Here is a 60948-nt window from a genome sequence, read left to right as displayed (position 1 = left end):
GTCATGTCTCTTATTCTATTCTTATTCTAATCTAATGTTTGAGTTACAAATCAGTTTTCATATTTACATGGTTACCTGCAGCAGGTTCAGGTAAAAATATGCAAAAGCTTTGATGCGAACTAAGAAAGGGAAAACTTCAACCTTTGTTAGAAGGCCAGATGTTTTTGTTTGAGGATTTGACAGTGTCTATTTGCCTACCACTGTATTATGCTTTACATACGATATATAAGATAGACCACTTGTTGCTGTGGAGTGGTACATGTTTGAAGTTCTTGATAAAGCTGCAAAGATGTGTCGCCCCCCAGTGGTCTGGTGCATGCAAAAAACACAAACCAGCGCCCAAGTTTTCAATCAATCATCAATCAGTCACTCCTTTTTACTTAATTAGATTTAATTCTGTAGTCCATACAGACTCTTTGTGCTAAAACGATTGAATTACCTCATTTATCAAACTTTTTTACTTTCTAAACTAATGTGCAGGATAAAAATCACACATGAAATCACGCAACTCATTCACCTACAGTGTTTTTCATATGAGGTTAAAAATGCAGTCAGGTGCCAGCAGGTGACACAAACATCAGTCATTCAGTGAAACAAGAGACTGAAATACAGTTTTCTGAAAGAGAAATGTGCAAAATCCTAACGTGGAATGGTTTCATTCAGCAGTGATGTCTGGGCCAGAGATTACAGTGGTGCTGTGTGAGATCCAAACTGGTAAACACACAGGAATATTTGACAGGAGTACGTCTTGATAAGTATTTTTGTGCATTTGTTAAATTTTTACATATGTAAACGCTGTTGTAGAAAAGTCTCACAATAAACTATAAAATAGTATCATCACCAAAATCATTACCTCCATTGTTTACATCATCATACATCATCTTCATCATCTTCATCATAACACTCACTCTCCTCGCCTTCATCACCCATCATGAGGTCAGGTGTCAGAGTACAGTTCAAATGTTTTCCTCAGGAATGTTTCTTAACCTCTTCTCCACTGACTTCCTGCGCAGACAGGAAGTCCATGATGAGCTTTGCAGCTTTCCTGGGTCGCTCCAGCGCCACAGAGTGACCGCAGTTGTCCAGCAGCTCCACCTGGCAGCCTGGCACCGCCGCCTGCAGCACTGCTGCCCCCGAAACATCCAGCACCTGAGGCAGGAGACAGGTTTATTACCAGCTCGTCACGTTTGGAGATTTATTGTATTGATTCTTTATTAGCCACGTTAGCGGCACAGCTCCATGGATGGCATTGGTTACCTACTGACTTTTCTTCTAGCGCCACCAAGAGGTTCACATTTGTGGTTTTGAATAAAATGTGTCAACAACTATTGGATGGATTGTCATGAACTTTGGCACAAATGGTGATGCCCCGCTCAGGATGACCTGAAATAACCCCGGTGATCTTTGATTTGTGGCCAAAAATCTGCAGATCTAATGATGTATTTTTTGCTTATTGCGTAACTGTTAATTATTTCACTTCCCTCCTCTTTTAAAAATCTTTTAATATTTTTTTACTGCAGTTTAAATTCTCTGTTCTTTTTTCTTTTACTTTATAAAGCTGCATTTTGTCTAAAATGTGCTACATAAATAAAGTGTAGTAGTACTGTCTTTATAATTTTCCTTTTTATTACATGATATGAAATATTTGATGGGACTCTATTGATTACAACTGACATCCTGAAGGTGTGAGTTGTAAATACTTAGAGAGATGTTGATGTATTTGATGGTACAGTTTGAGCCGGGAGGTGAAGACTTTATGGGACTTTATGGTCACATGTTGATGAGGATATGATGTTGAGACGTTGCAGTCGTACTACACTGTGCCACCTCCCTTTTCCTTTAACATATTTCGTTTCTAAACGACCGTCGCTGTGATTCATCTACCTGGTCTTCCTTCCCCCAGATGACCTGCACAGGTGCTGTGATCAGATGAAGATGTTCCTGCAGTGAGTGACGAGACTTCTCCCCCACGATCTCCATGAACACTGAACCACACACACAAACACACACACGCACAGTAAATCAACAGAACACATTGTAAGCATCCTGCAGAAACTGTAATTAATGCATATAAAAAGTAACTACAACAAAACTAAATAAAAGTAAATGTATAAAACACATGTAGTTTCCATACACCATACATTCTCAAATAAAAGCTGGAATAGTCTAAAATAAAGTCTGGACGGTGCAACTTAAACTATGATGAGTCTGATCATTCTCACCACTCTGCTGCAGTAATTAATTAATTCCAATAACTTCTATTTTACTTTTTTTCACTGTTTAAATAATGCCAACGAAATTCAGAACTTTGTTATTTTTTTATTTCGATCCTCATTAACGTCCACAAAGTGGTCACTAGTCTTCACACGGAGATGTTTCTGATTAAAAACCTGCCAGAAAAGATTATTTTCTATGAGCTCCTGCAGGGCTTTTATTGTGAAGTAAGTTTAACTGACAGCAGCTTAACAGCAACTGAAAAAAACACAGCACAGTAGAAAAACTGTAAATAATTGAAAAGAGTATCAGTTTTAAAAAGATAAACTGGGAGCAGCAGAGAGGTGAGTAGTGACTGATGATGGACTGATGGAGCTGGTTCTGTGTAAATGTTACACTGACTTTAACAAGACAACTGCAAATTAAAACAAGCAGATCAGAAAAGAAGGAGAGTTTTCACATGAAAAGGGAACTTGATGCATAACTGGCACAGAGAAGATTGTTCTGTGGAGCAATGAAAGAGGAAGAAGAGGTGGAAGAGGAGGAAGAAAAGAAGGAGAAAAGTAGCAGAGTGACTTCATAGACTGACCTTCTCTGTAGAAATCATTGTTGGGGATCCTGTTTTCCAGAAGACCTCGCATGACCTGATGACAGATACAGAAACACACACACACAAACGTCCATCACATATGATATACATATACTGTATATCTACAGACCGAGTTGTGTGAAGCCTTGAAAGAGTCTTAATCTGGATTTCAGTCCAGTACCTGTCGGGGGAGGTTGAGGGGGGTGTGACAGCAGAGTTTCAGCATGTTCTCCAACTCCTGAGGAGTGGTGGGGATCAGAGGAATCGCCTCCTGCTTCTGATTCTTCTCCATCTCCCTCAGATAACTGATGAACTCAGAGTCTGTGGGATAAACTAGACCTAGAGAGGAGGAGGAGGAGGAGGAGGAGGAGGAGAGGAGGAGGAGAAGGAGGAGGAGGAGGAGGAGGAGGAGAAGGAGGAGGAGGAGGAGAGGAGGAGGAGAGGAGGAGAGGAGGAGGAGGAGAAGAAGGAGGAGGAGGAGGAGAGGAGGTGTCTGTAATTCTACGTCATGAAACACTCTCAGGTTTGAATCCTGGAGGGAAACAGTGAAACACTGCACAGGTCAGACGCCTGCTGAATTTACCTGCAGGGCACAGCAAGCTGACGCTGGACAGGTGAGCAGGGTAGCGGGCAGCGTACACTCCTGCCACGTTCCCACCCATCGATGTGCCGACCAGGTGGAAGGGCCTTTTATCCAGACCGACGCTCTGCACAAACTGCACAGACAGAGAAGTGTCACCTACTTTATTGTCTCTCCAGAGAGCAACAGTGCATCCACCCACCCAGTGGCTCTGTGCAGCGCACAGATTTGAGTTTTAGTCTCTGTTCAGGCACGATGGAGGACACCAAACCTGGCAACCTCACTGTGATTACAAGCTGCACCCACTGCACAAAACAAGAAATAGTTCCAGCAGGTATCTCCCCCCGAAAACCTCAAATTGTTGTTTTACATTTTTGTTTGTGTGCTGATTAAAGACATGAGATTAACAGCCATCTTCTCATTATAATCTCATAATAAAGGGCAATTGGTGTATTTCCCAAATTGTTGAACTATTTCTTCTAGTGACACAGCAACAGAAAGATTAAATTAAAAGGTAAATTACAATGACCCCGGTGTTTGTTTTATGAAGAATATTGGGGCTGATGTTGTGTAGTCTCATCCTTAAACTACAGCGGGCTCTCTAAATCTATGTTTCCCCACGGTGTGAGGGTCTTGCACAGACCTGGTGGATACGGCCGACCTGGCCCTGGATGCTGTAGTCCTCAGCACAGGTGCGACTTGTCCCCTCGTGTCCTGGCATGTCCACACACACCACATGCTGGTTCCTGGGAAAGTGCTGAAGAGTAAAACAAACACTATTAAGACTGACAGAAATGAGATTTGTGTCCCAGTAGCCAAACTACGCAGTCATTCAGAGCAGGTTATGAGCAGGTTGTATGTTCTCACTGGAAAAGTGACGAAATGTGGTCAATATTTGAGCGTATGTGTGTTAATATGTAAATGTTGTGTAGAATTAGTTGGATTTGAGACTTAATATACATCCATCCTTTCCTCTGTGCTTCTTTAATCCCTCCTCCCTTTCTTCTGTCCATCTTTCCCTCATGCATTTCTTCCTTTAAACCATCTCTCCTTCTTTCCATCCTTCATGCTTTCCTTTAATCCCTCCTCGTGTCCTCCATCTTTCCTGTCTCTCTTGATACCTTCTTTCCTTTCCTCCTCTCTTCCTCTTTATCCTTTCTTATTCCTGTCCTTCCTTCCATCAATCAACGCTCGCTTGTGAACATTTCTTTGTGTCTATGTGTTCTGAAGTGATGAGCTGGGCATGACAGTGTGAGTGTATGTGTTACCTTGATGACGGGCAGCCACATGTCCTTGGTGGCGGAGAAGCCATGCAGCATCAGCAGTGATGGGGTGGCGCCCCCCGGCGTCCCACGGCTGGAATAACAGAAGCGGTAACTTCCACTGTGAGAGTAGTGGACCACCAGGCCCAGCCGGCGGCGCCAGTACCTGTGGAGGATTATTATGTTATGTTATGTGAATATTTTTGTTGTGAATGGCATAATGTGTTATAATAAAAAGAAAATGTCAGCCCAGAGGATGACGTGTCTATCACAGCCCACAGTTCCTAAAGAGAGATTTAGATTGTGTGTGGGGAGATTACAGAGCCACACAGGTAGCTGCTGTAGCTGACATGAGTCTCATACATACTATATATTATACTATATACTATATATTAATATTCTTATCTAGCTATACGCTTCTTCTTTTCTTTTTTATCTATTTCTATGTGAAGCACTTTGAGTTGCCTCTGTGTCTGACATGTGCTATATAGATAAACTTGCTTCTCCTTCAGTATCAAGCAGATGTGAACAGTAAACAGTGATGATTTAACTGAGCTCTAGCTGTTGTTGCTTCACTACCTGAACATAACTGTGCACTGTGGTTCTACACTACAGCTTTTTATGAGACAATAAGTTTGTATTGGGGGGGCACTAGAGGAAAGATCAGGGGCTCACTAACATCAGAGGGGTTCATCCTCTGAAGAGCAGGGTGTGATCAGGAAATCGTTTACATCTGGTCAGTAGCTGTCAGGACCTTGTGCCACTCTGGACCAAAGCATCAGGTGTTTTCCACAAACTAAGAGTCTGCATGTTTACAGCGACAAAAGTAACAGGCTGATGTGAAGCAGGTGATGTTTAGCATGTTAGATGGTACCATCTTAGTTTAGCATGTTAGCATGATAACATTTGCTAATTAGCACTAAACGAAGTCCAGCTGACACTGATGGTAATGAACCTGAGGCTGTAGATTAAAGTCAGGGGAACACCAAGGTTATTTTAGTTCATCCTGGAGGGCACAGACGTCTGCATCAGATTTGATGACAATAATTCAACTATTGCTGAGATAGTTCACTGAAAGCCATGAATGATGTGAAGCGTGGGGTCGCGCCAGAGGAAAAGTGAAGGACCACAGTAGCACTATTCATCCTCTGCACAAAATGTTCTGGTTACAGTAGAACAGAAAAAAATCTGTTCTTCTAAACATTTTCTTTACTTGTCCCTGTTGGTCATGTTGTTATTATTACCTAATTTTATTTTGTGTAACTGTTTCAGTGTTTTCTAACTTGACATTCAACTTTTATTCAAGTTACAAAGCTGCTGATAAAACTGTTACATGACAGTGACTCAGCACTGGGTGTGTGTGTGTGTGTGAGAGAGAGAGAGAGAGAGAGAGAGAGAGAGAAATAGCAATAATAATCAGTTTTCCCTTTCCTTTTTTTTTTTTTTTTTTTTTTACAACTTAGTCAAAGTCCAGTGGGAAAGGTCACACTACTAACAATCCTGCTCCTTCACAATAAGAGCGTATTTGAGAGACAGTGACATTACAGATCAGCAACAGCCTGCAATGTAATCAGAATGTTTGTAGTTGTTCCAAAAGGCCAAACTCGCGGTGAAATGTTGACCTTTACAGAAAAGACAGAGCAGTGATACTGTTTAAAAACTGGGATGACAGCACATGTTTTCATGGAGTTGCAATCACTTATTCACATTAAAGGTGGAACAACTGCTTGTGTAACAAATGAGGAAAGAGAACTGAAGAGAAGTTTAAACCTCTGCACAGCTGATCAGTCACAGCCACCCTAATGCAGCGCCAGAAAGACGAGGGTAAACCATCCAACCATCTGACCAGCAGTTTGAACTCCATTCTGCAGTAACTTGCTGGTTCAACTACATTCATATGTGCATAGTGTATTTGCCATTTTATGTGTAGTGAACTATTGAAACTATAACCATAAAGGGAGTGTTTCTGTCTAATGTTTTATTTTTGTTTTACCATTGCCTCTCCACTGTCGTTGAACCCGTTCTGACAGCCCTGCCCCCCCTTTCCTTTCATCCTGACCACAGTGAAGGTAGCCCAGGCAATGCATTCATCAGGCAGTCACCACCACACACTTGACCTTTGTCTAGTCCCTGTGCAAAAGCCAAGGTCTGTGCTCACACAGTGACATCATCATGGATAAAAAAAACCTCCTGGAAGAATCACTGTTTAATCATCATTTACAAAACCAAAGTTGATATTCCAGCACTTTTATTCCAGCACTTTCCCACGATCAGATTTTTGGTTTGACTCAACCAAGCGGCATTTTTTTGCTGGAATGTGACTTTTTTGTTATAATTTTGTATCACGTCTTAATTTCTACTTTTTTCTAAGCAGCTCTAGTTAAATAAACAAGATTTCTCCATAGTATAGCTTTACTGTAGCTCAGCTTCCTCCAGTGTGAAGTAATTGGTAACTTGCATTGGTAAGTTTGAGAGTTGTGTAATGACCTCTTAATAAAGAAGTATAAATCCACCTTTAGGAGCAAGCCATGAGTGGACATAGGTGACTAACTTTGATGCATTCTTTAATTTTGATCTGTTATTTTTGAAAAACATCAACTCATGAAGTCAGAGCTGTCAGATCATTGTTGACAGCGGTATAAGTTCATTTGGTCCCTTCTCCAGGACACAGCTAACACCACCTCACCAGAAAACAGCAGCAGTCTCACTGTGCTATGCTACAATATACTGGCATTAGCAGGATTTCTTAAATTCTCATAAACATGATCCAGTCTGTCGTTTTCCTGAGTGTGTGAGTGTTTTACCAGTTGTAGGCCTTTAGGAGCGCTCCAGGCCAGAAGATGAAGGAGGTGATGAAGGCGAGAATGGGTACAACCAGAATACCTCCTGCGAGCATTATTGTTTTAGTCACACCCAGCTCCATGTCTGCACAATCCTTTAAAAAATAAAACACACAAACGTCATCATCTCAGCTCAGTTTCTGAAATGTGGATTATAATGAGCTTAAAGGCAGTTTCCCCTTTCCTTCTGTCTGGTTAAATAAACTATTAAAGGTGCTATATGTGGTTTTTTGTTATTGCTACAGAGCCAACATTAGCATAAACACTGAAGTTAGCATGCTAACCAGCTAGCCTCGGCCCGTTCCCTTAAATAAAACATCTTTGTGGTAGTGAGTTACTTCAGCGTCCGGTCTTCCTTCAGTTCAGCAGGAGAGGATGAAGAGGCGCAGCTCAGAGGACGCAAGCGCAATGATGACTGACGGTCTTCGAACGCAACCACTCTCACCACCACCACTACCTGGTCCTGGTCCTGGTCCTGGTCCTGGTCCTGGTCCTGGTCCTGGTCCTGGCAGGAAACCACCTTCAACAATGCTTCAAAAGTTTGCTTGTCTGCTGAGTCAGATGAGAAGGTTAATGTAGGTTTTATATGTGTGTGTTTAGAGAAAGCACAGGACAGAAAGTCTGCACATCTACCTGGTGAAGCAAGTGCAAAGGAGCAGGATCCACAGTGGCCAAGAAAAAATCCTGCACACTCCGACTTGCAAAAGAAACATTTATTCGCGACATTTCGCTACTAGACCTTAATCGAAAAGTCTTCACAAATAAATTGTTTGTTTTGCAAGTTGTATTTTTTGATAGCCACTAGAGATAGCACCCAACACACTTAGCCTAGCTTAGCACAAAGCCTGGAGGCAGCCTGTTAGCCTCCCTCAGCTCCTTTTCTTGCCAAGGAGCCTCCTACCATGTTATTAATCCCAAAATGTCAGCGTTCCCATTTTAATGTCGGTGAAATTTGGTGCTTTTGTGAGTCCTCATAAAACAAGAAAATACAAGATATTTTCCCTCAATATCTGAAATAAAGTGATCACCACATTATCACCATTAAACATTTTAATTTTATAATAATCTCAAAAGTAAAAGTGGAGAAGTTTTGTCTTTTACTTTGTCTGTTTTTGTCTGTTTTTGGTGTGAGAGGCAGTTAAAAGAGAGGATATCTGCTCCTCTTTTAAGTCAACATAAGCCTCAATGTTCATACATATAAGCATATAGTGACAAACAGTTGACTATTTCTAGCTTGTTTAATACAAGATTTTTTTTCATTTTTAGTATTATATCTCATTTCCAATTTTACTTGTTTTCTTCCAGAAATGTTCTAATGGTCTGTTTGTCTATGTGTAACACTGCTGTATAATTCAATATGATCATGTAAACACATGGATACATGCAGCCTGTATGTAAAAATAATCCAGGAAACCAACACAGAAGAGATTTACTGTACAAACTCCTCCCACTGGTGAAGACAAATTAAAAGCACTGAAAAGTTAAAAGGACGATGAGCGATTGGTCCAAAGACCATAGTTATGTAAATGACTGATGTCAAAATAAAAGTGTGTAAAGGTCAGTAGCATAGAAAAGAGTGTAAAACTGCAGTTTACATCAAGGAAGCGAGAACGGAAGCTCACCTTCACTAATTCATCTCGTTTCCTCTTAGTTTTAGGAGAATTTCTACATTTTATTTTGAAGGTTCAAGGGTGAAAAAACAGGTTTGAAGCAGCTCAGCGAAGCAGCAGGTAAAAAAATCAGACATTTCAGACACAGGTGCATCCTGGTTGGGATTCATCTCACAGTCAGGCACAGGAACAGTCAGGCACAGGAACAGTCAGTCAGGCACAGGAACAGTCAGGCACAGGCACAGGAACAGTCAGTCACAGGAACAGTCAGTCACAGGAACAGTCAGGCACAGGAACAGTCAGGCACAGGAACAGTCAGTCAGGCACAGGAACAGTCAGGCACAGGCACAGGAACAGTCAGGCACAGGAACAGTCAGTCACAGGAACAGTCAGGCACAGGAACAGTCAGTCACAGGAACAGTCAGGCACAGGAACAGTCAGTCAAACAGTCAAATCACCCGTTTCCACCGTGACGTGTTCACTGTCACCTGTACAGGAGAGGACACCTACCTGTCAGCGTCCTCCTCGAGCTGTCACCGCCGGCTGTCCTCCATTAGGTCCGCTACTCCCCCTCCTTCCAACACCCTCTGATCTGCGCTTAAAGGGGAAGTACAAAGAGAGGGCCGTGCTGCGTTCACGGAGTGTTAGAAATATTAAAAACCGTCTTTGTATGCATGTGAGAGCAAAGAAACCCCAGACGAGGGCGACACAAGCCCACTCACACTCACATCTCTCCCTGTTTGTGACTGATCGTAACCGGATTAACTGTCTCGGGGGCTCCGGGACAAAAGTGTATCATTGTGGATTCACTGATTTTGACTATATATGGCAGTTTCATTGTCTCCTCAGACACACAGAAACAATCCAGTGGGCTACTACAGAGCTGAAATGATTAGTTAACAGATTCGTCAACTCACAGAAAATTTGTTTGAAATTATTTTCGATAAGTTATTAATAAAAGACATTTTTATAAAACAAAAATACCAAAAAATTCACAGTTACAAGCTTCATAAATACGAATAATTCCTTGTTTTCTATGACCGTGAACTCATCATCTTTGTGTTTTTTGAGTGTTGACAGAAAAGCAATTTGAACATTAACTCGGACATCAGGGAGTAGTGATGTCATAGTGAACAATTTTCTGATATTTTATAAACTAAATCAATTAATTGATAAAGAAAATAATAATTTTCAGATGCATTGATAATGAAAATAATTGTTAGTTGCAGCCTTGCAGTTCTCTTCTGAACCTTGAACAATGAACAACCCCTTTCACATTGTCACATGATTTTGATGTATTATTATTATTATTATTATTATTATTATTATTATAACAGTATCAGTTACAGCTTTCAGGGCCTTTAACTAACCTTGAGGTCAACTCTTTGATATGTCTGATAAAATGATAATGGCTATATTAAAGTACTTGAGCATTTGTTAGAGTTGCCTGTTTCTTAGATATTTACTTTATTGTTAGTTTTTATTTCTTGTATTTAACCACTTATGTAGTCAGGTTCATACAACTCCTCGAGGGGTCACGCAGTGTTCTAGCTCTGGGTTGGTTTCCACCTGGTCAGAAAAGTATCTCTGTGCTCCCATTCAGTTCCAAACAGCAAACAAAACACCTTAAGTTTTCTAATTCATTCAGTAAAGACAGTCCATCACTGCGATCAGAACGCCAATAAGGATGTGACTTTTACATTTCTAGTAAACTGGACAGGTTTGAGGTTGAGACTCTGAATGCACCATAATTCTAAATGCAACCATTCAAAAACAAGATTTTAATAGATTGAGACTGAGCCACCTTTGAATAATCTGTGTATAGAATCAGAGGAAGCACTGAATGAGTCTTACAGATCCTCTGTTAACCCTCCCCGATGACGCAGGGTGCTATTAAAGTCCGTAATACTCAAACCAAATAAATTTGTCTCAGTTTGGGACTAAAAATATCCTTTTCTGGTTTTTCTTTCACGGTTCAGGAAACAGCTGTCAGACAGTCAGCTGAGTGGCGCAACTGCCCAGGAACGCTGGCCGAAAAACCAATGTGAAGCAGGAATACTTCACATTCCTGCAGGTAGTAGGTCAGAACACACACACACACGTTTTAAACTAATTTCTAATCTTCCTGCCTTTAAACCACAGCTCTGCTCCAAACCTGTAAAACATTTTGCTCCAGTTGGATGGACTCATCTGACGTGTGATCTTAATCTGGAGCTTAATCTTTGGCCAATGTTATAAGTGAAACTTTTCAATGTAATTTAATTGTATACAATTGAATTTCATCAGAGCTGGAGTTGGTTTATTTATTACTTTCCAGAACTAACAGAAAAATGCCTTAAGTTGAATTGTTTTGCTGAGCTTTTTCACCAAAAGATATGAAACCCACTGTAAAGTCAAGGTACACAATACTAATGATGTGATCAAGAAGAACTAGTGAAGATATACGTAGGCCACAGGATTTACACATTCAACTTTTATCAGATTTACTGGAAGCCACAACGTGTCATTGAGAAAGATGATCGACAACCGAGAGTTCAATCACATGTAATATTTATTCTCAACCAATCAGCTGTGAAAACATGATCAGCAGAAAAACCTCTTCACACCATCTGATATGTAACAATTTTGCTGCTAACACAAATGTCAAAATATAACATTCAAACACATCCTGGTGTGGAGTTGTCATCGATCCCTGCAGGCGAAGAAATCATCACTTTAAAACTTGTCCTTTATAGGCTGTGACATTCACTATTCACAGTGGAAAAGTTTTTTTTTTGTGTTCTTATTTATCCCACAGTGCAGTGGAAAAAGCACTAAACAAGTGATAGTTACCTCCAAAGCACCAAATACCATCTGTACCTACTGCCACATTCATGTCCCATCAGAGTGAAAGGTGTCTGCACAGAAGATCTTTCACTTTGTCAGTAAAGGAAGTTCAGGTACTGAGGGTTGATTGTTTGGCTTTGAGCATCCTTGCTCCTGATACCTCCATATATATTACATCCAGTAAAGATTGAATCCAACAGGAGAGAGAACATGGAGGCTGCCAGAGAAAAGCAAACTGTCAGAGCAACAAAAAGCTTCTGGTGAAATGAGAGATCATTCAACAGGAGCAGTTTGGGACAATATGGCACTTTGATATCAGCTAGGTCAGATAAGGTTGATGCACTACCCCCGGACAATTCCAGTACATGTGTAGAAAAGAGCCTGTGTCCCCAGTAGAGTAGAGCTTGCAGTCAGGAGAGGACACGAGCTTCATCAGATAGAGCAGAAATTTGAAGTATTCCAGTTTGTGGTTGGGATTTTTAGAAGTAAACTGTTCCAGGCTGTTAAGCAATAATGTCATCCACAGAACAGCCAAGACCCCTACACCACATCTGATGGACTGCCAGAGATCTGCAGATAGAAATTAGGAGTAAATATATCCTAGATACTAAGCCTCTGGTTCAGCCTCTCATCTCTCATCTCAGAGAATTGTTTCAGCTACAACTCATGGAACCTCAGTTTCCCACCTGTAAAAATCATTCACATCAACATCCAAGTTATAATTACAACTGGGAAACTCAGATTTGTCTAAAAGCTCCAAAATATCTGATGTAAACCAAACAAATTAGCCTGAATCACATCAGTCAAAGACCGAAGACTGAACCGACATTTACTGCATATAGTGCCATGAACTGTAACTCTCACACAACCAACCAGGTATGACATGAATGTGGCATTATTATTATAATAATCTGTGTCCACTGCTGTTTAGCACACAGTGTATTGTTTAAGTAGGAATTCCTTGTTGTGAATTGAAAGTTTTTAAACACTGCATTAAACTTCTTAATTTAAAACAAGCTACTACAGTTTTGTTGATCTGCCAGTTTTTATTTTGGCAAAAACGTAAAAAAAAAAAAAAAAAACTTCCTTCACAGAGCAGATTTTGAGAAATCCTTGTTTGTCTTATCTCATCTCTTTGTGTACATTTAAGGTGTAACATCTCATAACTGACTGAGCTACGCTACGCTAGCAGTTTCCCCTTGTATTCAACTTTTATGCTAAGCTAGGCTAACACTTCATACTGAATGCACAGAAACGAAACAACTATCAATACTGAATTTGATATAACTATATTCTACTATGGCACAGATAACATTGTACTGAAGAGTATTGTCTATATGCTACATATTAAACTAATCAAATCAAACAGTATATTATACTTGTTTCTGAACTATTAGCGTTTTGCTAGCAGCAATCCATTCAAAAGTAAGTGAAGGATTAAAAAAAAAAAAAAAATACAAAAGCAAATGTTAGCTGATGTTATTCTGTGTAATTGCTTTGATTAATTTTATTTCATGGAACAAAAGTAAAGCTTTTACCTTAATTAGCTCCTCTCTAGGGAAGATTTTATTTCTGGCCAACTTGTTTTTAGGGTGTTTTGCAGCCAAAATCTTTTATCTCCAACACTGTACTCTCTCCTGTCATTTTTAACCTTTTAAACCAAAACACAAAATTTTATCAGTAAATACAGCTGGCATAAAGCAGCGTTCAGCAGCACAGTTGACGAATATGAAAGAGCTTAAAAGAAAAGTGAGTCTGCAGTTTAACACATCAAACAGAAGATGAAGCAGAAGAAAATAAAGAAAATGAAATTTTGTGTAGTAAAACCAAACTTTCAATTTATACAATTAGTACAACAACCTGACCACTGCTGGGTATTAAAAAGCAGAGAGTTGAAATCTCAAAAAACAAAACAAAAAAAAAAAAAAAACTCAACAGAGTTCTATTAATTTCTAATTACTGATTAGTTTCCAGCCTTATACTTGTCCAGTTCTCTAAGGTTTAAGTTAACTAACAAGATTATTTCTGCCTGAAGTAAATGTTAACAAGTGAAACACAAATCTACACAGATACCATCGTATTTGCTCACTGACTCATTAGTTTCCTGAAATGTCCAGTCTGGTCCTGTGAGCTGCTGTTTGTTTCCGAAACGCTCCAGGCTGAAACCAGCACATCTGGCTCCCATCACTGTCGGGACTTTAAGTGCTAATAAATCAACAAACTCTGTCTTTAAGTGCTTTAAACACTTCTCAAAAATTTGTTAAGTACTTGAAACACCAGTAGGCTCAGCTGAACAAGTCTTTGAGTACTTAAACGTCAGCTAAACGTCTTAAGTATTTTTAAACACAAATATATCAACTGGACATTCTGTCTACTTAATCTGTAATATTTAGTCATTACTTATTTTTGTTTTACATAAAACAAACTAACCAACCACAGTCGATATTAATATGATTTACTGTGTTAATCTCTTTACTGCTTCACTGTATCTTGTAATGCTGTTTTTGAGCAGTGCTAAAACTTGTTGAACCTAAACACCATGTTGTGTTGAACTGTGTAAGCGTCTCAGTGCTGACAGGGCGTCTCCAGGCTTTGTCCGCAGCAGTAATGATGGTGATGCCACGTCTGTCCGTCTTTCGCCGTGTGAAAAGACTTGCAGAAGATCAACTGAGGAAGCAGAACATGGGGTAGAGGGTGGGGGTCGGGGGTGGGGGGTAACAATGCATTAACATTTGAAGGAAGGCTAATTTTAATGTACGTTTGCTGCAGAAATATTTACTTCCCTTCAAAAATCTGAATATGTAATTTTCATCCCTCACACAGAACAACAGTGTCAGGTGTATTATGGTATGTCGTTGTACAGTATGCTGCTGGATGGTGTGTTTCACATTAATGTTCCTCTCATAGTTGAGCTTCTCAAACACATCACTGTTCCTCTGTCTGATGATGTCATCTCACCTCGTCACAGCCCGAGCACCGCGGCCAAACCGTCTGACAGTAGTGTCGTCCGCACAGCAGTGTCTGATTGGACCAGAAGTAGACCAGGTCCGCCAATCCCTGGCCACACTCTGAACATACGAAGCAGGTGGGATGCCACAGGGCGCTATGGTAACCTGCACGCTCAGCATAAACAGCTGGACTCTCTTTGGCAACCTCACCATGGCAACCAGTACACCGCTAGAGGACACAGAGAGAGAGAGAGGTCACGATGTAGAAACAGAAAGGTCATGTACCAAACCGCTGGGACAAATTCTGTGTTTCTAGATCGGACGTGTGGTTTACATGAACGGGTCGGAAACCTGAGAGTGAGGCATTTAGGGGGAACTCTCAGTGTTACACAATCTGGTAGGAATGTGATAAGACTCAAGGAGTGCTGGGTGGATGGGGTTGGTCTGTCGGGCTGTTTGGGGCAACATTAAGAGAATCCTTTAAGAAATAGAAGTTACTTTCATATAACTAGTACATGGTTATGGCTGGGTATTGGTCAATAATTACCGATACTTTGACTTTGATACTGATTCTTAATGATACTAACAAAAAGAAAATTACAGTACAAATTATAGGTTTACCTTAGTTTTGTTTTTTAGATCAGTCTCTTTACACACTCAAAAGTGTTTGTGTGAATAAACAGCCAATCATCAGCATTATTAGATCTTCGTCCAAGAATGCTGCATGCTGATTGGCTCACTGATGCTGATGAGATTTACTCCTTTACCTCTTTAAATATCAAATCTGGTATTGAATGACAAGGCATTTTCATAGTATCAAACCAAATCGGATTGTTTTGTCTTCAATATGGCACCATGAACTTGAATAAGAGCAGGAAAAACTACACCATTTTTTTCATGAGTGCAATTTTTATAACCAAGATTAAAATGTTTAATTTGTCAGATGCCTTATTTACTTACATATTCAGTCTTAATGCTGTCGTCTGTGCCGTTAGTGGAACCAGTCGCGGAGGAGGCGCTGCTATTGGTCGAGCCGTGGTCCTGGTGCTCCAGAGCATCTTTCTTGTCGCTGTTGCTGCGATCCTTGGCTTCCTTTGCTGTCCTCTGAATGGCTGCTTCCCTCAGAGCTCCACCCTCACCTGGTAAGGCCACCTCCCCAACCCCCAGCACCTCCTGTTTGTAGTGCTTCACAAACAGCAGCATAGAGGAAATCTGCAAGATGTCGGAGAATTTAGAGATCAGAGTCGACCATTAACAAGTAAACGTTGCTTCATCAGGCTTTTTTCTTCACGTGCACAAAAACCATTATTAGAAAAGTGATTTAAGTGATATTGGTCAGCTGATATACCTGATTTAATGTTAGTGTTATTATCAACAGAGGTCTGTGGTGTCGGGAATGAATTGAAACAGATTGAACACATTGTTGTGAAGTTGATGATCATGAGTAATAAGCAGTTTTTGGTCCTCGCAGGATACTGTACCTCCTCCTCACTGGCCAGGCTCTGACACTTCATGGGGTCCTGATCGTAGGTGGGGAGCTGGCTGAGGAGCTGCCTGCGTCGCTCTAACGCTCCATCCGTCCCAGACAGCGGACGTTGATTCTCCGGGATGAGCTCCATGTACTGCAAGGCCTGAGGAGGGCAACGGATATTTTAGCTCCACTTAGTTCAGGTAAACCCAGTCAGCTATTATTAGACACGCTGAGCTAAAACTGATGCAGTCCACATCCTCCAATAAATCCTCCATCATGAAGGTTATAATGTTCAACTAATCAAACTTTATCCATTTAAGAGGATAACAACGCAATTCAGTTCAACAGTACTGAGTGGACCTAATAATAATAATTATATGTATGATAATATATGAAATATTCAGCATCTGCCTGTGAAGATTACACTTGACGTGTGTCCTCTGCTGATGTGGTTGTGTTGTGTTCTGTTGTGTTTCAAACGTCTAAGTGTGTGAGAGGTGGAGGTATTAACAGCACTCTCAACTGTCTCTGTGTCTCTGCATCTGTCTCTGTCTCTGCATCATTTGTCTTAATGAGACCACAATATTAAGGAATGGAGATTTAAAAATGTATCTCCTTCTCTTCATTTTGACCATCACATGACTGACATCATAGTTTGTCAAACACACTCTGTAAAGTGAATAAATCCGATAAGACTGGTCTCACGCTGCAGCTTTCCAGAAAACATGCATTTATAATAGTTTTCCTCTCTCTGGCATGGCTGGATGCCAAACTGCAGCTTACAGAAGAGATGTTCACAGGACTTTCTCAGTCTGTCTCAGTTGTCATCGCACTGTCCAGGTGTTGTCAGTGACACATCTGTGTGCTGTCAGATGAGTATGATGGTGACTAACGGTCTGGAGCAGCAGACTCTACGTGCTGCATAATTAATTTCACAGCAGAATATAAAAACATGCTGAGGATCTTTAGAGACATCTGGAGAGCAGTCCCACTGCTGGGTCTGTCTATGGAGTTCAACCACAGTAATGTCCCCCGCTACTCCCCCACCGCACTGCAGTGCTCAATAATCACTGTCATCATCATAATTATAGGTTGTGATTCCTGAAACATACTTCAGTCTGTTTTTAATGGAAACCAGACACTCAAGACTTTTCAATATGCAGAGCGGACAGCAGGAACTGAACTGAACTGAACTGAACTGAACTGAACTGATGTGAACTGAACTGAACTAGTGCCTAAAATGTTCTAAAAACAAGGCCAAGCCAGACAGCCTGTCATCAGTCTAGATGTCATGAAATAATTCTTTGTCTCTTCACCTTCTCTTGTCATAATAAGTAAATAAAGCACATTCAACACTTCAGCATCTTGTTACGAATTTCAGACCAACTGAATAATGGAGGAAAATCAATAACAGTACCAATGAGCTGAGACCTGTATTAATAAATCCTGATGATTCCCACCACAACAAGCAGCCGCATCTGACTTGACTCACAGGCTCTTTTCAAACATCTTACTTATGATAATTAATTTTCAAAAGAGCATCAGAGCAACAGTTTAACATGCAAATAAACACAAGCCAGAATAATTCCTACAGATGAAATATCAATACGGTCCTGATATATTGGTAATTTAAACATTTACCTGCTTTATTAAAAGTTTATTTAGAACCTGATTTATTTTGTGAGGTTTCTTTGTGCTTTTTGAACATTTTTTTATCAAGAATTATCAGTCAGCGTCACAGAGATCCTCACCAGTTTCTGATTGAGGCCGGCCGGCGCCCAGTCGTAAGTCGTGGTGTTGAAGGTCGGGTCTTTGCGTGACACCACTGGATTTGTCACAATCATTCGGTTCCTCTTGTACATGCGAAGGCCGCCACCTCCTTTAACCTTCGCTGTCAAATGGGAGCAGGGTGAGCCTGCGAGCAGGCGTCCCATCCGCTGGTCGTCTTCCAGATCACCTCCAGGAGCGTGGTCCACCGTGCTGCAGCCGCAGGCCGTGCAGGCTTTCCTGTACCACAGAGAGGTGACAATGAATGGGAAGAATGAAAGAAAAGAAAGATAAGAAAATAATGTTACATAACCAGTTTGTTACGAATTTTGAAGAATTAAAGTCCAGATTTTTATTTAATTAGCTGATCTTCACCGGTTTGGCTAAAATATACAAAAACACAAACATGTTTCAATCCATTTATTCCTCTCATTGTTTTTCTTTTTGTTTCATTTTTCAATTAGAGAGAAATACCTAATTAAAGAAAGGTGGAGTTGTACCTCCAAGAATGTGGCTGAAATCCAGAGCAGCTCTCTTTACATATCAGACACATTGCTGCTACACCTCCTCCTCCTCCTGCACCTCCTGCACTCTGCTTCACAGTCATCTGAGAGGAGACACGAGAAAACACGATGATGGATGCACTTCTGTTATATATTCAAAGCATTTATATGGGGTTCCTGTATTATAAACACCCAACAGTGACAGCATCAAAGGTCAGAGGTCATAACAGGTGATATCAAGCAATCTAATATCTTAATAACTAAGATACTGTGTGTGTATGTAACACCTAATACATCTTACTCCTCTGTGCCCACAGAGCTCCATTGATTTCCAAAAACTATTAAAAACACATCAGTGTGACAAACTGCTGCACTGAGACATGTTCCTTGATTATCACAAACACCCACTGTGGTTAAATATTGACTCAATCCCACACACGCTCTCCTGCTACTCACTAAAGCACCAAATGTGTATTAATCCGCTGCTTAAAATAGTCCCAAACAACAGCACTATTTACTCCAGTTTGAGAATCGTTGCTAAAAACTACAGAGACCAGCTGTTTTAGAAAGTTACTGAGACTTTTAAAGAAATGAAAATATATATTTTTCAGCTGTTTTTAAAGATATATTATCTTTGGTTGGGGCCAATGGGCCTGAGGCTGAGTCCCACAGACATAGCAAGGAAACTACTGAGAGACTGCAACATTCTTGGTTTTGGTCTTTTCATTGAATTTGCTGACAATAAGGAAAATACAGAAATAACACCAGGCTATAAAAGACCTACTTTATTAAAATTTTGAGACTTAAAGACTAAATATCTCAAGTCAAATTTGAGTACTTTTATTTTTCTTATTCCCAATAGTTGAAATATTTAAATGTTTTTACTGTCAGAATGGACTTCCATAAATCCGAGTCTGTTTGATTCATTTATAACTGATGAGTTTAATCAGTCAGTTTAACTATGAAAGGTACTTTTTCTGAATGCATTAAAGGAGACATTTTAATGGGAGTTTTTCTGAGCAGTTTTTACTTTAAAGTGAGAGAGAAACCCTGATAAAAATATAAACCAAAACACTGAAGATGAAAGTGCGTGGTTGACTTTGGAAATAGTTGTTTCACAAAATAATCTTAATTTACTGGAGGTTTTCTCAGTCTGCTGCTGACGAGGACAATCCTCTGGGAAAAAAAAAAACTAGTCTGTGGACCATGAATTAACCAAAACAACTTCACCTCAACTTGGATGAGATAGACGTTGTTGTTTTGAAAGTTTCTCACTGAGAATGGGAGGAAGAGAAGGGAGTGAACACACACACACACACAGACGCAGGATGCATGATCTCATTGATCCACCCAGTGATATCATCTGTACTGACAAACCCTCCGGAGTCTTATCTGTCATCCAAACACTTCATGTTTCACCTCCTCCTCCTCCTCTAACTCTTTTCTCCTCTTTCATATTTCCTGCTCTCTCTTCTAATTTACTCTTCTCCACAGTTTCTCTTCCTGCCCTCACTGTGCTCCACCTTTTCATTCCCTTTTCCCTTTCATTTAAAAAGAACTTTCATTTAAAGAGAAACTTTTACAGTGAAACTATGCAGTTTTGGGTGTGTGAGTGGGAAATGATGCTTTAAGTTGCTTCACTTGAAACCAGAGCAGGTCTGGTTGCATATTAAACACAAGGGACTGGATCCATGGACAACAAATAAAAAATCGTTCATGCACTTTTCTGCTGCATGCTCCGATTCCTCCTTTTCCTCACTTGCTTGACTGACCTGGTTTAAGGTTAGGGTGAGGGTTGGGGTTAGGGTAAGTCTCCAGGAAATGAATGAAAAGCCCTGTTATTCCACCTTTAGGTCGGCAGTGAAGGTGTCACAGAGCCGGATGAATGTCATGGCGGGACAGAGACTAATGCTGTTGTGTTACATGTCACACCTGTGATTCTGCGATTCCTGCATGCTGTCTAAAAGTCACACATGGGGGCAGCGTATCAGTGTAAGCAAAGTGTGTGTGTGTGTGTGTGTGTGTGTGTGTGTGTGTATGTGTGCAGGAAACATCACTCTCACAGATGACAGCGTTATTAAAACCTCTGGCATGAAACCTGACAACAACTCTGCTAAAACAACCTCCTGCTATTTGTCTGACAGACAGATGGACTGTCCACCTGTCCATCTGTCAGCAGGTATCAACCAGCCGGTCTCTCCCAAGGGAGACATTCATACACACAATACACTGTATATTTATAGAGGTAGAGACAAAAGCTCTTGCATAATGATGAACCACAAAATAAGTTGCTATAACAGCCTCCACTTATCTAGTTCCAGTCTTTGCTGCAGGAATTTGCTCCCATTTATTCACAACAGCATCAGTGAGGTCCAGCACCGGTGCTGGGTGAAGGTCTGGCTCACAGTCTGCATTCCAGTTCAGGCCGAAGGTGTTGGATGGGGCTGAGGTCAGGGTGCAGACCAGTCAAGCTCCTCCACACCAAACTGCGAAAACCATTTCTGTCTGGACTCCATTTTGTTAAATGTTAAATGTTAACTGTTAAACACTGTCATGTTTACTGTCATGTTGCCACAAAGTTGGATACACACTGTTGTCAAAGATCCTGCAGCATTAAAGGAAAAGTTTGTATTCCCTTTTTCTGGCTGAGTGTTAGATAAGAAGATTGATAAATATGAAGATATGTGATAAAATGCATTAATCAGTGAGATTTAAAAAGGTGCTGGAAGGCAGATTTTTTTTTTTTTACATTTGATCAGAGCCGTTCTATCTGTTTCCAGTCTTTAAACTGAGGTAGAATAACCCACTGGTGGCTGTAGCTTTATATTTAGTTTGCAGACACGATGACAGTGGTCTCAAGCTTTTCATTCATGAATGAATTTCCCTAAATGTTCCTCTAAGATTTGTCTCTGTTGGAAGTGAGGGACCCTGACCAGAAAAAACACATATGCAGAACAAAAATAAACTGACAGGAGCATCCACATACTTTTGGCTATACAGTGTTTTTATTTTAACTACTACAGAGAGTGCAACATTATCAGAGGACGGACGAGCGGTCATTAGCGCTGAGGGAGGACAGAGGAGTGTGTTTAGAGGCGTGAAGAGGCTGCTGATCGGCCCGTGTTGAAAAGGTCACAGATGATGGCTGGAATAGAAACAGCTGAAGAAGAACAAGACCTCATTACATCCCCGTGGAATACACTGACTCACATAGTGTGTGTTGATTGTTATGTAACTGGGATAACACCAGTTAACTGGGACCTTCTGTGGCATCAGGAATTAAACACATTTCAAACTTAAACTTAAAGGTCTGCTGTTGGTAATGAGCTTCACATCTTAACATCCAAGACAGGGAGCAGTTTATCTGAAAGACATTTCTTGCCAGGGGATCACTGTGACTCTGTTTGAGTCACAGTGAGATCAGACACGAGTCAAAAGTTCCTCCAAATAAAAAATGAACTCATTACTCATCCTGAAAGCAGACTGAAAACAGCTGATGTTTCATTGGTTGTGATCATTTCTTTCTGGTTGCCTCATAAATTCCTTTTTTACATTTACATCTCATTTAGCAGAGGCTTTTATTCAAAGTGACTGATAAGTGAGGAACATCACTAAAGCTTCAGTGCAGCAGGAGACCTTGGTGTAAGTACTAAGCACTACATCTATTCAATAAGTGCAAAGAGATCAAATGAAGAAGTGCACTGAAAGCTCACAGTGAGTGATCATTAGGTGTGTTGGGGTGTTAATGGTTTTGTATCTGATAGTTTTTGGTAGCTTGTTCCTGAACAGTCTGGACTGAGACTGTGTTGTGTGCAGGGATGGTGATGACAGAGCACATTACCTGGAGGAACATAGTGGCCAAGAAGGAGCACGAGGCTGAATGACAGAGTTCAAGTAGATGGTGCAGACCCAGAAGTGACTCTGAAGGAAGCATTAGTGTCTTGAATTTGAATTCTAAAATACTTTTGCTTCATTTTATGCCTTTAATGCTGGAACAAGAACTCATCACTGCAGTTCACACATTAATGGAATTCACTAAAAATACAGACCATTCATTAAGAAAACTGAAAACTTATATCTTTTTCTCTTTAAAGCCGATCATGGTAAACTTCCTGTTTACATTTGTAAGAAGCTTTCTCCTTTTTTAGCAGCTATAGGATCAGATCATCTAGATCAACTGTCTCCTAGAATTTACCTGAACTGGAAGAGCAAATGTTTTTTAGATTATGTTCACAGGCTACACTTTTTCTTAATTTAATGAATGAATGAAGAGCTACATTCATTAACAGCAGCAGAGGCACCAGGAGGTGGATCACGGTGCCACATTGACGTCTGTGGTTTAGGAAACAAGAGCAGGGTTTGGGACAGATGGTGGTTTTGGTAAATTATAAATAAACTCTGACTGTGAAGCTTTTCAGTATAAAACCAGACCAGGATCTTTCACTAACCTTTACCAAGTGTTGTGTTTAAAGAGAACCATAAAAAAGTTTAATAATGCTGTAGTCACTACATGTGGATGTTGTTCTGTAAGATCAGATGTTCTGTCAGAAAACATCTGTGAACATTTTATTGATATGTTTAGTATCAAGCTGCCGGTTTTCTCACTATATGACTGGCTTGGAATAATTTACAGGTCAAACTTAGTTTGAAAATTCATTTTATGGGGAATGTAACTGTTTTAAATAGCAAAGTTTTATCTCTCTCAGCTTCAAAAGGCTTAGAAAGCATTAAAAACTAAAAATGCATGACAAAAATGCCTAAAATCTCACTGACTGGCTGTTTTGTTGGCTATACCAAGAGGAAGACCAACAAAAATGAAATGACTAAAATTTGACTCAAACTAATAATTCATAATTTCATCTGAAGACCAACTCAAAATGAGTTCTGTTGTGTGAGTGAGACACATAAGTCTTCAGCACTAACATTCATGACAACCTTCACCCTGTCTGACAGAGTTATCCCAACACAAATACCGAACAGTGCACACTCATAAGCTGCTCTTATGAGTGTGCACTGTGAGTGAGAGCTTCGTAAGAGCCGAATTAGAAATGCATTTTTTCAGAAAGCGGGAAACATGCGTCGGATCTATATTTAGTGTCTGATAAGGCGAGTATGTTGTTGGTGGATCGGACTCAGTTCAGCCTCGCTGAGTAACTCCAAACATGTCAGCTATGTGAAGGGGAAATGCAGGAAATGCTGTGAGATAAGAGGCTGTAGGTCAGAGAGGGTTGAGTCGACCTGCTGCAGTTTAACATCCTGAGTCTGAGCCCAGACCTCTGACACACGGCATCCTGGATATTTCCTGTTGTTTTCCATTTGCATCACAAGGGATCTCATAAACAAGCTGCTATATAGAGAACACCTTCTTACTCGTTTTTCACTGTTCAAAAGTGTTAACAACTCACAGCAAGAAGGTTCTGGGTTCAAACCTGCCGGCCGACTGGGGCCTTTCTGTGTGTGGAGTTTGCATGTTCTCCCCATGTCTGGGTGGGTATCCCAGCCTCCTCCCACAGTCCACACACATGCATGTTGACTGGTGACTTTAAATTGTCTGTAGGTGTGAATATGAGTGTGAACAGTTGTTTGTCTCTATACGTCAGCCCTGTGGTGGACCAGCATCCTGTCCATGGTGCACCCCGCCCTCGTCCAGTGACAGCTGGGATTAGCTCCAGCCCCTCAGTGATCCTTAAGGTTAAGCGGTATGGATATTAAAAAAAAAAAAGTGTAAACAAATGGGATATCAGAAAAAAGTGTGATTAGATGTGAATGGAAGGGAGGATGTTATAGTGATTTAAAAAAATAGTTAAAATTAAATACGAATAAATCTTTACTTATGTTCTGTCTGTAAACTAAACTGAGAGATCACTAACCCTCTCCTTGTGATTGGGAGTTTTGTTAAACTGTATAATCCGACCAACAGAAAAAAACTATTTGATTAATCCTTAAGTCAATTTTTAAAGGAAAATTTACCATTCACAAAACTTGTGACAGAACCTGAAGGGAAGAGTCGACAGCTCTGAGAAAAGTGAAACAGTCCTTCACTAAATGTGTTAGAGGAAGTTCTGAGGTTCAGTCTTCACGAGGCTCGATGATCACAGTGATCAGAGAGGAGCTCCCAGTGCAGTCACTGTGTGGTCTGTTCGTGGTTCAAATGCTATTTATAACAAAAAAGGACCTTAAATTAAGAATTGGTATTTTTTTCATTTAATCAATATAGTGGTCCACACTTCGCTGGTGTAGTCCGACAGTGTGTGTGTGTGTGTGTGTGTGTTGGGGGTTATTTCTATCCTGGTGATGGCAGTTTTTCCATCTCCAGAGTATAAAAGGGGGCGAGGGGATCAAACCCTCGACAGGTGACAATGATCTGTCAGGTTATCTGCCTCAGACTGATGTGACCTCTGGACAGAAAACCAGAGGCTGAATTAGGGCGGAGACAGATCCGCCCTAAACGCCTGCCACAGAAGACCCAGCAGAGGGATCAGGTCCTTGTGACCGTGGATTATTTTCAATGACCGAATTAGAAATTGGATGTGAACAAGCCCGAGAGATTCATCCAAACTTATCAAAAGAAAAATAGGAAAATGACTTCAGTTGTATTCGTTAGAAGGGCCTTTTGTTTCCAATAGTGAGGCATGTTGATAAGAGGTCAGCTGCTTTTGAGCTGAGCAATCCCTCCAGTGCTGCCATCAGGCCATCACTCACGGTTAAGTTTGAGTTTAGTAAGTGGGATAAAGAATAGAGACATCATAATCTTACGTAGCTAACTAGCTACACAGAAACATGGATGTATTAATAGAGCTGAATTTTGTGGCACCACTCAGCTTTGCAGCTAATTTGGCCCAGTGGGTAAACACAGCACTGCATGAAACCTGCAGCCCAAAAAGCCTTTTCCCCATAGACGACCATGACAAAAGAGATGTCTGCAGAGCTGTTGACAGGACGCCTCAAACCTGCATGCAAGGTCATTCAGTACTCTTTGTGTTGTGAATGTTTAATCCACGAGGGGTTTCTATTTGTAAAACCTTCCCAGAGCAGAGAAAAGTACGTTTTAAAAATAAGTCTGTGGGTCAAGCAGGAAACATGTGGACAGCACCAGTAGCAAAGCAAATCCCAAAGCTGAAAAATATTTTCTTTTTTTATGCACTCAGCATAAAATTTTCATTCAGATGAGTGGCTGCCATCTCTAAGTCCAGTATCCAAAAGTTTGGCCTTAAATCACTTGTTAGATCTTATTTATCCAGAAGCTGAAGATCTTCAGCTGCACAGCTGAGAGCTGGTGTTCTTCATGTTGGTTGATTCAAAAATATTTAAAAAGAAATCTGATCATTTGAGCTGCGTGATCTAGGAGACGTGGGAAGTGAGAGATTATCATGATGTAAGAGTTTATTTCCTATGAAATGCTTCAACACAACCCTGATATGATTCTGGAGCACAGATGAGCAAAGATGTTTGATTCTGATTTGTTTAAGTTTGCAAACTTTGTCTCAAAGCCCTGAAAAGATTTTTTATTTTTTTATTTTATTTATTATTCATTTAGACTTCTCAAATGCTATGTAGGACAAGTTTTTGTCAGTGATTTATAAATTCTGTTGTAGATAATAATGGAAATGTTACACAGGTCCTAAAGAAGTGCTCCTACATGCATTAAAATGCACTAGAAATTCATATAGTACGTTTACAGTTCATTTATATCCCTTAAATATTTGAGTTAAGTATGCAAAAACAAAAGAATGAACAGCATTTTAGTGTATTTTCCAAAGATAATATACAGGTCTCTGGTTCTGGCTTCTGACATTCATTCATTCATTCATTCATTCATCTATTCATTCAGTAGAGGTTGTTGTAAATCAGTGTATAGAAATAACAGATCTGATTACAAACTGACATAAAATACAGGCTTCACTGCCTCTAACATCAGCTCCACTTCACTCAGTTTTTATAGCAAACAAAACAAACCTCCCTCTCAAACAGAAACTGACCTGAACACAATGCCAGCTGAATGATGAAGTGAGTGAATCGGATTATCACGCTAACTGTCTGACAGAAAAGAACAGACGTGAGATGTTTCAGGAGAATTGTGGGTAAATCCTTAAAACTGACTGTGACATTTAAAGATGATTTATATCTGTGGATACACACGATATCGAAAGGCAGAAGTTCACTTAACTCAGTAAAGTCTCTTTTTTACAAGTGGTTCTCCAGATCTCCATCAACAGCAGAGTCTACATCACACACACCAAACCCTCTGACCTTTGACCTCCACCTTACTGTTCTTAACCTTGATGGATCTATGAATGAGTATCAGCAGCAGAGATGTAAATGTTTCTGTCCTACCTTTGCCATGGCTGAGCTCACGTCCATGCTGTCCAGCGTCTGTCGGCCGTTTGACTCCTCAGCTCCTCAGCTCTCTCTGCCTCTGCTCTTCCAGAACAATGGGGCTTTAAATTCCTCTCCTGTCGACCACACTTCCTCTCTCCCCGCCCACAGTCGCTCCTGCCGCCGCTCTGCTCCGCCGGCTCTCCACAGCCCACTGCAATTTAACCGTCTAGACTTTCATCTCATTCCTGCTGAGCAACAACAGCTCTCTTCTTCACTCTCGCAGCAAAAGACTGTCTCTACCTGCTTCCACACTTTCTAACTCAGTTTTCTGTCTCTTTTCTCTCCCTTTTTCTACTTTCTACTCACCTTTCTCGTGTTGAGCTGTGGACTCCTGCCCTTCTCTTTTTTTCCTCCACTCTTCCCTCCTGATTTGTCTGCTTGCCAGCTCTCCTTCTCCACCCTCTGCAACATGAACTGAGCAGGTTTCTTCACCTCCTGATTTGCTCCAACATGCCGCTGAGGGGAAACTGATTTGTCTCCCAGCACTTTCTGCCTTACAGCGAAACAACAGCTCCTTCGTTCACCTCTGTTTCTGCAGGGAATTCACTCTGCTTTGTTAAATTCTACAGGTGCCTGAGGCTGTAGACCTTATACCAGCAGACTGGCAGCAATCAGGGAGATTTATGGTCTGAAAACAGCAGCTGTTCTGTTGGTCCTGACTCCTGCTCTCTGCTACAGGACAGATCAGACCATTAGGTCAGTCCTGGTCTTCAGTGGACCGGAGGACTACCTGGAGCAGCAGGGCCTGACTGGACTGTTTGTGTTTTTAATCTGAGACAAAGACAGAGAGGCCTCAGGGATTCCCTGCTCACATTCTGCAAGCCAATCAGAGTGAGTCTGAAAAAGTGCTCAGCCAATAGGAATAACAGAGAGACCTCCTCCTCCTCTTCCTCTCATTCTGCAGCTTTTCAGTGTGGCTCAGAAGAATGTAGACCACAGTGCCAAGCAGGGCCAAGCTGGGCTGACCACAGCCTGGCAGGATACCGGGGCTTTACAGGTCCAGACGAGACCAAATGGTGCTTAACACAGCCAGGCGGGAGGCTAAAGAGCCACCAAGGTCCAAAAGGGGGATAAAGTGATCCAGGCCGGGCCATACAGAGCTAAACAGAGCCAGACCTGGCCCCACAGAGATTAAGGACCAAGGCCAAACAGAGCTTTATAAACAAAATGGGTCTTGACAGAGCTAGGTTTGGCCTAAAAGGTGGATGTTAGTTCACAAGGCTGGGAGAAGTGATGTCATGTCACATGACCAACCATCATGTCCATCTACATGACCACATTGCACTTGTGATTTATGACTTGGTTACGTTGTTCAACTCCTGGTAACGTTACAGAACTGTCACTGACTGTGGGATCTGATATGAAAACCAGCTTCATCTTTTACCTACAATTATTATATCTATGGGATCCCTGATGTGGATTAGAGTAACAGGAAGTAATTTAATGTATTTATACTGTGTAGTGCACAGTGCAACAGTTGTGTTTACAGTCTTATAATAATGTGTAATAGGGCTTCACTAAAGATTGTGTATGTGCATATTTCACTACATGTATAATTACTACAATCATTGAGGACAGAGGCTGTTCAGATGACGCGTCACATTTCTGTTTTTAGATTTTCTGGCAGGAACTTTTCGAGTCAGAGAAGTGTAAGAGTGATTACCACAGAGATGTTAAATGCTGGCCAGGCAAAGACAAACAGGGCCAAACAGAGCCAGGCAGAGCAGTGCAGGGCCAAAGCCAGTCACAGTCAGTCGGGGCACCTGGGCTAAACAGACCTGAGCACGAACAAACAAGGTTGAAACTGTTGGAGAACACCTCACACCCTATGCAGGACACTTTGACAGCACTGGACAGCTCTATATCTGTTATTGCAGTTGTTTCTTTGTGGCTTTCTATTCTCTGCACTGCCACTTTGCTGCTGTAACACTGTGAATTTCCCCACTGTGGGACTAAAAAAGGCGATCTTATCTTATCTTATCTTATCTCAGCCACATGGTGCCACCTAGGGGTCAACAGAGCTAACAGGGTTAATAAGACTACAAGGACAGAGTATCATTTATTATTCTTTTACATTCACAGTTCTGCAGTGGCTTTATGGCTGATTGTTTGGGAATGAAATATCTCAACTATTGCTTGGACTGCCATGAAATTATGAACGAACAGTCTCCAGAGGATGAACCCCTGTGGCTCTGATGATCCTCTGACTTTCACTGTATCACCACCATGAGGCTGATTTTAAGTGAAATGTCTCAGTAACTGTTGGATGCGTTGCCATGAAAGTTGACGCACACACCTGTGCCCGTCTCAGCCAGGATTAATTGTCATCACTGTGATGGTCCTCTGACTACAACAAGTGCAATTATATGGTCAAAATTTGAATTTCTTCAATACTTTCGTTTATGACCAAATAAAAACCAGCTAAACTAAAGACATTCTCAGGTGTACTTTGTGTTTAATGTCTACCTGGACATCCTAACACACTAAACTGAGGTGTGAACGTGGTAAACTACCTGCTAAACTTAAGTATTTTAGTATTTAAGTGTGTGGGCTGGTTGGGCTCAGTCAGATGGGACAAGATAACTGTGGCATGTCTCCTGTGCAGGGAGTATGATGACATTCTTATGCTGTATAACAACTGTTGACTGGACACCTGCCACCACACCTTTATAAAAGGCATCATCACGTAAGCCGCTGTTGCGTGCGCCTGATAGCTGTGTGTGTGCTCTCGCTGTTCATCATTCCACAGATGAGAGTGATGTGGCACTGCTGCACTTTTTCAGCACCTGACCACACTCATATCAGGTCACAGAAAAAAGGAGATACACTGGCACCACTGGGATTACTGGGATTACTGGAGAACTGGATTCAACCTGCTGCTGATTCCACACTATAAACAGAACATTTACAGGAGCTAAGACTCAAGCGGTAACTAACTTTCAGTGAACATTCTGGACTGACTGGCTTCAGCTTTCATTGTTCAACTTGCTGTGTTTTCTGCTTCACCCAGTGACAAAATGTCTTCTCAACTAGAAAATGATCTCTCCTGTTCTGTCTGCCACAACATCTTCAAAGATCCTGTTTTTCTGTCATGCAGCCACAGCTTCTGTAAAGACTGTCTGCAGAGATGGTGGACAGGGAAACTAATTCACGAGTGTCCACTTTGTAAGAAAATATCTCCACAGAGTGATCCACCTTGTAACTTGGTGTTAAAGAATCTGTGTGAGGCCTTCGTACTGCGGAGAGAGCAGACAGCTTCAGCAGGGTCTGAGCCTCTCTGCGATCTACACTCTGAGAAATTCAGATTCTTCTGTCTGGACCATCAGGAGCCAGTGTGTGTTGTCTGTCGAGACTCAAAAACACACAACAACCATAAATTCAGACCCATCGATGAAGCTGCACAGGATCACAGAGAGAAGGTTCAGAAACCCCTGAAGCCTTTACAAGAGAAACTGAAGCTTTTGGAACAAGTTAAAGGAAACTTTGACCAAACAGCAGAACACGTTAAGGTCCAGGCCAAGGACACAGAGAGTAAGATTAAGGAGCAGTTTAAGAAGCTTCACCAGTTTCTACAAGAGGAAGAGGAGGCCAGGATCACTGCTCTGAGGGAGGAAGAGGAGCAGAAGAGTCAGATGATGAAGGAGAAGATAGAGACTCTGAGCAGAGAGATAGCAGCTATTTCAGATACAATCAGAGCCACAGAGGAGGAACTGAGAGCTGGAGACGTCTCATTCCTGCAGAACTACAAGGCTGCAGTGGAAAGAGTCCAGCAGCGCCCCCTGCTGGATGATCACCAGCTGGGCTCAGGAGCTCTGATAGATGTGGCCAAACACCTGGGCAACCTGACCTTCAACATCTGGAGCAAGATGAAGGAGATGGTCTCCTACACTCCAGTGATTCTGGATCCAAACTCTGCTGATCCAAGACTCATCCTGTCTGAAGATCTGACCAGTGTGAGACTTGGAGAGAGACAGAACCTTCCCAAAAACCCAGAGAGGTTTGATTTCCACCAATGTGTCCTGGGCTCCGTGGGATTTAACTCAGGGACTCACAGCTGGGATGTTGAGATTAATCATGATGAATACTGGGCCCTTGGTGTGAAAAGGGGACAAATACTATCTAGATACTGGGAAAATCTTTTTTTTGATAACCTTGACACTGAATACACATTATCCTCACAACGTCTCAGTGAACTTCTCAGTAGAAAACTTTTCTTAGTTAAGAAGAAGCTCCAGACAGTCAGAGTTACGCTGGAGTTTGACAAAGGAAAGCTGTCGTTCTATGATCTTGATACTTACACACACATTCACACTGTTACAGACACGTTCACTGACAGGCTGTTCCCATACATTGAGAGCCGCAGCACACTCCCACTGAAGATATTACCAGTGACAGTCTCTGTAACAGTGGAAAAGTGCCCAATCCCTGTATGAACAAGCCATGGCACAATTTCCAAATATTTCAGCTAAGCATACTGTAAGCTGTTATTTTCAGGTAAAGAAAGACTACTCACAATGATGCAATCACTTAACATGTCAGTGATTCTTTATATCTTTTAGGAGTTTTGAAACAATGAAGTCTTAATGCAGTTTTAAAGTTTGTTTTTTTTTGTCTGTTTGTGGACAGGTTTTGAACGAAGGGTAAATTTCTATACATGGATGAATAGAGGAGAGTGTTAGTGTATCAGGGACACAAGAACCATGCTCATGGGACTTTGAGTCTTATTTGTGTAAAAACATGTACTGATAGTTTTAAATGAAAAAAGACAGATTATTTGTCAGTCTTATTGATTTTCCTTTTTATTTCTAAGAAGATACTGACGATGATACTTACAGACAGAGAGGAATATTTCTGAATGATTGTGAAAGTCTATATTATCTATATTTGTACAGACAAAAACATGTGCCTGATTATAAAAATGTTATGTGTTTTAAACAGAGGAACTCTGGACACTAAAGAAATCTTCGCTCAAAAGCAGCTGAATTATGAGCCATTCAGCGATCCATAGTTGTGCAGTGTGTGTGTTCCTCGTGCCAACGCCTGTATGGGCACGAAATGACTTGCATTGTATGGCACAGTTTCACTTTGTGAGCGGAGTGTTTGAGATTCACCATCAGACCAAACTCAGGACTTACACCTGTAGCAGAAAGAATACTGGGAACACATACTGGAAAGCTGGAATACTGCAACTCAACCTGCTGCTGATTTCACAATTGAAAAATGAGTTTTAAAAGAGCCATGGCAAAGTGAAAGCAACTTTCAAGAAACTTCCTCAATTGACTGGTTCGCATGTCATTGTTCTGCCTGCTGTGTTTTCTGCTTCACTCGATGACAAAATGTCTTCTCAACTAGAAAATGATCTCTCCTGTTCTATCTGCCACGACATCTTCAAAGATCCTGTTATTCTGTCATGTAGCCACAGCTTCTGTAAAGACTGTCTGCAGAGATGGTGGACAGAGAGACTATTTCATGAGTGTCCACTTTGTAAGAAAATACCTTTGCTGAATGATCCACTTTGTAACTTGGCTTTAAAGAATCTGTGTGAGGCCTTCGTACTGCGGAGAGAGCAGACAGCTTCAGCAGGGTCTGAGCCTCTCTGCGATCTACACTCTGAGAAACTCAGACTCTTCTGTCTGGACCATCAGGAGCCAGTGTGTGTTGTCTGTCGAGACTCAAAAACACACACTGACCACAAATTCAGACCCATCAATGAAGCTGCACAGGATCACAGAGAGAAGCTTCAGAAAACCCTGAAGCCTTTACAAGAGAAACTGAAGCTTTTGGAACAAGTTAAAGGAAACTTTGATCAAACAGCAAAACACGTTAAGGTCCAGGCCAAGGACACAGAGAGGGAGATCAAGGAGCAGTTTAAGAAGCTTCACCAGTTTCTACAAGAGGAAGAGGAGGCCAGGATCACTGCTCTGAGGGAGGAAGAGGAGCAGAAGAGTCAGATGATGAAGGAGAAGATAGAGACTCTGAGCAGAGAGATAGCAGCTATTTCAGATACAATCAGAGCCACAGAGGAGGAACTGAGAGCTGGAGACGTCTCATTCCTGCAGAACTACAAGGCTGCAGTGGAAAGAGTCCAGCAGCGCCCCCTGCTGGATGATCACCAGCTGGGCTCAGGAGCTCTGATAGATGTGGCCAAACACCTGGGCAACCTGACCTTCAACATCTGGAGCAAGATGAAGGAGGTGGTCTCCTACACTCCAGTGATTCTGGATCCAAACTCTGCTGAACCACATCTCATCCTGTCTGAAGATCTGACCAGTGTGAGACTTGGAGAGAGACAGAACCTTCCCAAAAACCCAGAGAGGTTTGATTTCCACCAATGTGTCCTGGGCTCTGTGGGATTTAACTCAGGGACTCACAGCTGGGATGTTGAGATTAATCATGATGGAGACTAGGCCCTCGGTGTGGTAAAACAGTCTGTTCTGAGAAAGGGACAAGTACCGACTGGATTCTGGGAAATATATTTCAGTGATGGAGAATATAGAGCAGCCTCACCACCACTTGCACGTAAAGTTCTCTCACTGAAGAAGAAGCTCCAGAGAGTCAGAGTTCAGCTGGAGTTTGACAAAGGAAAGCTGTCGTTCCATGATCTTGATACTAACACACACCTTCACACCTTCAAAAACACTTTCACTGACAGGCTGTTCCCGTACATTGAGAATAACAATAAACTCCCACTGAAGATATTACCAGTGACAGTCTCTGTAACAGTGTAGTAGTACAAGCATGTTCTAGGCTGTTATTTTCAGGTTCCATGTTTATCGGACCTTCTGAGTCTTAGTTGAACTGACATAAAAAAAGGTTTTTATTGATTTTGTGACTTTTATGTTTTTCTTTTTATGTCTAAGAAGATGGTGATGATGATACTTGGAAACAGCATGATTATGATAATGTTATTCCTCACAGTGATAATAAGACAATAACGTCACAGATGTATCATATACAGTTTGTATTTCGAGCTCATCTGATACTGAATATGCTATTAATAATAATAATTTCTATTAATTTGCTTTTGTAGTTTTTGTTTTATTCTGCACTGACAGTAATTGTGTCACTGTGTAAGCAGAGACTTCACTTTAGACTCTAATTTAGAGCTCACTATAAATGATTGTGCTTGGGAAAGCAGATGAGTTCTTTTAAACATTAACTGTACATTTTTGATCTTTGAATTTAATGCCTTTTTGAGAGACTTCTGAACTGCTTTGAAATATATTAATAAAGAATCTAAATGGTTTCAAATTAAAATGTTTACAGAGATTTTGAACATGAGCTAAAACTCTATTATTTATAGTTAAATCTGGTCTCGAAGTAATATGACCACTGAAATCTGAGATTTCTAAGGCTGTTTAAATATCTTGAGAAATAAGTTGTAATAACAAACAATTGTGTGTAAAAAAAAAAAATTCGATGTTTTGACACTGAAGTCATGATATTTTGAAAATAAAGTCATGAAATTGATGGGGAAAAATACAATGTTTGGAGAGAAATATTTCAAGAATTGAGTCATATGTCCTGTTTTTGTTTTTTGTTCGTTTCGATATCCAGTTTGGGTTAGTCAACACTAAATCATAAATCTATTATCAAACCTAATATGAATTCTATTAGAAGGCAAATGCTCATAATAAATACTAAACTTGTATGAAAGTACCTTTTTTTTTGTTTTTGCTATTGCTACATTGCTAACGTTAGCATTACCAAATGTTTACTTACCAGTCCAGAAAGACGCTGCAGTTCATCATCAAACTTTTTTCCTTTACTCTTCACTTTACTCACCGAGAGCGGTGTCCAGCGGTGGAAAGCAGTGTCACTTTTTAGTGAGCTTAGTCACTTTTAAGCTCAAAGAAACCGGGACTGGGGTATTTACTGAGGTATTTCATGTCATAGACTAAAACCTGGAAATTAAATAAATAAATGCTTGTCAACCACCCACCTTATTTCAGTCATCTAACCAAAAAAACATTCAATAAACCCATAGACTTTGGGACAAGGAAACCGGAAGTGCTAAAATGCTAACTAGTTTCTGGGTTTTAGCCAAATGCATCCATGGTTTTAGCAGAGACAGTGGAGACGTACAGAGGATTCAGGACTCATTCCTGTGGCACTCTATGCAGATCGGAGTCTCCCAGTCCTGAGCTTAGTAAACATCATTATTATTCAATTGCTTTCACAAGTTGATCAGTTAACTGATCTTCATGTGTAAATATCAGTGAGTGACGCTTCACTTCAACATCCAAAAAAAGACCCGAGACGAGGTGTGAATGTGATCAGTAGATTATATTACTCTCTTTAAAAAAGACTTCATTACAAGAATTAACTTCATTCATTCAGACACAGTAAAAGTCATACATATTCAGTATCCTAAATACTGCTCTTCACTAACTGCATAACAACCACAGAACCACTGCGTCGTGTTCAGAGATCAGTGTTCAGTGTCTGGACTGATCTCTTCTACTGCAATGTCTCAGTAACTAACCTCTGCGCTAACAAAAACATGAATGCCTGTAGTGATGAGCTCCAGAAGAATTCAACTGTCAAGGTTCAGAGGTTATTTTACTCAATGAGGCATCTGTCGATTTAACCTCATCTTAGTTGAACATTAAAAATGATTTGTTTTTACAGCAAGGGTGGCAGGGTCAGTACATCACCTTCATTTGAGTGAGGAGTGAAATCTGTTTTCAACACTCTTCCCTTTATGTTTCATTCAAAATGTGTTAAAGTCAGCAGTCTGATGGTCCAACACTTTGGTGAAGAGTGAGATATTTCAGCAATTACTGGAAGGATTTCCATGAAATCTGGTAAAGACATTCATGGTCCCCAAAGGATGAATCCTAATGACTTCTCATCTAGCATCACTAACAAAGATTGAACTTGTCCAGCAATTCAGCTCATGACAGGATCCCTCTAAAATTAAAGGATGAATTCCCCACAGCCTGAGCTGGAGATGGATGCTAAAAACAACAAGAAACAAATGAAAAACATGTAGAAACAATACATGATTTTTAAGTAAAGTATCTCCACTGCAGTCTGTCTGACTGACTAACATATCTGAACTCAATAAACTGTAGTTTGTTATTAAAAAACATCGCACGATGTAACTTTTTACAGCGCTGTGAACAGTTTTGGCATTGAAGCAAACAGTTTCTATGGTAAAAAGAAAAGAGGAGAAAACTGTTTACCAAGGCAACGAGACAAAACTGATATGTACTTGACAACTGATTAAAGCTGCACTGATCAATATTGTTATATAAAAACTAATCAAACTACATTCATCAGGCAGACACAAACATGACTCCAGTTGAATGATAGTGTTTCTCTGCATCTGCTGGATGTATAAAAAGCTAAAACATTCACTTTATGAAGGTGATAATATTCCTAGATGTTGGGTTTGGAGTTTGTTTTGCTGCATATTTAACTATTTCCAATATTGGGTTTTGTTTAACACGTCAGATCAGAAAGTCAGTGTCATCAGTCATGAATCAGTCTTACTACATGTAGGTGTAGTGTGATCCTTCAGGGCCTGATCACCGATTCTCTGGAGTTACCCAGGAAATGTAAATGCATAGTGAATCTTAACAGCAGTGTTCATATTGCCCCCTCCTCCCTAAATACACTCAGTATTATTCCCTCCACCAGCCCAGTTATACCAGCCACCGTACCTCACCTCTCTATTAAAGCAGTGTTCTCATGACATGTTTACCATCGGCCACTTTCAGGACATTAGAGTTCCATGTTTCACCTGACGAGTTGAATAAGCCTGACGGGCCAGGCTGCTTTTTGACAGATCGTATGCTCGTGTTTAAGCCATTGTTTCTGATTGATGGAAGTTGCAGCCAAGCAGGGCAAAAAAATGAGTCCAAAGCAATTAAAACAAAACAAAAAAAGCCTCCTTTTGTTTGAGTTTCTGTCCTCCTCCTTCCCTCTGCCCGTCTCTTCATCCCTCTCTCTCTGGCACAGTTCGGGTGTTCAGTTGAGTTCGTATAAAAGGTGCTGAGCGTTTCTCCTCCACCCGATGTTACATGATGATCCGTGGTTCTGGGACCGACTCGTTGATGGATTTGTGAGGCAGCACGTTGGCACCGTTCAGGTACAGCTCGTCATTCACGATCACATCCTCCCCGAGCACCGTCACATTCTCCATACGAACCTGAAGACACAGATTAACACACACACCAGTCACTATCACACCTGACAGCAATCATGAAGCAGGTGAGTGAAGTGTTACAGTAACACAACCTTTTGGTTTTATGTAAAGCATCTTGAATAGCTTTGTAGAAAGAGGCTTTACATTTACCGGTAATTAAATCTTTCCCTAAGAATCTAATTTCAGCAAAGTTGCTTTGTTGGAAAACGTAGGACTGTCTCTATGGGCTGGTCCTCAAACCAGCACGATCCAACATGTCATCAAGGTAAACCTTTACCACACCATCCTATCAGAAGGAAAATCCACTCATGCGATGTGTGAATCACAAAGTCTGACTGCTGACGTCATGAGATCCTGCAGAACCTCTTACAAATAATAATTTAACATACAGTTATCAAAGGTTGTAATCTTAACAACTCCAGTTGGTTCTGTGCTGTCATCAGCTGCTGCAAAAATAAACATCAGTTTTGGAAAAAAACAAAAACAAAAAAGGGAAAATAAAAGCCACAAGATTCTGCTCCATGAAATCAAATTAACTCAATGAACTCCTCATATCTGAGTCACTTTTTTATGAAATTATGTTTTTCTTAAGATTATAATGCAGGAAATCATGGAATGAAGCTGGAGTAATTCTTGTTGAGTTTAAATTCACAGTACGTTTACATCCAGACAGTGGGCGTCAGACATTAGCACATGTTCACATGATTTTTTACCCAAAGCGTGTGATCATAAATTTTTGTGTTTTAAGACTGAATAACTTCCACGTTCACACAGACCACCTTCATTACTCAGAGAGGGCAACTGCCATCGCAGTTCAACCCAAACATGTCTGCTGTCACTGAGATAAGCACAACAGCTGGTGACCACTGTCCTCTACTCACCCACTGGCCAACAGAGGAGCTCCACCCCACGATGCAGCTCTCCAGCCAGGAGTGCGATCGAACCCGTGCCCCCTTCAGCACCGTGCAGCGTTTTATCCTGACGCCGTCCTCCACAACCACGCCGGCGCCGATGGTCACGTTCGGACCGATGGTACAGTTCTCCCCGATCTGAGCCGACGGGTCCTGCAGAGGAAAGACAGAGGGGGGAGAGGATCATTATGGAGTACAGTTTATATTCACTGTGCTTCCATAGCGTCAACGAGCTGCACTCACCACCAGAACGTTGCCAAGGAAACCAGGCCCCGTGCGTAGCCTCTCAGGAGCGTGTTGTCGCACCGACTGAAGGTACATACACATCCCTGTCAGGAAGTCTTTAGGCTGACCGATGTCCATCCAGAAACCTGCAGACAGACAGACAGACAGACAGACAGACAGACAGCATACAGAGATGCAGACGGTGAGATCAGTTAGTTACCATGGAAACAAGGACACAAAAACAGGAGTTTCCTTGTGATCTCTAACAGGTGAGGTACTGAAGGGTGAGGTCACATGACCAGCAGAGACTCACTGACCGTTTATCCCCATCACACTGATGTTTTTTTAAACCGTAAAATCAAACTGTATTTTACATCACTGCCAACACAACATCACGACTGCACTGCAATACAACGATCACTGTGTGAGAAATGAAATACACTGAAAAAGCTGCCTTGAAGTCAGAAAATTCATTTTAAACTTTTTTGTGTGCCTGGGAAATAAAAAGTAAGAATTACATATTTATATATTTATATTTTTTTTTTAAATAAAAACTGAAAATATTGGCACATTCTGGTGGTTTAGGTTTAAAATGCTCACTAAGTAGTTGCAGCGTCTCCAGTTCAAGTCCAGCTGTGTCATCTCCTACTTCCTTCTCCCCTCATTTCCTGTCGCCTTCCTGTCCTAATGTCTAAGGAGAACGATCCCAGCAAAATCAATTGAAAAATTAAGGCTTAGGGCTAACTGTCAATTTTAATGGACAATTATGAGCAACACAATAGCATTAAAACAAACCAATTAAATATAAATAAATACAACCAGGAGATTAAATTGTAATCAGTGTCAATGAGCACATTTTACCTGAATTTATCTCTTTTATTTAATCTCAAAATTGCTTGTACTGATTTTATTGTATTGTTTTTAAGTCTGTGTAGGTCTGCACATCGTTATTATGAAAAATCAGCCTGCAGGTGTGAACTCAAGTTGTCGCTCTCACAGCAGATCCAGACACACTTAAAAGCAGCTTTAACGAACTGCGATCCACTTCATTTCATTTTTAGTTCAGTAAACCCTCTGCAAGAAATCACAAGGACCTTCAGTCATCCTCTCAACGCTTAATTAACAGGGAGCTGCTCAGTGTTTCATCACAGACTCGTGATGTCTTATGAGGGAAACAAAGCCACTACGACCTGGAGCAGAGTCAGCAGAGACTCAGACCGGTCCGCCTGCCTGGACTACAGGAGGAGAGGGAGGTTTAACTGCTCAGCTAGATGGTTCCACTGTTTCAGATAAAGCTGATTGCTCCCAGAGAGGGATGGGGTTCGAGAGAAGCATAGAAAACAGATAACTCCAACTCATTTGGCTCTTAAGTAATGTCAATTTCCAGCCTGTTTCAAGATGTGAATTCAGACTAACTGAATAAACTGCGTGGAAAGAGTCTCGCACACTTGTTGGTATCTGTGCTTCTCTACAAACGATTCCTCTCCAGAACTACATGAGCTCAGGTGTGAAGAAAAAGCCCAAACACTTACGTCTGGTGGAGCTGTGAGCTGCAGAGACCAGAGCAGGCACACAGGTCAGCTCCCAACAACATGTTACAGAAATGAAATACATCCACCTCAGCTGCCTGGTGTCTGCTGACAGGCCATGTGGGGCACAGACTTTGTTTTGTTTTTTTGAATGTTTTCAGCCATTAACGCTGCTAAGTGTAAAACATTTTTATCACTATACTTTAATGTGGTTAGAGACACACTCTACTCCCACACAGCTGCAAACAAGCTGTGACTACTGCAGCGGCTGTGGGGAAATGTTCACTGCTCTGTCTTTCCGAGAGATCCTGAAGTTACATGTTGATGATAAAGTCATCAAAAAACGTCTGTTCTTGGCTGTGCTGTTATCAGCTGCTCCAACAATAAACTTCAGCTCTGGAAAGAAAGAGGCAAAATCCACAAGCCTCAGTTTCATGAAACCAGTTTCATTTTTGTAAATCTCCATTAAATCCTCACATTCAGTCCAGAAACAGACTCAGAGCAAGTTTACTGGCTCAAAATGGCACTTTTACAGTTTCATCTGCCAGCAACCTTTTCCCATTCACACAGTGGCAGTCAGGAAAAAGTGGTATTTTATTTAGCAGAACAAATTCTCTTATTTTGACACTGAATAATTTCTATATTTATACAAACTGTTGGAGGGAGTGCCTGCTGACCTACACCCACATGTGTGTGCTTTGAAAGATTTAAATACATTCAGTAAAACTTGCAGTAATAATGGTGGCGTCACTACAGAGCAGCCAGGTTCATGTGTTGTCATGTTTTACATCATGTTTTTTTCTCAGACAGAAAAAAACCTTTTTTTGTCTATTAAGTGTGGTTGTAGTTGGTTTTCATTCATTCATTCATTCAACAAAGTGACACAACGTCATTGAGTTGTGTAACCCGTCGCAGTGAACTTCAGGTCCTGTACTGAACAGTGCTGCACTAATGCACGTGCCGTAACAACCCCTGGTGCATCGTGGTGTTGTGGTGCTGCAGCCATGGTAATAGTTACCCTGCAGCTCCATGGTGTACAGCTGTCCCTCCTCTGCCATGACTGGAAATATCTCTTTCTCTATGGACGTTGGTCTCAGCTGCACCCAGACACACAGACACAGACACAGACACAGACACAGACACAGACACAGACACAGACACAGACACAAAGTCGTCAAAACCATGTAGAAAAAACGCTGCTTCTACATTATGTACAAATATTGACACTTGCTTGTTACTTCAGTTTAGACCCATGTCAATGTAAAATTTAACAAGTAATATGATGACACACTGTTGAGGCTCTCTGTGTGTGTGTGTGTGTGTGTCGCACCTGGATCCTGCTGAGCATGCTGGGATTGAAGATGTACATGCCAGCATTGATCTTGTTAGAGACGAACACCTGCGGTTTCTCAACGAAGCGATGGATCCTCCCGCTCTCCGCCTCAAACACCACCACGCCGTATTTAGAGGGCTCCTCCACCCGAGTGACCTTCACACACACGTCAATAGGCAATCTTACATCAAAACTGTAGTTTCACTATTTATTTATTTTAATGGTAATAATTTATTGAGATTATAAGTATTTCAAACTTAATTTTTTGCATTTAAGCTTTTAATTGGATTTGATTTTAATGTTTAAAATTTTCTATTTTACATTTGAGGAGTTGAAATTTCACTTCATAGTTTCTAATTGATTTAAATTTCATTAAGGTCTGATTATTATTAGTATGACAATGTAATAGTTTATTTGTCATTTTCTATTTTAATTTGAAGTCTGGCTAAAATCTTCCTCCATGTTGGAGGTCGTTGTTTTGCACTAACGACCAAAGATTTCACCCTGTTTCTCTCACAGTTGTCAACTTCTGTGTAGCACAACTCAAAATCACTGACTGGACCGTCTGCAGGTCGTCAGTCCGGATCTAATGAAATTAACTCTGCACAAACGCTCTGTCGAACTCCATCTCTGTCTCACCACAATGGTTCCCTCTTTGCCGTGGTTGCGGTGGAACTGCAGCAGATCTCTGAAGGGAAAATCACAGATGACGTCTGAATTCAGGACGAAGAACGGCTCGTTGTCCACGTTCAGCAGCTCTCGAGCCAACGCCAGAGGACCCGCTGTACAAAACACACACAAAGTCATGTCTCATTTCTATTAATCATTAAAACTGTAGTTGTTGTTCTGATGGATCTTAAATTATAATATAGTGATGCAAAGGTTACTCAATTAATCAATTAGCTGATCAACAGAAAAACAGTCTGCAAATATTTTGATGATCGATTGACTGTTGGTCAAACAAAACAAGCAATTTGATGATCCTGCTACACAATTTTCACTGTTCTGGTTTTTTTTGGGACAAAAAGATTCATGAGAACTGAGAAAATAATCAGTAGATTCATTGATAATGGAAACAATCATTAGTTGAAGCCCTGCTACAGAAAACTAGACAAACTGGAAAACAAGTCCCATCTGCAGGTCAGAAACGACACCATATGGCCAAAAGTATGTGGACAGACTCTATGTACATTTGGTCGGATTTGGCTGGAAAGCTGTAACCGCAGATTAACTCTCAGTTTTGAAATCACATGTTGAACTATCACATATGGGAGTCAGGAGTCCACATACTTTTGGCCATGAAGAGCAGTGTATCTCACTTGGAGACAACATAGCTTCTCGAGTTTGTTCAGGCTCAGTCATTGGGGCTCTTTTGTTTAAAATTAACAAGCGTCCATAAGGCCACATGATGCAAAATTCACCTCCACCAATAATGCAGACGACACCTACAGCCCCTTAAACCATCTCCACACCTGCACTGAGCAAATCACTGACTGACAACATCTAAATATCTTCCTTCGGGTAAATACAGAGAAAACTGGAATAATTGTCTTTGATGCAAAAAAAAAAAAAAAAAGCAAATAAGTGCAATAATTCAAACAGTATATCTTGTGTTAAGGTCAGGCTATATGACTGGACAACAACATGAGAGACACTTCATTCCGTATTATACAAGAAGACTAGATTGGATTTACAATTCTTGCATCAATGTGATAAAATCATTTTGTCAGGTAAATAATGCTGCGGTGGGAAAAATCAGACACTTGACACTGTTTAGATGATTTATCTTCAAACGGTCTGTCAGGTTGCTCTAATTGTAACATATATAATTACATTGTGGGAGAAGATTTTATCAGTACAGCCTACAGCCTGTTGGATTCAAGGCACAATACTATACTGTAGCTTTATTCTGTTTTTTCCAGACTATCTCACTAGTTTGTTGTGGCACAGAGACAGTTTCCGGTCTGTTTGACTTTAACTGTGGTGAAGAGAAACCCACCTGTTCCCAGAGGCTCCTTCTCATGAGACAGAGAGATACGAATCCCAAGCTGAGGAGGAAACAGAGAACACTCAGAATACTGCAGACTGACAAGCAGCACAAAAATCATTCATTTCAAACTCAGTGTGGATAGAGATATCAGCCAGGTGTGCCAGATGTTTTGTTACACCACCTGCATAACTTGAGAGTTCAAGTCCTAGTATGTTAATGGACTATCCCACTGTTCTGATCTTGTACACTACTAATCAGTTATAGGCACATCCTGTATTAGCCTCTCACCTGTTTGATGGTTAACCAATGGTCAACCATCCCATCACATCCATATACAGTATTTTTTCAGCATTTGACCTGATGAAGAGTCAACTGAGAACAAAACACTGACTTTTTGAGTAAAGGGTTGTGGCTTTGAGTCAGTGTGCAGGTGTTGACTGTCCACTATTAAAACATTTAGTGAGTGTTGTGTATCACAGCTGTAACAATAGTGTGTCAGTGTGATGATTGTTGTACGTACTCTCTGCTCCTGGACTCTCATCTCTCTCTCCAGCAGCTCTGACATGTAGCTCACGGCCAGAACCACATGGTCCACCCCAGCCTACACACACACACACACACACACACACACACACACACACACACACAGTGACTGATTAACTTTTTAAAAGACAAAAGCACAAAATGACACATCAGCCGTACAGTTAAATCCGCCCGGGGTGTCTCCTCCGTACCTTGACCAGCGCCTCCACCTGGTGCAGCAGGATGGGTTTGTTGCAGAACTCCACCAGAGGTTTGGGGACGCTCAGGGTGAGCGGTCGCAGCCGGGTCCCGTACCCTCCCACCAGGATCAGAGCCTTCATACTTCTGACAAGTTAGCAACCGTTCACCAGGATAACCTCAGCTCCTCGATAACTAAACCTGAAGCAGCCTGAACAGGAGAGAGGAGAGTCACAGTGACTGATGGTGGTCAATGTCTCATCTTTTTTGATTGCTGGATATTTCTTGTTTGGAAAATCTGACGCTTAGCTCTGTGACTTGAATGTAAACAAACTGGAACTAGATGGCACTGAACCTGGCAACATCACTGTGACAACAAAACTTCAGGAGGTGCAGGCAGTGACAGCGTCAGGTTGTTCAGCAAATCATTTTTGCCCCTGAAATCCCCTAAAACTGTAGGTTTACCCATCTCTGCTGGTGATAAAATCAGAAATACTGAGCTGGCAGTGACATTAAAGGCCATTTACTCCTGTTTCTGAACTTGTTTACTATACTGTGACCTATAACCCATCAGTCTGTTGTGAGTAAAGTTCATATTCTGGCGTAAGAGAGGCAGGAGACAAGACACACACCCTGTGAAACTTGTTCACTCTGTAGTAAAACTGTACAATGACTGTTGTTTTCATCTGAGGTGGAACAGAGAGTTTGTGAAGATTACCGGCATAGTTTCAAAAACTAGGATTGGGCTGATCAGTCGCCAGAGTATCGTACTGGAAGGTCTTGTTTTGAGTTTTGATACTAGTGTCAATAGGATCAATACCAAATTGAAAGCATCGATCACATATTAGATCACATTCCGGGAGCATGAACACTTTTGCTGCAGTAAAACCTGCCGTTGGCAGCAGTGATGGTTTCTCTCTCCTCTCAACCCAACCGGTCGAGCCAGACAGCCGCCCACCCTCAGACTGGTTCTGCGGGACGTTTTTGCTTATTGTCAGAACAGCTGAGTTTCTCTCCATTGTGTTCCAGTCTCTGCTGTAGGGTCTGGACCTTCCCCTGTCAGATGCCTTTAGATGCTGTTTGCTGTAATCTGGCGCTACGCAAATTACACTGAATTGAATTAGCCATGGTGTCGCCTCAAGTCACAAGACTTCATTCATCCTTTGATGAAGTCTGTCTGTACATTCGTGTCAGTATGATTGTGTTATTTTAGTTTCTATGCAGAGTCAACAAAACAACAACACACAGGCGACAACGAGCACAGAGACAGAGAGAGATTCAGATTTAAAACCGGTTCTGGTTTCATCGCAGTAGCAGCTAGCTTAGCCGTGTCAACTCCACACTAACTAACTAACTTTCGCGGCCATAAAACAGCAGCTGGCTGAGTTTAAACATCGGCTCGTTTTAGTCTGATCAAATGATGTGACTGAGCTCAAGATTTGGTTTCTGTCAGAGTGATGGTAGCTAGCTCTGGTTAGCTAAGATGGCTAACAAGCCCCTGACTTAATTCACAGCAGTTAACGACAAACCGGCAGCTAACTGCTGTCAGCGCCCGGCCCGTCTCTACAGTCCGTGAGAAACTGGAGGAAAACGGTGAAAACTTACAGGGATTAGTTCATCAAAGTGTCCGGGATGTTTGTGAATCAGTGAAACTCTGAGAATGACACGTATGATTGTTCAAACACGAGCTTACGTCAAGACTGCGTGACGTATTCAACATCCGGTCCACCGTTTCAAAATAAAACTTCAAGTCGTTAGTCGGATTTGATTGACTGGTTCAACAGCCTGTCAAAGAAATAAAAAACATATAAAATATCATTATTAAGATCTTTGTTATCTTTTAAATTATAATATTAATTAAGATTATTTTGTGTAGGTAATAATTATATATTAATTTATGTTTTTGTATATACAGTATATGTATTTCACGTACTTGTACATAATGGTCAACATATAGCCTACTACATTATGTTACATGTAACATATATATCGTGGACATGTGTAAATAGCATCTCAAATGTTATTTTTTTCACACCCAAACTTTATTTATTGAGTTCTGCTATTTTTACTTGAACATGGCTGTGAATCTCTAACCTTTGGGGAAAGAAAAGTTAAGTGTTTGTGCTTTTGTTCTGAACAGCAAATCACCCGGTTTCCGGTCTGTCTCTCACCATTGTCGACGTGGGGTTGTTGAAATACACCGTAGCCTTATTCGAAAAAATGCAAATGTTATAAAATGATAATTTAAAAAAATAAATGTGAGCTTCATTGTTTATGTTGACGAATAATAGGCCAAAACGTCACTGCCGCCACATCTGTCCCGTAACCTTTATTAAACTTTTGCCCCTGACATACGACCACATGGTACGTCCCAAACACGCCTCGCCACTTCTGACCAATCAGAGAAAAACAGCGTGGCGAGGAGAGGCGGAAGTGAGTGCATTTACACAGCCTACTGAATGAAATAAATCACATTACCTCTGCAAGTACAGCAAAGATGGTCCGAAAATAATACCAAGAATCTAAACTGCTAATGTACACTGTATATCAAACATTTAAATTAAGACTTTTTAATTTTAAAATTATCATATAATTCAGACCTACTGGATTCAAATCTGACATTGTCAGAATGTTTGACTTCATTTATCATAGTTATGACTTAAAAAGTCACAATTTTGACTTACAATTATATTTTTATTTTTGTAATTTCTAACATTACATCAGTCTTTTCTTCCCTGATAGGAATGGGTTTCCACAGGATTATGAGATGTGATTATTAGTGAATGTTTTATCTGGAGAGAAATACTTTTAAATTGACCTAAACAAACATGGTGACCAGATTATATAGCATCTTACTTGATGGTTCCTATATCCAGGGAAAAGTCCCCCTCTGCCTGCGCGGCCTTTTAATGTAGTTGAAAGTATCAGTTGAAAACACAACACACAAGAAGGGGCAAAGACTTTTCTGTAGTTTCCAACTTTATTAAAAATTTTAAAGGACCAATGAGCAATAATAATAAATACAAGAAATGCTTATCTCTTAACATGTATTTATTAAATCATTAGGTACTGAAGCCAGAAAGTTTCCATGTGGTCTAAAATGTGTCATAATGGCTGTTTAATGAGGCGAAGAAGAACCAGCAGGAGTCACATTACTTCTGCTGGTCATATGAGCTCAGACAATAATTGACATTACTTATCAAACCAGTGTGACTTAAGCTGCTTTCATACCTGCACTGCAACCCCTTTACCAAAGTAATCACTTCTAATAAAAATAACAATGTGTAATTCATTACTTTTTTAAAGTAACAAACCAAACACTGAATATCAGTGATGAAAAATGATTAGGACTGTAAATAATACAACATTTTTAGTCGTACTGTGTCGTCCGTGTTTGTGTTGACTTTCACTGATCTCCAGTAAACACGCAGAACACAATCCCATGCTATGACTTCTTTCAAGTATAAAGAATTCCAAAGCCACAATGTATTTGCACCAGTTGTCCAACGTCTTTTGTCCAAGTGGTTGGAGGTCAGAGGTCAGGGGTTCCAGCGCAGGTCACAGATGAGGGCAATGTGGTCGGAGGGGTGAGCCACGCTGGGAAGAGCCTCATAGGTGGTGACCTCCTGGTGGCTGGGCAAAGGAATCACCTGCTCCACCTGTGTGTACATGTGTTCCCAGACACATATACATATACACACACACACACACACACACACACACACACACACACACACACACACACACACACACACACACAAACGTTTCATGTATTCATCAATATTAATTATCCCTTATTTCCTTTTTTTAATTGCACCCAACAGGAGAATTAGTGCCATCAACTGTTAATCTTAATTAACTCTTAATATTTACATGACACCAGTGAATGGAAATTAAAATTTAAAAAATATTTGTATAGAAACCCGCTTGCTATCACTGTAAGTACCTGCATGCTGTCGGGCTGTATGAAGATGTAGTCCAAGCAGCCATGAAATCCTCCCACATAGTTGGTGTAGGCCGGCGTGCCGGAGGCGCTCAGCAGTGGGGGGAAGGTAGAAAGCAGCTCCATACTGCAGGACTCCTCTGGCCCCGAGCTGCTCCAGTCTGCATGCTGCTGAGGAACCGCGGTCTCACTAACCAGCTGGAACACACCTGAGGCAGGAGGAGACAAACGATGAGGACTCGCACCGCGAGAACGATAAGATACATCATGACAACATTGTTTCTCTTGGCTGAATATGCCTTTGGGTGTGGAGTTACCTGAGGTAGGGGAGGAGTTGAAGTCACCACAGAAGATCAGAGGGGCTCCAGGTGCGACCTCACTGATCACATGACTCAAGTGCTGCAGAGCCACGCCCATCTGGACCAAGCGAATGTTCCCTCCTTCAAAAGGACATGAATTCAGTTTTCAGACGTTTGTTTTTATGTAAATTAAGGGCACAGATCATCACTCTGCTTTCTCATATCAGTGACTACGGTGTGTTCATGTGGAGGAATGAGTTGTTTTACCTTTCGGGTGCCAGTACAGGTGAGTGTTGGCCACACAGACCTTCCTGCCTGGTTTATTCAGGTCCTCGAGTATAGTGACCTGCAGAAAAATGACTGATTCGTAAATGTGACTAAAGGGGTTCGCAACACTGATGGCAACAAGACATACACAATCCATCAGCAGCACTAATGTGGAGTATTTGATTTGTAGTTCAATGACCCAAATATTCAGGTGTCTGTAAAGTAATTGTTCAAGATAGTTACAGTTAGATTGAGGCATAAAACTAGAAGGACCTCAAGACAAAAATGAAACAGGTCTGAGTCCTACTTCAAATTATTCTCAGATGGACTGTCGTACCTGCAGCGAGGTGGATCTCTGCAGTATCCTGTCCTTCAAGGTGCTGTTAGCAGAGACCCTCTCCAGCAGCTCAGAGTGGATGGGGTCAGAGGTCAACGCCTCACTCAGCACAATGTCATGACGGCTCAGCAGCCGGAACTTCGACCTAAAAACACAACATGAGGTCATTTTTCTGTTAGCTGAGAAATTCGTATCATCTCACAATATCGTTGTGTTTCCAGGTATCAAAATATTCAAAAGAACCCCCAACCAACCCTAACCCATGACATGAATCCACACTTTCCTGTGCTCCAAGAATAAAGACTCGATCAAATCCTGAGCAGCAGCACCTCAAAATCTAACCCTGTGTCAGATTATGCTTAAAAAATGAATAGAACAAAAACATAAAAAGACATTTTGTTCAGGTTCAGACAGCTGGCAGACCTGACCTGCGGTAGAACGTGGACAGTCCTTCATGCTGCTTGTCTTTGACCCTGAAAACTCCGTCCAGACCGAAGGCATCCAGAGCTGGAGTCAGACTGTCCAAAAACACCCCTGAAGAGTCCAGAGAACACGATACAAGTCAGAGAGCAGAGTCAAGTATAAATCACAAGATGATACTAAACAAAAATGATGAGACAGAACTTTTTTAGTGTGGATCCTCTTCTGCTAATAACTTTTGGCTTTGTCGCAATAACAATTCAGTGAAATGAAGAAGCACAAAAAGAAGATGTCAAGCAACTTATCATTTTATCTACTCAATGAAACATCCACTTTAAAAAAACTTGCTCATAAATGTATTGTTGTTTTCCTGTGAGCTGCTTCACATTCATTTGGTGGATGCTTCTGTAGGATTGAACCATTAATCATAATGGACTTTGAACCACCTGTATTTGTTTAGCATTTGTGTTTGATAAATCACTTTAACAGTTAATTGATTATTGATATTGTTGTTGATTATTTTTTTTTATCAATTAAGTGATTACCTATGTCGACCTCCTGCAGACAGATAATGTCAGCGTTGTAGCCGGCCAGCTCCTTCTTGATCAGGTTCTGTCTGTAGTCCAGCTGCAGGGCGTAGGGGGCGCAGTACGGGTAAAGCACCGTCTTGGACAGTTCTGTCTGGGCGTAGACATCAGCGAGGATGTTGTACGACACCACCCTCACAGCCGGCCACTCCGCCTCTTTGATAGTGTACGCGTGTCGGTTGTCAAACGTGCACACACCTGGTCCGGCCTCCACGGCTCCCACAGAAACCAGCTCCTTGGTCAGGCCGCTGCGACTTCCATCTTTGGGCGTGCAGCAGAGTTTGAGCCTGCAACCGATGTCCTGATTGGACGGGACGTGGACTCTCCCGCTTCCTACCTGAGTCCAACCTGGATCCTGACCTGGAACTTCCTCTGCAGCTTCAGGCCTGGGACACGAAGGACAAGAAGGAGAAAAGTGAGGACAAAAGTGCTGAATGTCCCATCGCTTCTTCAATAAAATTACATTGTTTTACTTGGTCCAACATTAGTGCGATTCACAACAACCTGGTTGTGACTGTCTGCAACAAAACTAATTGATGTCCCCAAAAATTTAACTTTTTAAAAATATTGTGTTCATATTAACTTGTGGGAACAATGTTGAAGTTAGGTTCAGATTTGTTGCTTCAGAGTCAGCGGTGAACTACTATACTGAGACTTGTCAAATCTGAACCAGAGGAAAACACTGTATATAATGTTTACAAATCTAAAAAATAGTCTCTGGAGTCTTTACGGTAATCTGGTCCAGATCTGAGAAGTATAAGTATACAGGGGTTTTCTTTATCTAGACCTGGTCCAGAGCGGCCTGGATGAGAAAACAGTGAAATCTCCCTTTTGCGTTTTCACACATATGTAAACAGACAGATCTGAGACTGTTTACAATAGTTTTCACACTTGTTAATATAGTCCAGATGTTAGGGATAAAAGCATTGTTTTTTTTTTTTTGCTTTTACAAATATAAATAAAGGTTTTTCAAAAAATAGAATGTGTTTCAAACAGCATGGAGGCTTTAACAAGGACTCTAAAAGCCTTTCACAACAATGACTGGATCAACAAGCAGGAGAATTGGTCGCTCAATATTTTTCTCTGCATTTTATTCTCTTCACTGTCCCCTTCCATCACCACCACTGCCATAACACTGATATGAGGATGAACTACAGAAGCTCACACCGTCAGTAACCCCTGCTGTTACCTTGTGTTTTCTTTGTACCAGGTAAACTCGCAGTCTTCCAGACTCCCAAACTCCACCTCCAGTTTGGGACAGACGGGGAACCCGGCCAGCAGGGACCCCGGCAGCTCCGCGGTGGTGAAGGTTGGTGCGTTCCTCTGCACCGAGTACCTGACGCCCCCCACCTGCAGCACGGCTCCGTCCCGCCACGCCTCCGAGTTCAGCGCCGTCTCGGGCACCTCGTCCCCGTCGTAGAACAGCTTCACCGCGGTGAGCTCCGGGGCTTCACCCGGCTGCTGCCCCTTGTGCTTCTTCGACTTCTTCGCCTTCCCTTGACCCTTGGCGAGGTTGTTGGAGATCCGGGCCAGGACCTTCCCCAGCGGCTCGTCCTGGTCCCGCAGCATGCACTTGTTGCTGCCGTCCAGAGAGAAGGAGATGGTGAGTTTGGCCTCCCCGGGGAGACACCTCACCACGGCCGGCTCCATCCTGCCGAGGAGGCGGCAGGCTCGACTCAGAGTCCCCGGCGAGGAGGTGAGCAGGCGGCGGGGGATCAGCGAGAGAGCAGCGGAGAGGTGGTGCAACATGAAGCCCCTGCTGCAGGGGAGAAAATGTTTCTGACTATTGAAAGTTGTTAATTCTCTGATTCAGTCACTCATCCAGGTGTTTATCCAGGTGTTTATCCAGGTGGTAAATACAGTCTGTGGTTAAACACGTTAGACCCTCCTCACTACAGTGGAACTATAATGCTAATTCTCAGTTGACTCTCACCTGACAACTTAAACACAGATAATCACATCACCCGATCGATTATTGATCAGTCGATGCCCGGTGAGCGGCAGAGAGAGCTCACCTGGTGGAGCTGTCCTCCGGCTGCAGCTACACCGGTTAGCCGGATGCTAACAGGAAGAGAAAACCATGAAAACCGCGAGTTTGATTTAACCTCCCGCGGTTTGGTTAGAAACTTAACAACACACAGGCTGCAGAAATAAAACCCTCAGCTTGAAACAGCGTGTCATATGTAGTGTTTACTGAAGGTGGTGTTTGAGCTGTCAGCGCTTCTCCGGGGTCAGCGTGAGCTGCAGCTTCTTCTTCTGCTGCTGCTGCTGCTGCTGCTGCTGCTGCTTCTGCTTCTTCTTCTTCTTCTTCTTCTTCTTCTTCTTCTTCTTCTTCTTGATGTTGTTTGGCGACAGATAACAAAACGTCGCATTACCGCCACAGCTGGTGTGGAGCGTCACCGTCATTTTAAACTAACAGGTACGTGTAAAAATTAATGAAAGAATAAATCAGTGAATAAATAATAATAAAATAAAAATGATGATATAATCATAATAATTAATAAATAAAACTAGAAGTGTCATATCATCCCAGACAAGTTTGCTCCCACATAATCAGAAAGTATTTTTCTCATGAATTTATCAGCAGAATGTTCCTGAAATCAAAGTTCAGTTTTATCTCTGAGTCTCTCCTCTCTCACGTCTCAGTGACAGTGAAGACTTTTTAATTCTGACTTCTAATTCTAATGTCTAATAATATGCTTCTTACGTCTCTTCTTCTCCACAAAAGTCCCACTGTCCTCTTGTGTTTTTGCAGCTCTGAATGATGTCCTGTTTGTTTCTCTGGCCACATGTGAATCTGGATATCACAGGATATCATTTCTTTTCTTTTCTCACCTCTCCAGGTAGGTTTGTATTTTTATATTGTTTGATGTGTGCAGGTGAGCTGCTTTGTTTGTGGACTCCCCACTGAACGAATTGTTGCTTTTAGGCCAAAAAAAGTATCTTGAATTGAAATTAATTAATTATTTTGCACTGTTAGGATTAAATTATTTTCATTTATTTATATTTAATACAAATAATATAATTATATTTATATCAGAGCCATTGGACGATTGGATGTTTGCTCAAAAGCAACAGCCAATCATGGAACTGGCTCTCTCTACGTCTTGACTGACAGTTAAAGTCTTTGTGATGAAAAGTGGTTTTAATAAAACAGTCACTGGGAAATTTGGGAAAGACTTTGGAAAGCAGGATGAAATAACAATTTCATAATTTTGATCTGAGCTTAAAAATATATTTAATTATTCCACAGTTTTGTAGTTTGTCTAGCTATATTTATAATTACATTGATTAGATTAGTTATTACATAATGTCCTCAAGGTTTCCTTAATGCTGTTCACAGAGCTGATAAATACCCACATGTTTCTTATTTAGCTGCAAATGTGTGAACATGTTGAACAGCCAGAGTCACTGACAAAACAAAAGATGCATCTTTTTTAAATTAATATTTTCATTAAATTTATTATAAAGATAAATACAGAAATTCACTAACAGGAAAATTACAAAACACTATAAATATATATATATGTTTAAAAAATGAAATCCTGAGCTGAAAGTACCATCACACCAGAGGTTTGGTGTGAGCATCAAATGATCCGTGTGTCTTTGTGAAGTTAATGTGTTAACAGTCTGTAATTATCTTCCTGCTTACACTACAAAATATTTTTCTCTACAATGTTTTCCATACAGCAGTGTTCGGGCTGTTCAGGATTATGGGGGAAGTAGATGTCGGCCTTGTGTTCGTCGTCGTGCTCAATGTGTTTCAGGTGGATGACCATGTGCAGGGCGTAGGCCAGGACCAGCAGCAGGATGAGGGACGTGATGAGGCCCATCAGGATGGCCGGGGTCAGGAAGGTGGCGCAGTCGCTCGCAGGAGAAAACTTTCCAGAGGTGACGTTGAACGCCTGAATCTGAGGAGAGGACAGAGACATTTTCAGATAATTCAGATAAAATGCATAACATGATGGTTCAAAGTCATTCATCCTTATGTAATTGGTTTAAGGTGCAAAGGAAAAGCATAAAAGTTCAAATTTCAAAAGTGGAATAGTTTGGTTTTTTGAAGGCCAAAGGCCAAAGTAGATGTTTCTGAGTCATGATGATTATTGATATACTGAGCTCTGCCTGAAATTTAAAATGACAGGAGTAATAAGTGATAATGTTAATCAGAATTAAACACACTGATCCATTCATGAATCAAATTTTACATATCTCATGATAATAAGGTCACATTAAAGTCCTCTCATTGATTATCTATTATTGATCACTCCTGAAGTCACCTTAAGATCAAGATCTCATTTACAAGTGAGAACTGAGTACAGAAAAATAAAAGGAATAACAAATAGAAGTATTAATAGTAGAAATCCAAATTTCCAGTGATTTAAATATACATTTAGATAAATATTCATAGAAACAAGTGGACATGTGTTTATATAAGTGTATATTTAACCAGGTAGACAATAAGATGACGACTTAAACATTTATAAATGCAAGTTAGAGAAGAGATGAAGTAAAACAATCAATAAATAGCAGGTACCTGGAAGTTGGTGAAGGTGACGGCCCAGCGGCGGGCGTGGTCGGTGCTGGGCAGCAGCAGGGCGCTGTGGCGCTGCAGGTTGCTGACGTGGAGGCAGTGATAGGAGGAGGAGGCTGGAGCGTATACCTCGCTGGCGTTAAACACAGCCTCTTCAGTCGTGTTGTAGAGCAGAGAGACGCTGTCCACCGAGAACCACCACTGATCCGAGGACTCGTAGAAAGTGTTGGACAGCTGCAGTCTGACACCAGGGGGACGAAAAGAGACAAACTTTACATTTATCCAAGAAGAGAAAACGCTGACTCTTCATTTTCCACCTCTCCAGCCACTTTGTTCAGCGTGGCTGTGGACTTTTTCATCTTAAAGGAGCCCTGTGGAGTTTTTGACCTCTAGTGGCGCTCTGGAGCAGCGAGAGTTTTTCTCATGAGTCCGGCAGGTAACTTTCCTGTCACTGGTTTCACACTGTTCCAACAGGCCAACAGGTGGTGGTGACGCACCAAGAAACACAACACTGCACCAACAAAGGCAAGCGTGAAGAAGACACCTGACAAACATGGTACAATATAAACTAATGCAGGTTCCAAAGAGTCTGTGTCAGCGCTCACAAGCATTAGACAGGTACAGGTACACATTCAGGTATCTCTGAAATGAAGAAGCAAAGTAATCAAATAAGAGTTTGTTGAAATTAATATTTGACTCCATCAATCAGAGGGAGAAAGATAATGTGGAGGAAAATAAATTAATCCCTATTACTGGGACTAAAGCAACAAAAGGATGACATCTACAAGATACGATAAGAAGCAGGAGAACAAGCAGGAAAGAACAAGGACGAATAATTAAACTGAGAATAGGACACATCAACCAGAACAGTGCACTTTTCATTAGAGGAAAACACATCGACCAGGTAACTGTGATCAGCGTCAGGACAGAGACAGTAGAGAAAACAGGGTGAATGGAGGCCAGTATCAGAGCAGCTGGAATAATTACAGGAGCATGAAAGACTTTGAGGAGGACGAAATCCAGGAGAAAATTATTTTGAAAGTGTTTAATGAGGAAGGAAGTGGATTCAGTGGGCCTGTTAGACCTTAAGGAAACAAGGTGTGAATTATGGGGAGTGACTCTGAATATAAACATAACTTCTGTTCATGAGAAAACTCCACAGGACACCTTCAAATCAAATGTTCAGAGCAAATTTTCAAATAGACCCATCTCATCGGTGTGACCACATTTAATCACATATTCAGCAGAATTTATATTTATATTTATATTTATATTTATATGAAGTTATAATTTACAGTATAATTGGCAGACAGGTGATATGACTGACCTGATGGAGAGGCCTCTCAGATCCTCCACATCTCCAAACCTCATGACCAGCCTTCAGACAACAGACACACACACACACACACACACACACAGATCAAACCTCACTGACAGAACACTTGAGGTTTTGTGTTGTTGTAACATGGCTGGACTTTAACATCAACATCCTTGCTTGGACTTAGAGCATCTCTGTGGACCTCCATCGGTCTTATTATATCTGAACTGCACCACAATCCTGACCGGTGTACATACGTAGCCTTGTCCTGGCGGCAGACGGACTGGCTGGTGTCGACAGGTTTCTGAGGAGAAAACGCTCGCTCTGTCAGGTCCAGCTGCTTCTGCTTGTCGTAGCGGAGAGACAGTTTCCTGGCCTGGAACAAGACGCACGGCTCCCCGTTGGACATCACCTGGTGGGCAGACAGTGAGACAGCCGAGGAGTGTAACTACATTCACACAGGTACTGTACAAATTCAAAGGCTTGAACTTTACTCCAGTATTTCCATTTTATGCCACTTTATACATTTACTCCACAACCCCAATATTGTACTTTTGACTCCTCTACATTTGTCTAACAGCTACAGTCACTTATTACTCTGCAGATTACAATTTTTCATATCCTCACTATCCAGCTGAACTTGAATTTTTCTGATAAGATGAAGGATCAAATCTTCTTTCTTTTCCTGCTTCTTCAGGTAAATAAATTTAAATCGTCCTCAGAAGCTGAATACAGGGCTCTGATACTTCCTGATAACACTCACGTAACTTCACATTAAAGCTTCTGAATGCAGGACCTTTCTTGCAGTGGAGCATTGTCACACTGTGTTATTAACACGTTTACTAGAGTAAAGGATCTGAACACGTCTTCCACTGTTGGAAGTTGAGATATTATTGTTCTCCTCTCTCTGCAAAATAAAGCTGCAACATCAACACTTCAGAGTCACAAACTGGAAAATAAGTGTGTTTTTGTGTGTTCAGAGCTACTTTCTATGTGTTATATATACACCGTGCTGCTGTCACATAATCATTTTCCAGCTGCCTAAGTAGAAGGAATCTCTCGCTATGAAGCCATTTAACAAAATCATCTTGTTCTGTATCGTATCCAGAGTCAGATGAGAGGATGGATATAAATGTAATATCTGTAACACCAGGACATGTTCAGCTGAACTCAGACTGGAAGCAGATGGAAACTGCTTGTGTAGTTCCTTCAGAAGTGAAAGAAACACACCCCTACAAAATTACCAAACTGAGGTTATGTTTTTTTTAATAATAAGAAAGTAATTGATGTGTGATGTTTTCTCAGTTGCGGGTTAATCATCTGGGGGCTACGCCACCTTGAGGGGGGGGAAGGGTACGGCAACTCCTGGCATCTGAAGTAACTTCCTGCGAGACACATGTGGAGGCTGGAGAGGAGGCTGGAGACAGTGAGAAACAGAGAAACTTTGCCATTATATCTGTAAATGTGATGAATTCACACTGAGGTATTTGTGGTTTTCCAGCAGTTTACATATTGTATGTGTTTTATTTTAAAGCATGTTATTGTACATAATAATCAAACATGAATGACTCAGTCACCCAGTACCTTACTGACAGATTCTGTTTTTGTTCATATCTTATTTGTATATGAGCATTAACACCTGTATCACTGATGCGACGTAGATTTTTCCCTCTCATACATCATTCCTTCTTTACTTCCTGCTGAAAAACTCTCTTTCACAATCACTTGTTTACTTTTCCTCAGGTAAAATTTGGAATGCTCCACTGTTCACCTCAAAGTCAGAAAATCTCTACTTGAATAGACAGAGTTTACCTGCGGCATTTGTCTGAAGGGTTGGTCTGCAGGGGCCAAACTGTCCTCCCTCTGCAGGCCTGTCTCTGGAGACACAGCAGCTCTGTGAACGGAAACGACAGGAGAATCAGAAAATAAACTGAAACTGAAGAGATAATTCTGTTTCAAGATTGTCATTGAATAATCAGTTATGGTAAGAAAACAATAATGACTCTTGGATCAGGATTAAATTTCCAATAATAAATCAACATCCATTTAAAATTTTTAAAATAATAAAGTTACTAAAACAGAAATAAATGTCCAATTATAGCAATATAAAACAGATTGGTGTCTCATTGAGGCCAAATTGATAACTAATACATATTGAGACAGATAAAAACTATTGATCACTACAAGTTAAATGACAAGTAAATGAAGATAATAGAAAGGGATAAAGAAAAGATTATGTGACATAATGACAACATGTTAAATGACCATAAACAACTATAAATTATGAAGGTAAGAAATAGAGATGATCGTGTCAGGTTCTGAGTACCCAGAATGCACCTGGGTAGTCCAGTGACCCAGCCGATCACCCTGTGGATTAGTATTTAAGGTAACAGACAGTCTGGCACGGAGATGTACTCCTGCTGCGAGGACCCACTCTGTCCTGGATTACACAGAATGAAATAAATGTGGGAGAAAAATAATAATCAACTAAGATGTAATATTAAAATCAGCTTAACACCAAACAGCAGCTCTGATCAGTTTTGACAGAAACATGCAGCTTTTATACAAAGAAACCTGAGGCTGTGCAGGACAGGAGGTAGAGGACAGAGCTTTAATACATCCTGGAGAACTGTCTGTGGTTAAAGAAATTCAAGTATTTATCTATAACATCAGCCATTAAAGACTAAATAAGACACATTCATTTTTAGAGAAAAGAGTTAAACAGCTCATCAGTCGGTGTGGGTGCAGTTTGATCAGTTTTGACTAAATTCTTGAATCTTGATCTCAGTTAACTTCAGACCAAAACCAGTCACAGCGTCCTCAAAGGGGACTAAAAGATCATCGACCAAGTCAGTGGACTGAGATTCACATCACCAAACACCATCTTTGTACAAGGTTGACCCTCCATACAACCACCTGCTACCCCACCTGTTAACAGCTACACCATCTCCATGATAACTGAGCAACCCCATCTGCCAAGGAAAAGCCAACAGATGTGGTTGAAAGCCTCTCAGATAACTAGCGAGTTGGACCTGGTGCGTGGAAGTACGTAACTTCACTGTCTTACAACTGAGTCACTTCACACCGGTGAGAGAAGCTCAGAGAAAAAAATACAGAAATGATCAAAACAGGAAACACAAACTAAAACAATTTAAAACTTTGTCTGATACAGTGCAAAATGTCCAGTCATGTATAATCTATATATTTGCCCAGTGCACGCTCCACCTCTGAAGGATATTCTGCCGATCAGGGTGAATGTAGAATAAAATGTGTTTCACAAACTGAGTGTATTATGAATTTAGATGGTTTAGAACAACAGGCTCAGAGTTGCCAAATCCGCCCTGACTCACTGACTCCCTGCAGCCCTACAAAAAAGGTTTAGCCCCCCTTGTGTACTGGGTCACAGCAAAGGATGGTGCATTGTGGGATTGCGCTGATTACATAATCATACAATCATTAGTGCACACACACAAACACACACATACACACACACATTGGTCATGAAGGATGGGTGGCTCTCCGCCAAGAGGAGATTTTGCAGCTTCTCCCTCTTTTACTGTGAGCAGCTGCACACTGTAAAAAATGCCTGTCTGTGTCTACAGAGCGACATCATCATCTGATTGGAGTTTTGTCTGTGCTGACGTTATCATGAGACAACTGATACTGACTGATTCTGCAAAATCTCAGATTATGTTTCATGACCTTGTTTTGTTTTAGGTCCATTTCCTAAAAAACGCTGTCAGCTGATAGCAAAAGATTGTGGTTATGGTTGATAAAATAACTTCAGATGTGTAACATGATGCAAACTCCTGCATGAAATTCAGATGTGCTTCATGCAGATGTGCTACACCTTCATCCACCACCTAAACCTCCACACCTGTATTTACTGCTCCTTAACATAAGGAAACACCATTTCATTGATAATGAACGTCGGCAGTTGCAGAATCATCAATAATGGACATCACTGGGAATACTGGAATACTGGAATACTGGAATACTGGAATACCGGCTTCTGTCCTTCTGATTCAGTCCAATTCACTCTCCTTGAAAAGCCCACAGCAGCTCTACAGAGCTTTTTACCCTGATTTAGCTCCCAATTTTAGCTTATTGCTGCACATACTGCATAGTTCAGTCTCAGTGCTCAGCAATATAAAACAGAAAAATGGAAAATCCTCACAATGGAGGAGGAAGAAGCAAATGTTTGGACTTTTTTACTTGAAATGAGTCAAACGATAACTCGATTACCACAATAGTTAATTTTCTGTCTCTCAACTAATTTACTATTTGTTTCAGCTCTAGTTGAGTTTTTAGCTTTTTCCACTGCCCCCAAACAACAAAATAAAAATAAAAATAAAAAATCACTTGATACAGCTTTAAAGAAATGATAAAACACAATAACTGAAAATCCACAGTCAGTGGAGAAACATCAGTAATCTCTGAGCTGAACGTGTCAAGAGCCAAAGATTAGAGAGTCAGGAGAGGTCAAAAAGACACAAACACCAATCATCAAGGTAAAACTATTTCACATCTCTGCCTCTGCTCATACCTGTCAGCAGGTGGACGGTCAAGGCAGGTAGACGACTGCAGATGGAGGAGGAAGAGAGAGAGGAGGAGGATGTAGCAGTGTTTCCACGGTGAAGCCATTGCTGTGGTGACCAGAGTGTGATGCCAGCACACACTCTGTCCCCCTCTCCCCCTCGTAATCTACTTTAATCAGCCCACCGTCTTTAAGCCCCCTTGACAGACTCGAGAATCATCCAATCAGAGAGAGACAGGGACGAGCAGGGTGGAGAGAGGCCTGCCCACTGGTTAGAGACATTTGTTGTTCCCACACTTTCTCATTTTCAGGTCAGCTCAGTCATTTCATTTCAGCAGATTAAAGATGATTCAACCAACAAAGCAAAGTATTTAAGGTATATTTGGTCAATTTGACCAACATTTACCAATAGTACGGAATAGTGAAACATATTCTGACACATTTTTTAAAGCATTGAATCTCCTCTTTTGAAGGGATGCCTAAAGCCCTTTTCAGACATGAAACACATAACATGTTTGGCTTCATCTCACTGTGTGTCACTCAGTCATACAGGTGTCCACACATAAATGTTTACATAGGCATCTTTTCACCTTCATCTGCTGAAAGTAGAGGGTTTCTCTGTGCCCACCTACAATCTGCTCTCCTGGTACCCAGGAGATGAATCCTAATGGCTTTATAATCCACTGACCCTTCATCAAGCACTATCATTTTTTCAAAATTAACATTTGCTTATTTGACATTTGTTTTGTTTTATGAGCAAATGCTTGCAAATGTAATGACTCTGCCATCAGCCTCAGCTGTGGCTTTAATGTAGTGCTGATTAGCATGCTCACATGCAAAAAAGGGTGAACATGGTAAA

General features: G+C 41.1%; 5 protein-coding genes, 1 long non-coding RNA gene and 1 pseudogene across 11 annotated transcripts; 2 read left to right on the top strand and 5 right to left on the bottom strand.

Annotated features, from left to right (window-relative positions):
- Positions 1-373: 373 nt before the first annotated feature.
- On the bottom strand, positions 374-9691 carry LOC139631351 (monoacylglycerol lipase abhd6-A-like). 6 transcript variants are annotated; one of them, XM_071495539.1, is made up of 10 exons: positions 9606-9691; positions 7824-8034; positions 7450-7580; positions 4652-4811; positions 4027-4140; positions 3387-3519; positions 2985-3142; positions 2804-2858; positions 1885-1985; positions 374-1149 (listed from the first exon to the last, which is right to left on the bottom strand). In XM_071495539.1, exons 3-10 carry the CDS (start codon positions 7566-7568, stop codon positions 970-972), a joined length of 1020 nt encoding a protein of 339 aa, XP_071351640.1. In that variant the 5' UTR covers positions 7569-7580; positions 7824-8034; positions 9606-9691; the 3' UTR covers positions 374-969. The 6 variants fall into 6 exon arrangements, with proteins under 6 accessions (XP_071351640.1, XP_071351642.1, XP_071351641.1 ...); XM_071495541.1 differs by having other exon boundaries at positions 7943-8034; XM_071495540.1 differs by having other exon boundaries at positions 7824-8037; positions 9606-9677.
- A 1937-nt stretch (positions 9692-11628) lies between these two features.
- Positions 11629-27116, bottom strand: lmcd1 (LIM and cysteine-rich domains 1). The gene is made up of 7 exons (XM_071493685.1): positions 26945-27116; positions 18608-18714; positions 18092-18347; positions 16351-16500; positions 15830-16081; positions 14880-15098; positions 11629-14588 (listed from the first exon to the last, which is right to left on the bottom strand). Exons 1-7 carry the CDS (start codon positions 26969-26971, stop codon positions 14487-14489), a joined length of 1113 nt encoding a protein of 370 aa, XP_071349786.1. The 5' UTR covers positions 26972-27116; the 3' UTR covers positions 11629-14486.
- A 2773-nt stretch (positions 27117-29889) lies between these two features.
- On the top strand, positions 29890-33855 carry LOC139630005 (uncharacterized; annotated as a pseudogene).
- A 1401-nt stretch (positions 33856-35256) lies between these two features.
- gmppb (GDP-mannose pyrophosphorylase B) lies at positions 35257-45560 on the bottom strand. Its single transcript, XM_071493686.1, has 10 exons — positions 45456-45560; positions 43865-44061; positions 43651-43731; positions 43140-43188; positions 41780-41922; positions 41138-41296; positions 40826-40904; positions 38297-38424; positions 38024-38206; positions 35257-37145 (listed from the first exon to the last, which is right to left on the bottom strand). The coding sequence occupies exons 2-10, from the start codon at positions 43991-43993 to the stop codon at positions 37014-37016; spliced, it is 1083 nt and encodes a 360-aa protein (XP_071349787.1). The 5' UTR covers positions 43994-44061; positions 45456-45560; the 3' UTR covers positions 35257-37013.
- Positions 45561-46811: 1251 nt separating this feature from the next.
- Positions 46812-52001, bottom strand: pde12 (phosphodiesterase 12). Its single transcript, XM_071494876.1, has 9 exons — positions 51719-52001; positions 50893-51462; positions 49662-50089; positions 49125-49230; positions 48697-48841; positions 48360-48438; positions 48111-48233; positions 47797-48002; positions 46812-47509 (listed from the first exon to the last, which is right to left on the bottom strand). Exons 2-9 carry the CDS (start codon positions 51450-51452, stop codon positions 47390-47392), a joined length of 1767 nt encoding a protein of 588 aa, XP_071350977.1. The 5' UTR covers positions 51453-51462; positions 51719-52001; the 3' UTR covers positions 46812-47389.
- A 79-nt stretch (positions 52002-52080) lies between these two features.
- LOC139630972 (uncharacterized) lies at positions 52081-53446 on the top strand. Its single transcript, XR_011693255.1, has 3 exons — positions 52081-52122; positions 52459-52546; positions 53394-53446. It is a non-coding gene; the product is annotated as an uncharacterized lncRNA (long non-coding RNA).
- Positions 52974-60318, bottom strand: atp6ap1la (ATPase H+ transporting accessory protein 1 like a). Its single transcript, XM_071494877.1, has 7 exons — positions 60099-60318; positions 57365-57446; positions 56889-56969; positions 55810-55964; positions 55562-55612; positions 54238-54475; positions 52974-53614 (listed from the first exon to the last, which is right to left on the bottom strand). Exons 1-7 carry the CDS (start codon positions 60194-60196, stop codon positions 53357-53359), a joined length of 963 nt encoding a protein of 320 aa, XP_071350978.1. The 5' UTR covers positions 60197-60318; the 3' UTR covers positions 52974-53356.
- Between the last annotated feature and the right edge of the window lie 630 nt (positions 60319-60948).

Source organism: Trachinotus anak, unplaced genomic scaffold, assembly GCF_046630095.1.
Source record: "Trachinotus anak isolate AG129_WGS33_773 ecotype Australia unplaced genomic scaffold, CSIRO_AGI_Tana_v1 ptg000013l, whole genome shotgun sequence".
Classification (NCBI taxonomy): Eukaryota; Metazoa; Chordata; class Actinopteri; order Carangiformes; family Carangidae; genus Trachinotus; species Trachinotus anak.
The sequence above is the reverse complement of the archived record's forward strand: the minus strand, read 5'-3'. Positions and strand labels throughout refer to the sequence as shown.

Excerpts from the sequence above, each read along its gene's own strand:
- pde12 (XM_071494876.1), bottom strand. The coding sequence starts at position 51,452 with ATGTTGCACCACCTCTCCGCTGCTCTCTCGCTGATCCCCCGCCGCCTG. Across the intron at positions 48,234-48,359 it reads CCTGTACTGGCACCCGAAAG|GAGGGAACATTCGCTTGGTC; the intron begins GTAAAACAACTC and ends GTCCTTTTGAAG. Across the intron at positions 48,003-48,110 it reads CAACTCCTCCCCTACCTCAG|GTGTGTTCCAGCTGGTTAGT; the intron begins GTAACTCCACAC and ends CTCCTGCCTCAG.
- gmppb (XM_071493686.1), bottom strand. The coding sequence starts at position 43,993 with ATGAAGGCTCTGATCCTGGTGGGAGGGTACGGGACCCGGCTGCGACCG. Across the intron at positions 43,732-43,864 it reads AGGTGGAGGCGCTGGTCAAG|GCTGGGGTGGACCATGTGGT; the intron begins GTACGGAGGAGA and ends GTGTGTGTGTAG. Across the intron at positions 41,297-41,779 it reads GCAAAGAGGGAACCATTGTG|GTCACTCGGGTGGAGGAGCC; the intron begins GTGAGACAGAGA and ends GTGTGTGTGAAG.
- atp6ap1la (XM_071494877.1), bottom strand. The coding sequence starts at position 60,196 with ATGGCTTCACCGTGGAAACACTGCTACATCCTCCTCCTCTCTCTCTTC. Across the intron at positions 56,970-57,364 it reads CCTTCAGACAAATGCCGCAG|CCTCCTCTCCAGCCTCCACA; the intron begins GTAAACTCTGTC and ends CACTGTCTCCAG. Across the intron at positions 54,476-55,561 it reads CTGAGAGGCCTCTCCATCAG|ACTGCAGCTGTCCAACACTT; the intron begins GTCAGTCATATC and ends CCCTGGTGTCAG.
- lmcd1 (XM_071493685.1), bottom strand. The coding sequence starts at position 26,971 with ATGGACGTGAGCTCAGCCATGGCAAAG. Across the intron at positions 18,348-18,607 it reads TTTCAGCCACATTCTTGGAG|GAAAGCCTGCACGGCCTGCG; the intron begins GTACAACTCCAC and ends TCTGTGGTACAG. Across the intron at positions 16,082-16,350 it reads GCCTGGCCAGTGAGGAGGAG|ATTTCCTCTATGCTGCTGTT; the intron begins GTACAGTATCCT and ends GACATCTTGCAG.
- LOC139631351 (XM_071495539.1), bottom strand. The coding sequence starts at position 7,568 with ATGGAGCTGGGTGTGACTAAAACAATAATGCTCGCAGGAGGTATTCTG. Across the intron at positions 2,859-2,984 it reads CCCTCAACCTCCCCCGACAG|GTCATGCGAGGTCTTCTGGA; the intron begins GTACTGGACTGA and ends ATCTGTCATCAG. Across the intron at positions 1,150-1,884 it reads TCTGGGGGAAGGAAGACCAG|GTGCTGGATGTTTCGGGGGC; the intron begins GTAGATGAATCA and ends CTCCTGCCTCAG.